The sequence below is a fragment of the Acomys russatus genome, chromosome 32 (genome assembly GCF_903995435.1).
Source record: "Acomys russatus chromosome 32, mAcoRus1.1, whole genome shotgun sequence".
Taxonomy (NCBI): domain Eukaryota; kingdom Metazoa; phylum Chordata; class Mammalia; order Rodentia; family Muridae; genus Acomys; species Acomys russatus.
This window is the reverse complement of record NC_067168.1, coordinates 1,888,238-1,960,326: the sequence shown is the minus strand read 5'-3', so window position 1 is coordinate 1,960,326 and position 72,089 is coordinate 1,888,238. Positions and strand designations below refer to the sequence as shown.

The following is a 72,089-nucleotide window of genomic DNA, read 5'->3' as shown; positions in this document are numbered from 1 at the left end:
CAGATCTCACAATTCCTGTCAACTCTCCCAAAAGATTGAGGGGGAAGGAATACTTCCAAAGCCGTTACACAACTCCCACCTTAGCCTTGTGCTAAATCCAGAAAAGAGTCCTATGAGGTTAGAAATGTACAGGGCAGTATCCCAGAGAAATGTAAATGCAAAAGTCCCCTATGGTACATTACCAAGACAGCTCAGCATCCCAGTTAGGGGTCAGGTGGGATTTCTCTCTGGGATACAGGAAGACACATATGAGTCACTCAGTGTGCTGACAGACTGAAGACTAAAACCACAAGTCACCTCCACACATACAGAAAATGTGGACAAGAGTTACTAGCTTTTCATGATAGAGGGTTAAAACTCTTAGTATAGCAGGTTTAAAGGGAAAGTATCTCAGGGCCAGAGAGATGGCTCAGTGGCTAACAGCTCTTGCTGCTCTTGCAGAGGACCCAGGTTCGGTTCTCACAGCTCACATTGCAGCTCACAGCTGTTCAGTAACTCCACTTCAAAGGGGATCTGATGCCCTCTGCTGACCTCCACAGGCACTGCAGGCACATGGTACACTTACATACACGTAGGCAAACACTCATAAACATAAAGTAAAAATAAACAAATCTTTTTTAAAGGAAAGTATGTCAACATAATAGCCATAAATGACAAGTGCTATTGAACCCCAAAAAGTTCTCTGCTTGGAGCAGACCAAGGATCACCACTTTTCTGTCCTCCCTGCTTTCCCTCCAATATAGCCAGAGAAAGAAAAATATATAGGCTAAAGTAAAACCATCTCTATTTGCTGATGCCATGGTAATACACAAGAAGGAAGTCCTGAAGACATCATCAAAAACCTGTCATTAGTATTAGTAAACAAATTCTACAGAAATCTCAGGTACCAAATCAACACTAGAGTTTCTGTATACTAACCCTGACCCAAGCAAAAATAAAATTAAGAAAAGACATCATCTTTGAGAGCAACAGCCTGTTAAATACTTAGGTATAAGGACACAAAAGAAACAAGGACACAAAAGAAAACTGAAACAATGACAGAGGAAATTAAATGAAACACAAATAAATGGAATATGATCCTGGGCTTGTGGAGTGAATGAATTAGTATTTTGAAATTCTTCATACAACCTAAAACAATCTACAGGCTCAATACAATCTATATAATATCCTTACAGCATTTTTCACAGAATTTTTAAAAAATACCTTCAAACTTCTATGGCACTACAGAAGGCCTTGAAGAGCCCAAAATTAATATAAAATTAAAGGATTTCTGAAGATATCACACACCCTGGTTTTGTAAACAGAAGAAACTGAATCTGATGTAATCACCATACATTATCGATAGAACAGGCTAGAAAAGCCAGAGATGGAATGAAAGCAATGGGTCCACAAAACCAAGGGTCAAGGGTGTAGCTCAGTTTTCACTTTACAAATCCCATTTTCCATTTAAAGCACCCAGAGGGCCTAGGGGAAATAACTGAATATCTAAGGTTGAGAAAATAGAAAATAATCATGCAAAAGCTGGTGTTACCACAAAGTGATAAAGCTCTAAAGTAATAGGTCATTTGCTTGGAAACAAAGGACCAACCTGAAGAGGTTGCTAAAGGCAGAAATGTGAGCAATAAAATAAATCATAACAACATGGGGTTACAGCTCAAAGCACAAAGTAAGTGTTCATGAATCCATACAGATATGAATAAATAACAGAAGAGATAAACAGTGGGAGTAGGAAGTGTTAATGTTTTTCCACACAAGAATTCTAATTAAAAGCAAAAGCAGAAGTAGAAAGTCACCTTCGAGCGAATTCTACAGCAGTACCAGCTGCAGGCAAGAACCATCTGTGGATGCTAAGATTAGTAGGCCAAAGCAGAGGAGAAACGGTGTGCCCACTGGCTTAGGATCTCTCCACAACGTAACTGGTGCCTCCTTGGGCACAGTGAAACAGCCTAAAGGTCACCTCCTCCACCAAAGGACCAGATTTAACAACAATGGCAGTGGCCAGAAAAACACTTCCATGGCATTTTTGTCAAAGATCCCTAACCTTAATAGAATTGTGAGAAAATATTAGAAAATCCTTCAGGGTCCGGGACATTCTTCAAAATAACTGATCAGTCCTTTGGCTCAAGGTCAAAAACCACAAAAAAGACTAAAGAGGATTATCAAAGAGTTTGAAGTAGAAGGAGACCTGACTAACAAAATTAACCAAATGTAATGTGTTTCTAAATTGATTCTCCTGAGCTGATCCAACACACTGGCATGAAGTCTACAATACCATTATTATACCAATATGAATGTACCATATGTCTGTTTAGTTCATTAGTTAACACAAATATAAATGTGATACAATCTTATATTATCTAATATATCATATATTTATTATATACTATAAATCTTTTATATAAGTCTCAATATATTATTCTATTTATACTTACATAATACAACAAGAGGTCCCTCAGAGCTCAGAGCTGAAGAGATGGCTAATAATGAAGACCATCAGCTGCTCTGTTGTAGGGCCCAGGTTTGGTTGCCAGCACCTGCATGGTGGTTCATTACCATCTCTAACTCCAGTTCCAAGGAATACAGCACCCACTTCTGGCATCCATGAGTACTGCACACATGTGGTGCAGACATTCATGCAGGCAAAACACCCATACACATAAAATAGCAATAAAAATTAATAATAGTAATAATAACAGCTTAAGCTTTTTAAAAAAAAAGAACTAAGACTAGTTACAACATAGTTAAAGACTTAAATTAGTTCAAAGTAAAAAAAAAATCTGTTTGTTTGTTTGTTTTAAATAACAGAGGAAAACCCCACCTAACACAAAACTTTTATTTATCAAGTTTTCTGTTAAAACAGCTAAGTGGGCCAAAATTACTGATTTTGTAATACATATTTTGGGCGTTCGTTGTTTGCATTGTCAGATGACAGAAGTAAAGCTGTGACCAAGACAGGAAAGATGAAGTTTTCACCTTGATACATTTAGGGTCTGAAAGGTGTCGAGAGCACAAGCCAGGGCCAGTAAGGATGACCACAGTCCTCCTGTGAAGGGGAGCAGTGCCGACCAAGGAAGAACTGGCATCATGCCTCCAATGGCAGATCACACCTCAGGATGGGCAGGTACCTACATTCTGCTTACTTCATTTCCCCAGGGAAAAACAAAACTCCGACTAGCCACAGTCAACTTCTATTCCTACCTGATCAGTGCTCTGGCCCCTAACTGCACTCATAGTCTTTGTTCCTATACTGATCCTGTCCCCATTGTCCTTGCATATGAAGATTGCACTAACATGCCACTATCAAAAGTTCACAGTCCAAGGACTCTCTGCTGAGAGATTCTAAGTATGATATGATACACTATATACATATATGAAAGTGTCTTGAGAAAGTATATCATTTCTATGATAAACATGTGCTAAAAAAGAATTTTAAAATTCAAAGAATGTCTTGTAACCCCCTTTAAGACTGTAGCCCCCTGCTGTGCCTGTGGTCTCCAAGTATTACATCAAGGCAGTCTCTCTCTCTCTCTCTCTCTCTCTCTCTCTCTCTCTCTCTCTCTCTCTCTCTCTCTCTCTCTCTCTCATACACACAGTATGAAACTCCTGCCTTGTGCCTCTAGAAATGAAAAAGTAAGAAATCTATAAATTGTACTGCTTTATGCTGTAATTCTGTAAATATGTGAATTCTGTGTGTGCTGTATTGGTATACAGTCATTGTGAGAAAAGTTTCTGTGCTTTAGAAATTTAACTTAACCTAGGTGTCCTAGGCTAGGCACTGTCTATCTATGCCTGCGAATAAAGTGATACGAACTACAAACCAAGCTTCCTATCTTTGCTCTCATCTGTAATAGAAAACATCTCCTCTAAGAATCTGCCCTTGTCAGCTTCCTCCGTTGCTCAAAGGGCCTCAGGGCATCTGACGCGAACAGGCTAATGTGAACAGCTGTCACCTCGAGGCAGCTTCCAGGACTTCTCCCCTGCTCTCCCAAGGACGCGTAATGATGGTTAAACAAGAACAGCACCTGCTTCTGCTTCCAAGGATGACCCTGTACCTACAAAGAAGCTAGCTCCTCAGTGTCGAGTGTCAGAACCTCTTGGGCCTCAAAAACCACTATCTGCCTGAAAGGAGCTTCCTTTTGCTCTGTTTCTTAGACCCACACAATCTGTCTAAAACCAGCCAATGTCCATGCTAGAAAACAGACTGAAGGCCTGGGCTGTAGCTTAGATGGCAGAGTGCTTGCCTGGTGTCTTAGAGTTTCTATTGCTGTGAAGATACAGCATGACCACAGCAACTTTTATAAAGGAAGACATTTCACTGAGGCTGGCTTGTCGTTCAGAGGGTTAGTCTATTACTGTCTTGGCAGGAAGCACGCGGGCATGCAGGCAGACATGGTACTGGAGAAGATACTAGAGTTCTACATGTGGATCCAGTCACACTAGGCATGGCTCCTGAGCAGTCTGAGACCTCAAGGCCTCTCCCCAAGTGACACACCTACTTCAACAAAGCCATACCTCCTAATAGTGTCACTGCTTATAGACCTAGGGGGCCATTTTCATTCAAACCACCACATTCCACTTATCCCCACCATCACACGCACTGATCTTGGTGGTACATGCTTGCAATTCCATCTCTTGGGAGATCTATCTAGGCATCTAGGCTGCTGAAGATAGAGCTGAGAAGTAGACTGATCTCAAGGTTCTAAATTGGGTCTCTAGGAGAATAAGGAAGAGAAGGGAGAGGAGAGGCAAGAGGAAGTACTAGAGAGACAAGAAAAAAGAAGTAAAAAGTTGATGGGGTTCACTGTTCGGGTTCCTCTACCCCAATCCACTCCAAGCACTGAGACCATAACATCTTCTTTCTTGCTTTGTCAAAGGAGAAAAAGAACATGCCTTTCATGTTCCTCCAAATGGCACTGGAGACACAGTCCCCCCTGTGGAGTTCATCTGGAACCACCCAAGCCATCAGTAGTGTCTCTAGACAACTCCCTTCTGGAAGGCCAGAATGCACTGGGCTGGCTGTATGCAAATCTGCATAAACAGTGCCAGCCCTGAATGCAGAGGGTAAGATCCATCACTCCATTTTGAATCATTTCAAACTAGCTACTCAGGATATATACATATATAAAGCAGAACCTTTCGCTAATAACTTTTCTTCCAAACTGGTATAAAATTGTTGCTTCTATCAAATCTTTTCAAAGTGAGTCTGTTGATGCAGCTAACAATGTAGAAAAAGCAAACTCATGCACTCAGATAATTGTACTCCATGGCTTATGAATTTTCAAAGAGCTTTTGAGTCCATTATCTGATTTATTCCTCGACACAGTTAAACACTTCGTAACTAGGCAAGATGGAACTGATGAAACCCATAGGAAGGACTAGGCACTGAATGGCCGAAAGCTGCATAGGAGCTTCTCAGAACACACTAGGAAGCCCCAAAGGCCTCACACTCCATTGGCAAGGTCACAGGCCCAGTGTTCACCTCAAGGGAGGGAAATGAGCTCTGTACTAACTCGGTGGTGACTTAAGAGCATTGGTCCTGCTTAGGGGAGGAAATCCTCAGGACACTGAAAGGGGCTAGATTTTCATCCTCTCCACATGGAAGACTGACTGATGGGAATGCCTGAACACCCTTAGCATAAGAAACAGGTCTGACTTCCCTCCAAAAACACAAACCTTCTTACATATAAGAAGGTATGCCAATCAGCCTGTCATGGAAAACATGGCCAGTCAAAACCAGAGGAAACACTCCAGCATTGGCAAAGAGGAGCTGGAAACAATCCAGTAACTGCCCTTCTGCAACCCCCATGCCTACAGCCTCAGAGTTCATTTATCATGGAAAGGTCAACCCCCAGAAAGAGAACCTCCTCCTTTTGAGTTGATGGATTTTTATTAATGTTTTTCTGCAGTGGTATTTTAAGGTCTGGAGATATATTAATAGGTCATTTCTCTTTTAAACAGTTCACAAGAACAGTCTTGATTTCAGGAAATATATTAGTTTAAAAATTGCAGTTAGGCCCCTGTGTGCTCCCTATCCTGGCCCACAGCTTTCTCTGCATTCCAGGAGGCCTGCTGGCACCAGAGACAACCAGATGGCTAAAGGCCAGTGTAATAACACATCTACAACACCCAGGGCATAAGGCACCATGAGAGCCCAGCTACCCTATTACAGCAAGCCCTAGATATCCTAACACACCTAAAGCACAAGAAAAATGACCTTAAATCCAATCTTCTGAAGATGATAGAGGCCTTTTAAGAAGAAGTGAATATATCCCCTAAAGAAACATATGGAAATACAATAAAACAGGTGAAGGAAATGAATAAAAATTTTTAGACCCAAAGTAGAATCAACAAAGAAAATATAAACTGAGGAAATCCTGAAGATGGAAACTAAAGATGCAAGCATCAACAACCGAATACAAGAGTTGGAAGAGAGACTCTCAGGCATAGAAGATACAATAGAAGAAATTGATACTTTAGTCAAAGAAAATGTCAAATTGAAAAAGTTTCTGACACAAAACATTCAGGAAATTTGGGATACTATGAAAAGAATAATAGAAATAGAAGAAGGAGAAGATTCCCAGCTCAAAGGCCCAGACAACATTTTCACAAAATCATAGAAGAAAATTTCCATAACCCAAAGAAAGAAATGCCTATAAACATACAAGAAGCTTATTGAACACAAAATAGATTGGACCAAAAAGAAAACCATCTTACCACATAATAATCAAAACACTAAATAAACAGAACAAAAAAAGAATATTAAAAACTGCAAGATAAAAAGGCCAAGTAAATAAACCTATTATAATTAACCCAACTTCTCAACAGAGACTTTACAAGCCAGAAGGGCATGGGCAGATGTCTTGCAATCTCTAAGAGTCCACAGATCCCAGCCCAGACTACTATACCGCACAAAACTTTCAATCACCATTGTATTGGATATAAACATGTTTTTGTTTTGATGCCAAGTGTGGAATATGTAATGGATGTAAACATGTTTTTGTTTTGATCCCAGGTGTGAGATGGGGAACAGACTTGTGAGAAAACAAGTGATGTTTATCCACTTGGAGGTTGAATCACCTCATGTGGGGACTTGGTTTTTTCCAGCTGAAAAACATCCTAGTACAGACTCTGAGAGGAGATATATATATGAGCCCACAACAGCAGGAGTGGGATTTTTGGGTCTTGGTATTGTTTGGCTGTTCATCACTCCATGTGGAGACACTCCAAGAGAGAACTGCTCCAGTGAAGGCTTCAAGGTTTTGGGCTCCGGCTGAGGCTCCAGGTTCTGGTTGCTCCAGGTTCCAGCAGCAACTTTGGTAGAATTGCTGGTCTGCTGAAATCCTGCTGACCACACCATGGGAATGGCTCCCAGGAACTGAATCCAACAAGGTCTACTTCACCTGTTCCCATTAACCTCTTTTCTCTGCCATCTAGGGTAGGTGGATTGGAAGGAAAGTATAAGCATTTAAAGAACCTCAAATAAAGTAGGCTTGAAAAAGTTGGAGTCTACACACCATAGAGGAAGAAAACAAGGTATTCCATGACAAAAACAAATTTAAACTATCTATCCACAAATCCAACCCTAAAGAAGATACTAGAAGTAAAACTCCAACCCAAGGAGGCTAACCACATCCAAGAAAACACAGGAAATAAATAGCCCCAGAAAAAACAAAAGAAAGGAAGCACACACAGACACACACACATACATACACACACACACAGGTACACACACACAAACAAACACACACACTACCACTACCAACATCAAGATAACAGAAATGAACAATCATTGGTCATTAATATCTCTCAACATCAATGGACTAAGTTCTTCAATAAAAAGATACAGGCTAACAGAATGAATGCAAAAACAAGATCCATCATTCTGTTGCATACAAGAAACACACCTTAGGAACAAATATGGACATTACCTCATAGTAAAAGGCTGGAAAAGGATTTTCCAAGCAAACAGACCCAAAAAGCAAGCTGGAGTATCCATTCTAATATAGAATAAAATAGACATTCAACCAAAATTAATCGAAAGAGATGGGAAAATATACTTAATACTCATCAAAGGAAAAATCCACCAAGATGGCATCTCAATTCTGAACATCTATGCTCCAAATGCAAGGGCACCCACATTCATAAAAGAAACATTACTAAAGCTCAATCACACATCAAACCCCACACATCAATAGTGGGAGACTTCAGCACTCTATTCTCGCCAAAGGACAGGTCACCCAGATAGAAATTAAAGAAAGAAATAATGAAACTAACCAATGTTGTGAATCAAATGTACCTAACAAATATCTACAGAACATTTCACAAAAACACAAAAGAATATACCCTCTTCTCAGCAACTCAAGAACCTTCTCCAACATTGACCATATAGTCTGTCACAAAACAAGCCACAACAGATACAAGAAAATTGAAATAACTCCTTGTATCTTCTCAGACCACCATACATTAAAGCTTGACTTCAACAACAGGAACAACAGAAAGCCTTCAACTCCATGGAAACAGTACAATGACCAGTGGGTGAGGGAAGAAATAAAAAATAAATTAATTAAAGACTTTCTAGAATTCAAGAAAATGAAGGCACAACATACCCAAATTTATGGGACACAATGAAAGCAGTGCTAAGAGGAAAGTTCATACTTTCCTCTGTCACAAAAAAATTGGAGAAATCTCATACTAACAAGTTAAAACCTGAAAGTCTATAACAAAAAGAAAAAGAAGCAAACACACCCAAGAGGAATACATGGCAGGAAATAATCAAACTCAGAACTAAAATCAATAAAGCAGAAACGCAGAGAACAATGAAACAATGAACAAAACCAAGAGTTGTTTCTTTGAGAAAATCAACAAGATAGACAAACACTTAGTCAAACTAAGTAAAAGGCAGAAAGAGAATATTCAAAGTCAGAAATGAAAAGGGGGACAACAAACATGGAAGAAATCCAATGAATCATTAGGTCTTATATCAAAGACCTGTATGCCATAAAATTGGAAAATCTAAATGAAATGGACAATTTTCTTAATAGATAGCACTTATCAAAGTTAAATCAAGGCCAGGTAAACAATTTAAGTAGACCTATAACTCCTAAGAAAATAGAAGCAGTCGTTAAAGATCTCCCAACACTGCCCTCAAAAAAAGAAGCCCAGAACCAAATGTTTTTAGTGAAGAATTCTATCAGATGTTCAAAAAAGAGCAAACACCAATACTTAAACTATTACATAAAATAGAAACAGAAAGAACATTGCCAAGCTCATTCTATGACACCATAGTCACTCTCATACCTGAGCCACACAGTGACTCAACAAAGAAAGAGAATTTAAGACCAACTTCCCTTATAAACATTGATGCAAAAAATGCTCAATAAAGTACTCACCAAGTGAATCCAAGAACACATCAAAAAATCATCCACCATGATCAAGTAGGGAAGCAGAGAGGGTTCAACATACCAAAAACCACCAATGCAATCCACCATGTAAACAAACTGGAAGGAAAAAACCTACATGGTAATCTCATTACATTCTGAAAAAGTCTATGACAAAACTCAACACTCTTTCATGAAAAAGTCTTGGAGAGATCAGGGATACAAGGCACAAAACTAAAAATAACAAAGGCAATATACAGTAAGCCTATAGCCAACATCAAAATAAAGGGAGAAAGATTTAAAGCAATCCCACTAAAATGAGGAGCAAGACATGGCTGCCCACTCTCTATCTATTCAATGTAGTACTTGGAGTTTTAGCTAGAGCAATAAGATCACTAAAGGAAATCAAAGGAATAGAAAGTGGAAAGGAAGAAGTCAAAGTATCACAATTCCTGGATGATATGATAGTATATATAAGTGACACTGAAAATTTTACCAGAGAACTTCTATAGCAAAGTGGCTGGATACAAAATTAACTCAACAAAATCATTATCCCTCATTTATCTAAACAATACCTGAGAAAGATATTAGGGAAACAATACCCTTCACAATAGCCACAAATAATATAAAGTATATTGATGCCACTCTAACCAAGCAAATGAAAGGCCTGTGTTAGAAGAGCTTCAAGTCTTTGAAGAAAGAAATAGAAGCTACCAGAAGATGGAAAGATGGCCCATGCTCATGGATCAGTAGTATTAACAGTAAAAATGACCATCTTACCAAAGGCAGTCTATAGATTTAATGTTATTCCCATCAAAATTCCAGCACGATTCTTTACAGACTTTGAAAGAACAATACCCAACTTCATATGGAAAGACAAAAAAACCCAGGATAGCTAAAACAATCATGCACAATAAAAGAACCTCTGGAGACATCACCATCCCTGATTTCAAACTGTACTACAGAGCAATAGTAATAAAAAACCACATGGCATTGGCATAAAAATAGGTTGATCAATGGAATCAAATCGAAGACCAAGAAGTAAATGCACACACCTATGGACACTTGATTTTTGACAAAGAAGCCAAAACCATATAATAAAAAAGAGAAAACAGCTTCAACAAATAGTGCTGATCTAATTGGATGTCTGCATGTAGAAGAATGCAAATAGATCTATATCTATTACCTTGCACAAAACTCAAGTCCAAAGACCCCAACATAAACACAGAAACACTAAATCTAATAAAAGGAAAAGTGGGAAATAACCTTGAATGTATAGGTACAGGAGACAACTTCCTCTACAGAATACCAACAGCTCAGGCATTAAGATCAACAACTAATAAATGGGACCTCATGAAACTGAAAACCTTTTGTAAGGTGAAGTACCATCAAAAGGACAAAATGGCAGCCTACAGAATGGGAAAAGATCTTCACCAACTCTACATCCAACAGAGGCCTGATATTCTAAATATATAAAGAACTAAAAAAATTAGAAATCAACAAACCAAATAACACAAATAAAAAATGGGATGCAGAATACGGGGATTCCAAGATGGCGCCGACCAATAAGCCACATATCTGATCTACTCCGAGGAGACCAAGGACATAAGTGGAGCCACAGATTGCTGGACTTTGAGAACTGTAGGTGAGTGGGGCCCCAAAGGCCACAGACCAAACAGGGGGCCTAACCCCTGGGACAAGCAACATCCCGGAGGTGCTAAACACACTCCCCAAATCTGGAACGGAATCCACATGCAAACTGTAGCCAGCATATAAAGCACAGACTCGCTGTTCGGGGAGGGGATTTTCCGGAATCCCCAGCCAGAGGAGTCTCAGTGAAGAGGGTGAATCTGCCCTAGGATTCCTCCTTCCACACCACCCTAAACCTAGCCTCCCAGCCGCAAGGCACTGGCCCTGCACTCCCTGAACGAGAGAGCCTAACTGGGGATCCTGGCCCGAGCAAGGCAGGCACTCTCACATTATCGGGAGGCGAGCCGTGGGTGGGTTGTGTTTGCAGTGTCTAATTGCTGACCTAGAGTGTTAGTGGAGCATCACAGCCCGGCGGGAAGATCTGGTTCCACGGGCGACCACCAGAGCTCTGCAACACTATTGTTCTTAGCCTCCCAGCCGCAAGGCACTGGCCCTGCACTCCCTGAACAAGAGTGCCTAGCTGGGGCTTCCAGGCATGCAGGGATGGTTTAACATACAGAAATCCATCAATGTAATCCATCATATAAACAAACTGAAAGAGAAAAACCACATGATCATCTCTTTAGATGCAGAAAAAGCATTTGACAAAATCCAACACCCATTTATGTTTAAAGTTCTGGAGAGATCGGGAATACAAGGCACTTATCTAAACATAATAAAGGCTATATACAACAAACCAACAGCCAACATTAAATTAAATGGAGAGATACTCAAGGAAATCCCTCTAAAATCGGGAACCAGACAAGGCTGCCCTCTGTCCCCATATCTCTTCAATATAGTTCTTGAAGTTCTAGCCAGAGCAATAAGACATCAAAAGGAGATCAAGGGGATCCAAATGGGAAAGGAAGAAGTCAAATTATTCCTATTTGCAGATGATATGATAGTGTATATAAGTGACCCCCAAAATTCCACCAGAGAACTCCTACAGCTGATAAACACCTTCAGCAAATTGGCAGAATACAAAATAAACTCAAAAAAGTCAGTAGCTTTTCTGTATACAAATGACAAACAGGCAGAGGAAGAAATTAAGAAAACTACTCCCTTCACGATAGCCACAAACAATATAAAATATCTAGGAGTAACTCTAACCAAGCAAGCGAAGGACTTATTCGGAAAAAACTTCAAACCTCTGAAGAAAGAGATTGAAGATGACATCAGAAGATGGAGAGATTTACCTTGTTTGTGGATCGGGAGAATCAACATAGTAAAAATGGCCATCTTACCAAAAGCAATTTACAGATTCAGCGCAATCCCTATCAAAATACCTACAAAATATTTTGAAGATATTGAAAGATCAATTCTCAAATTCATATGGAGAAATAAAAAACCCAGAGCAGCAAAAACAATCCTATACAATAAAAGATCCTCTGGAGGAATCTCCATACCTGATCTCAAGCTGTACTACAGAGCAACAGTAATTAAAACAGCATGGTACTGGCAAAGCAATAGACTGGTGGATCAATGGAATCGAATCGAAGACCCAGAGATGAATCCACACACATTTGCTCACTTGATTTTTGACAAAGAAGCCAAATCTATTCAATGGAAAAATGATAGCATCTTCAACAAATGGTGCTGGTCTAACTGGAGGTCTACATATAGAAAAATGCAATTAGACCCTTATTTGTCACCATGCACAAAACTCAAGTCCAAGTGGATTAAAGACCTCAACTTAAAACCAGAGACATTAATTCAGTTAGAGGAAAAAGTGGGGAAGAGCCTGGGACACATAGGCACAGGGAACAACTTCCTGAACAGTACACCAACAGCCCAGACCTTAATGTCAACAATTAATAAATGGGACCTCATGAGGCTGAGAAGCTTCTGTAAGGCAGGAGACACTGTCAAGAGAACAAAGCGACAGCCTACAGACTGGGAGAAGATCTTCACCAACCCTACATCTGACAAAGGTTTAATATCCAAAATATATAAAGAACTCAAGAAATTAAACACCACAAAACCAAACAACCCAATTGCGAAATGGGGCTTGGAAATTAACAGAGAATTCTCAACAGAGGAATATCAAATGGCCGAGAAACACTTAAAGAAATGCTCGTCCTCATTAGCCATCAGAGAAATGCAAATCAAAACGACATTGAGATTCCATCTTACACCCATCAGAATGGCTAAGGTCAAAAACTCAAATGACACCACATGTTGGCAAGGATGTGGAGAGAGAGGAACACTCCTTCATTGCTGATGGGAATGCAAACTAGTACAACCACTTTGGAAAGCTATCTGGCGCTTTCTCAGAAAATGGAAATAGGGCTTCCTCAAGACCCAGCTATCCCACTCCTTGGAATATACCCAGAAAATGCCCTACCACACAACAGGGACATATGCTCAACCATGTTCATAGCTGCTTTATACATAATAGCCAGAACATGGAAACAGCCTAAGTGTCCCTCAGTAGAAGAATGGACTAAGAAACTGTAGTACATTTACACTATGGAATACTACTCAGCTATTAAAAACAAGGAATTCCCGAAATTTGTGAACAAATGGATTGATCTAGAAATTATCATAATGAGTGAGTTCACCCAGAAGCAAAAAGAGACAAACTGTATATACTCACTTATATCAAAACACTAGTCCAAGGGATACGTACCATGAAAATCTTTACTTACCAAGAAAGTGGGTCAGAGGAGAGGACATCCTATTGAGACCTTAGGCGAGAGTAGCATGGAAGAATGGGGAAATAGTAGGATCCACAGGGTCCTGGAAACCCACAAGAAGAACTTTATGACAGGCAGATCTGGGTCTGGGGTTCTCCTCAAACTAAGGCACCAGCCAAGGAGAATATAGGCAGTAAGCTTCGAACCCCTACCAAGACCTAGCCGATGAACAGGATATTCTCCACCGTTGAGTGGAGAGTGAGATCTGACTCTCACACGAACTCTGGTGCCCCTTTTCTGACCACGTCCCCTGGATGGGGAGGCCTGGAGGCACTCAGAGGAAGGATAGCAAGTTACCAAGAAGAGACTCAATATTCTAAGAGCATATATAGGGGGAGGAGGTCTCCCTCAATCACAGACATAGGGGAGAGGAGAAGGCGGGAAGTGAGAGGGAGGGAAGAATGGGAGGAAACAGGGGAAGGGCTAATAATTGAGATGTAATATGAATAAATTAATAAAAAATGTAATAATAAATGGGATGCAGTGCTAAACAGAGAATTCTCAACAGAGGAATCTCTAATAGCCAGAGAAGCACTTAAAGAAAATGTTCAATGGGGAAATGTAAATCAAAATGACTCTGAGATTCCATCTTATACCCATCAGAATGGCTAAGATCAAAAAATCAAATGACAGCACATGCTGGAGAGGATGTGGAGCAAGGGAAACACTCCTCCATTGCTGGTGGGAGTGCGAACTTGTACAACCACTGTGGAAATCAATTTGATGATTTCTCAGAAAATGGTTCTACCTCAAGACCCAGCTATACAACTCCTGGGTTAAGCCCTAAACCTAATAAAATGGAAACTCCCAGTATCTATGAAGGTGACCCTAGCTAAAACCCCTAGAAGTAGGGAATATGGAACCTGAAACAGCTACCTCGGGTAACCAAGCTAGACTTCCAATGAAGTGATTGGGACCCTCCCACAAAACCTTCTATGCACAATGTTTCCTGCCTATAAAATGTGCAGGGATAAAAAGGGAGCAAAAATTTAGAGAATGGCCAAGCAGTGACAGGCCCAACTTGAGGACCATGCCATGAGAGAGAGCCCATCCTTGACATTATTAATGATACTCTATTATGCTTGCAGACAGGAACCTAGCATTATTGTCATCTGAGAGGCTTCACTCAGAAGCTGATGGATATAGAAGCAGAGATCCACAGACAAACATTAGGCAGAGCCCAGGGAATCTTGTGGAAGATATGGAGGAAAGATTGAGGAGCCGGAGAAGTTAAGGATATCACAAAAATAAAACAAAAAAAACCCTAAAGAATCAACTAGCGTGAGCCTATAGGGGTTCATAGAGACTAAACCACCAACCAAAGAGCATGCATGAGATGGACATCGGCCCCCTTTACTTATGTAACAAATGTCCAGCTTGGTCTTCATTTGGAGCCCCTAAGAGCAGGAGCAGGGGCTGTCTCTGGCTCTGTTGCTTGCCTTTGGGTCCCTCTCCCCTAACTGGACAGGCTTGTCTAGCCCCAGTTGAAGACCTAGTCTTTCTGCAATATGATATGCCAAGGTGAATTGATATCCATGGAAATTCTTTCCTACTCTGAGGAAAAAGGGAAGGATATGGAGGGAGGGGAGGTAAGAGGGAGAAACTAGGAGGAGTGGAGCAAGGGAAGGCTCTGATCAGGATGTAAAGTAAATAAATTATTGGGGGAAAAAAACATGTAGCTAGGTGATCGAGAGATGGTTCAGCAGAGGACCTGAGTTTGATTCCCAGCACCCACATGCTGGCTCACAATCCATCTGTAAGTCCAGTTCAGGGGATTTAACTCCCTCTTCTGGTCACCATGGGCTGTAAGACTTTTTGATTAGTGTTGCTGTTGTTGTTGTTGTTGTTGTTGTTGTTGTTGTTGTTTTGTTACTTAGAAACACTAGGGAAGGAAAATCTGAGGCCTTTCATGGGATAGGGCGGTTTGAAAGAAATTTCTAGAAGCCCTATCAGATAATAAATGGCAAGATGGTCTCAAGAACTTTCTAGAAGTCCCAGCAGGATTTTTGCTGGGAGTGAAGGCCTGCATAAGTACAGTTAATGACTCCGCAGCCACTGAGAGCAGCAGGCTTTGAGTTGATTCTCCTCTGCTCTTCTGGATTAGTCTTGGCAGAGAAGCTCAGAACGATGATTCCTCCACGGTATTAACTGTACAGTAAGTTAAGGAGCATGCAACTAATTGCAAGTTCCCAAATCACCCCCATCACCCGACTTTTTTAACTGTGTAATTCACTTCACAAGAGCCCTCATAGCTCATCTCTCTCTCTCTCTCTCTCTCTCTCTCTCTCTCTCTCTCTCTCTCTCTCTCTCTCTCTCTGAGCTCTCTTCACTGCTAGTTTCATGCACTGCTCTTTACACAGCTCAAAATCTTCTCCCCTTACACCACATCCATCACTTTCTACAAGACTACACAGGACTCCTTCATGGTCTCCCTGCCTCAAGTCCACCAGTGCCACAGACTAAATTTTTCTTCACAAAGCTCACCTTCCATACTGCCAGAGCCGTGGTCATGACACTCTGCATAAAATCCTTTGGGAAGACCAAATGTCTCTAGATGCAACCCACCCTCCTTAGTGGGAGTCTGATCTCACACCAAAGGGAGTCCAGGTTCCTTGCTCTGCATCCTCAGTGCCTTAGCAGGATTGGACCTGCAAACATATTAAGGTTAAAAACACAAGAAAAATCAACTAATGAAGTGGGTAGAAAGAATGTGTGACTCTCCTGAATCTCTAATCTGCAATCTAGGATTCATGACCAGCCCTTCAAATGCAGAATTTATTTGTAAGTTGGAGGTTGAAGTGTCAAGGGATGCTAGTCATCCTTCTTAAAATAATGACCACTGCTATTCTTACAGCAGTGCATTCTCTCGGATGTGCTGTTTCCACGGCACCTGCTCTGCCTGTTGCCACACTTGAAGCAGTCTCACTGTCCTTGCACTCTGCTGCTATTGGTCACCTGACTGCCCCACTCTGCTGGAGAGATCGTCCCAAAGAAATTAATCACCTCTGCTGTACATTTATGGTCTCGGGTGTCAACTGCTCCTCTGCGCCACTCAGCACTGATGTGACAGTATTAATTGTCAGTGTGACAGACTCTAGAATTCACCCTAGGCTTGGCTGTGAGAGATCATCAAAACTGCACTGATTAATGTGGAGAGACACTCCTTAATGGGTGGGGGCAGGGGTGATTGCAGGACAGACCATCTCGTGGTCTGGCTTCTGGACAGAGTGTAAAGGAGAGAGGGAACGGAGTGCATGCATTCACCCCTTGCTCTGCTTCTTTACTGACTAGGTGCCTCAGGATCCTATTGCCTTGACTTCCCCAAAAATGATGGAGTGTGGCACTGAACTTAAAAGAAAGCTCTTTCCCTGTGAGTTGCTGTTGTCAGAGTGTTTTACCATAGCAACAGGAGAAAAAAGTAAGACAACGGGTCTTTCGTTGGCTCCTTTCTCTTTCTAAGCATCAGTTCCTAATGCCTTCACAGCCTCCAAACGCCTCCAGACCACCTCCAATGTTCACTTACTCTCAAACTCATCATAGCATCCATCTGAGCAATCAAGCCATCACCCTGAGTCCACTCGAGCCCCAACAGATGTTGCTTTACATCTGTCTCAAGGTAAGATCTCTTGGGCTGGAGATGCAGCTTAGTGGTAGAGTCTGTGTCCATGCCCAACACATATAAATGTCTAAACTTAATCTCTAGCACAACAGAAGAAAAGAAAGAGTTCTTTCTAGTTTATTCCAGTATTAACACCTCAGCTGCTTTGGCAGGCATCTTCTGGCTTCTTCTTATGCCTACGGCCATTGCTAGCTGACCACAAGAGACCTGGTGCTAAATTGAAAGCATAAACCTGGAAATTCTTTGTCAAACTCTAGTCTCCAGTCAAAATGGAGATGGTTTTGGTCAAAATGGGGCGTGGGGACTAGTCGAATCAGCTTATGCAATTGTGAAGGCCTGGTTAACTTAAGCAGAGGTCCCTTGTGGGATAAGATTCGGGACGGGGTGCGCAGGTGTTTCACTCCCACCACACAAGACTCACAGACTTTTTTTTCTCTGCTGCTGTGTGCAGCATGGTCCTAATCCTGGGTCCCTCGTGGCTCTGAGTCAATAGCAAGCCGCGGCCATAGGTCCCTGATTTGTGTATGAAGGGAAGAGACCCAGCTCTCTTGAGGCTCTACGAAGAAGCAGTTTCCCAGAAGCCACAATAAACATCTCATTAAATCACATGTCCACCTCCAAACCAATCACTGACACGAAGGGTGAAAATACCTTTAATTATTCAGTCCTCGTTACAAAGGAGTAGAAATGGTCTCAACAGTGATGGAGTGTGCCACCTCCACTCCACACCCTCTCATCATCTTCCTGCCGCCTCTACCCCCCTTTCTCCCACCTCTACCCCGCCCCCAACTACACACACAAGGCACATTCTGCCCTCAGCTAGTTCCTGGGGCTAACCACCCAGATCTCATCCAATCTTCCCCAGGTTCCTGCCTCTCTCCCTCTGCAGTTCATAGTGCGTAAGACCCTGAAGAATGAGCCAAGTCCATAGCTGCCAATATTCTCCAATAGTATTTTTCCACTCCCCCTGCTTTCTTCAGCCATCTTTACAACTAAGTCTTATACTCCACACACAGCCAAAAGGAAAAAACCCTTTTCTTCAACCGTAAGTGTGTCGGCTTCACTCTCGTAGGAAGTCCTGTGTTCTCTAGGGATGGAACCTGAAAGAGAGCAAACAACGCACTATCTTCCAGCTTACCTCCCAAGGAGCCATCTTTGATTTTCTCCCCTTTTTCATGCTGAGAACCTGTGAAAATGCCTGCTATCCCACCCTCCCTATGAGTTCTTCCAAAGTGTACAAACATACCCCGACCTCAACAGCAGGCCTGACCTATAAAACGTGGAAAAGGCAGTGGCTGTGGTAAGCCAGTGTTAGGGACTGGCTAAGCCTTACACACAATGCTTAGATCTCACATCTGAAGACTGGGTGAAGGGTCAACTTCACACCCAGCTAGGAAATTCTTTTAGTTTTCCCTTCCCACTGTTGAATGTGGTTTATTATAAGGTCCCTAGCACACTGACTGCTCCAAATATCAAACCAGACAGTAAATACAGCATCTAAAGGGATGCCTGGCTCAATAGCTGTTACCCTCGACCCAGGCTTCATTATCCCCCATAGATAACGGTATAGTAGGTGGAAGAAATAAAACATAATGGACTATTCTCAAAAGTGGTCAGCTTAGGTTCCATTCCATATATGCAGGAAACAGTGGGTCCCTGCTAAGCACCTGATACCCCAACTACCCCTGCCCAAACTAGAAATTTGAAGGAAAAGAAACTATTAATACCCAAGCCTGCCTAACAACCTGCAGTTATGGAAAGGTCATGGCCTGAAAATCTTTACGATGCCAAACATGTAGAATGTGGTGATAAAGCCACACACCGTCACAGGGAGATGTACCTCCCTGATGAGACAGTGAAGAAAGAGGTAAAGGCAGCCTTTCCAGACAATGCCACCAGGTAAACCCCAAGTATTTATGCATACAAAACTACAGGGGCTGTTTCACATTCAAATCCACAGCAGCTGAACACTTTTCTCTATATCCATATTCCATAATATGTTGCTAACCTCAGCCTGACTTGGCAAAGTTTATTTTAAAATTCCCTTAGCGATTAAAATCCAAGCTCCAGACCATGGCAGTGTCTCTTCTCTCAGTGCTCTGGACGAGCCAAATTCCAATTTCTCCACATAACCAAATGTGTCTTTCCTTTACAGCCATGACAACCTGCATCCCAACAGTATCAATTTCTGTCTAAGCTATGAAAGTACTTCCCAGTCTATTTAGTGATCAAGACGAATCATTCATCCATCCTTGGCCTCTCTGGCTCCTCTGTGGCAAACAGTTTCTATAGGATCCTGGTGAAGAATTTGGAGAGAAAAAAATAAAGACAAAGTGGGATGTTGTCAAAGTCGCTGATGTGTCCATTCTTTCAGTGTATGTGTATTACATTCAGGCATTCTTCTAAGTTCTGAGGGTGTCTTGGTGAAGACTTGGTCACTGTCCTCATGATGCTGAACACGAGGAAATAAAGTATGTGCCCCCACTGAAACAAAGCTGTGCCAGCTACCACAGAAAGAGGAGCCTCCAATGCACCTGGGAAATGGGGCAGACTGTGGCCAAGGGACAGCCAGGGGATTGAAGAAAGGCACACATTCAGACAAGAAACCCAACACACAGAAAGTGGCTAAAATGAAGCTCTGGGGGTGAAAAGTGTTAGTAGCAGAAATGAGCATCTTGATGGATTAGAATAGCAGAGTTAAAAACTGCAAAAGCCAAAGGAAGGCCATGTGAAGACCAAGCAAGAGAAGCATCCACAGCTGGCAGAGGGAAACAGCCCGCTCTCTTCCCGATCTCAGGGAAACCACCAGTCCACAGACGCAGGAGCTGAGGACCTCAAACACTGAAGACTATCACGGCGAACTGCTGAGGAGCTTGCCAAGCTGAAAGGGTTGAGCTTTGGCCCAGGATCTGCATGGTGAAGAGACAGAACTGACTCTCGCAAGGTGCCCTGGGACATACACATGCACGCACATGAACACACACACACATACACACGAACACACACACACACACGAACACATACACACACACACACACACACACACACACACACACACACACACACACACTTTTTAAATCAACCCCCCTGCCAAAAAAGAAAATCACAAAAAGAGAACAACACACTGTGAAACAGCAGAGGATATGTGCTGTAAGAAGAGAAAACTGGGTATGGGACACACTGGCCAGCCATCCCAAAACTATTCAAGCACAAAAGACAATGAAACATTGTGAAGGCATTAAAGATGGCAGCCAGACACTTACGTCTATAAACAAAAAATATCTGTGAGCACGAAGACAAAGGCATTGCAAGGATAAATGAGAACCGGGATACTCTTTCAAACATATGGGCTATGAGAAGTATTGGAGGAATTCTCCAGAAAACACAAAGTGCTGTATATGGACATTTAAGTGATTCTCCTGCCACTGATGTGCTGACTGCATTATCTCTTTTTCTAAAACTTAGAAGATAATGGCTATGTAAAACAAAAATTACTACAAAGCAAAGTTTATAAGATGCTTAAAAGTTTATTTTTAAAAGGAGGCAGAAATGAAATGATATTCACACAAGGTATTATTTTTAATCTTAATTTTGTTTCAGGCATACTGTGAAAACTGTGCACAGTCTAAACCTATAGCAAGAACTAACAAGTGCCAAAGAGATATCATTACTAGCTCAGTTGGAGATAAAGCAGGAGACAAAAATAAATGTTCAGTTAAGAGCATCGAAAATAATGCTCATTGGTTTAAAAATAACTTGAGAAGGAATTAAAAATAATTTGAAATGAGCTCAAATGAAAAAAATATCAAAATTTGTGATGTGTAGGTAAATTAGTGTTTAAAAGCAAATCTGTAGCTTTAGGTGCATTTTGAGAAAAAATTAAAGATCTAAGTTAAAGCCAATGGACAGAACATTCTCCACAGTTGAGTGGAGAGTGGGGTATGACTTTCACACAAACTCTGGTGCCTCATATTTGATCATGTCCCCTGGAGGGGGAGACCTGGTGGCACACAGAGGAAGGATAGCAGGCTACCAAGAAGAGACTTGATACCCTATGAGCATATACAGGGGGAGGAGGTCCCCCTCAGGAACAGTCATAGAAGAGGGGAATAAGGGGGAAATGGGAGGGAGGGAAGAATGGGAGAATACAAGGGATGAGATAACCATTGAGATGTAACAAGAATAAATTAATAAAAAAAAATTTTTTTAAAGATACAGAAAAAGAAAGCAAATAGAATCCAAAGCAAGTGGGATGGACAAAATAATGACAAAAGTCGACGGAGTAGGGAAAATAACAGAAATTAAGTAAGACAAAAATTTCATTTTTTTAATATATTGGTCAAAATGGCAAATCTTTAAGCCAATTCATAGAAAGAAATGAAAACAAATCACCATTATCAGGAGCTAAAGCAAACATCTGTGACAACTGGCATCAAGAAGCTATTGAGAGAATACATTTGAAATTTATTTTTTCTTGAAAGATACAGATTACTGAAGCCAAGTCAAAGGGCAAGTGATGCTTAGATGGCGCCTCCACTTGGAGTGTCCCTCTGTACCAAGCATCACTTCTTCCCTCTCTGGCGGAGATCTTCCTTTCTGCTATAAAATAAGAATGGGATCATTGCATAGCAGAACTGCCAGGTGACTTACATTAGGTCATCCACAGACAGCACTCAGTGCCACCTCACATATGGAAAGCTCTGGAAGGGCTTAAAAATGAATATTTGGGGACCCTTGGTCTAATGAGATAGGCCAACACTTCATTCCTCATTTTTATCTACTTATTTATTCTTCTATCACATATTATGTTGCAACTGCACTTTCTCCTCCCTCCTCTTCTCTCGGTCCCCCACCCCCACCCTCCCCTCTCCCCCAGATTCACTCTTCCTCCATCCTCCATTTCCCTTCAGAAAAGAGCAGGCTTCTCAAGGATATGAACCAAACATGGCCTAGTGAGTTACAGCAAGACTAGGCACCTCCCTTCACATTAAGGCTGGATGAGGCCACTCAGGAGGAGGAAAGGGGACCCAACAGCAGGCAAAGAGCCAGAGACATCCCCATCCCCACTGTAAGGAGTCCCACAGGAACACCAAGCTACACACCATAACATATACACAGAGAGTCTGTGTCAGGCCCGTGCAGGCTTTCTGTTGGTCACTTCATTCTCTGGGAGTCCCTATGAGCCCTACTTAGTTGATTCTGCAGTCTGTAATCTTGTGGTATCTTTGACCCCTCTGGCTCCTACGATCCTTTCTCTTCCTCTTCCATGGGATTCCCCAAGCTCCACCTAACGTGTGGCTGTGGGTCTCTGCATCTGCTACTAGTTGTTGGATGAAGCCTCTCTGATGATGATTATGCTAAGCTCTGGTCTATGAGTATTGCGGAGTATCATTAGGAATCATTTCATTGACTCTGTGTGTATGTGTGTGTGTGTGTGTGTGTGTGTGTGTGTGTGTGTGTGTGTGTGTGTGCGCACGCCAGTTGTATTTGATTCTACCCTAGGTCTCTGGCCTATCCAGCCTCAGATTCCTAGCCTTCCAGGTAGCATCAGGTATGAGCTTCCTTTCCTGGTATGGGTCTCAAGTTGGACGAGCCATTGGTTGAACACTCCCACAATTCTGTGTCACCTTTATGCTAGCATATTTTGTAGATAGGACAGATGGTGAGTCAAAGGTTTTGTGGCTGGGTTGGTGTCCCAGTCCCTGCACTGGAAGCCTTGCCTGGTCACAGAAGATGGCTGGTTCCAGTTCCATATTCCCCACCACTAGGGGTCTTTGCTAGGGTCGCTCATAGATTACAGGAAGTTTCCATTGCACTAGGGTTCTAACTCACCCCCGAAATGCCCACCAATCCCAGTCATCTTCCAATACTCTTTCCCTCCATCCCTCCCCGCAGCCTGATTCCTCCCATTCCCATCCCCACCAGGCCCCAGTTCACCCACAAAATATATTCTAATTCCCTTTCCCAGAGAGATTCAAGCACCTCCCCTTGTGCTTTCTTTGTTACTTACCCTCACTGGGTCTGTGGATTGTAGCATGATTATCCTTTACCTTATAGGTAATAATCACTTATAAGTGGATACATGCCGTGATTGTCTTTCCATGTCCAGGTGCCCTCATTGCCTCCATTTGCCTGCAAATTTCATGATGTTTTTTAAAAGCTGAATAATACTCCATTGTGTAAATGTACCACATTTTCTTTACCCATTCTTTAGTTGATGTACCCATGGGTTGCTTCCAGTTTCTGGCTATTAAAAATAAAGCTGCTATGAGCACAGCTAAGAGTCCTTGTGGTAAGATGCAACATCCTTTGGGTATATGCCCAGTAGTGGTATAACTAGTTCTTGAGGTAAACAGATTTTTAATTTTCAGAGACACCACCATATTGATTTCCAAAGTGGTTGCAAAACTTTGCATTCTGAACAGCAATGGAGGTGTTTTTGATCTTAACCATTCTGACAGGTGTAAGATAGAATCTCAAAGTTGTTTTAGTTTGCATTTCTCTGATGGCTAAGGACATTTAAGTGTTTCTAGGCCATTTGAGAGTCTTCTGTTGCAAATCCTCTGTTTAAATCTGGATCCTATCTTTTAACTGGATTAGCTTCCCAATGTTTCTGTGCACATTAATTATTTTAACTTATCTGCAGAGGCATCTCCTATCCTAGGGATGTCCATGGCTCACTCTCAGAAGACCAGGCTCTCTTTGGTGATACCTGAATAAAGCAGGTGTTTCCTTACTCATCACTGGGTGTTCAAGGATTCTACAAGTTCCAACCCTCACTACTATCTAGCTGCATGATCCCAGGCACATCCTGCCACCTAAACAGCTTTGATTTCCTCATCTACCAATTGAAAAAGAGTATAAGAAGTTTCACCTGAGGACTTTTCTCTAGATCAAAAACATGGGTGCATTAGTTCTGTTACTATGAAGAGACCCCATAACTAAGGCAACTCTTATCAAAGAAAGCATTTAATTGGATATTTGTTTACAATTTTTTAGAGGATTGGTCTATGATTATCATAGTAGGAAGCAGACAGGCATGACCATGGATCAGTAGCTGGTATCTTAACATCGTGACTCATAGGCAGCAGGTAGAGAGAGACACTGGACCTGGCATGTGCTCAAAACTCACCCCCAGTGACATATCATGTCAATAAGGCTGCATCACCTCCAACAGGATCATGCCTCCTAATCCTTACCAAATATTTTCAATAACTGGGGACCAAACATGAAAATATAAAAGCCAATGGGGGCCTCATTTCCATTCAAACTACCACAGTGAGTATGGATTTAGAAAGATAGCTCAATGGTTAGGACCACATGTTACTTTTGCAGAGGACCCAGGTTCAGTGCCCAGCACCCATATGGTGCCAATCTATAATCTCAGTTCCAGACTATCCCATGCCTTCTTGCCTCCCCAGACACCCCACATGCACATGGTACAAGGCATCCATACAATCAAAACACCCATACATGCCATTGTGGTTTAAATAAGAATGGTCCCCATAAGCTCAAATATTTGAATGAGTATTCTCCAAGGAGTAGTAGTGTCTGAAAGGATTAAATGGATTAGAATAATGGTTCTCAACCTGCGGGTCATGACCCTTTTGGGGACCAAAAGACATTTCACAGAGGTCACCTAAGACCATCAGAAATATCTGATTTTTACATTACACATCATAACAGTAGCAAAATTAGTTATGAAGTGGCAGCAAAATAATTTTATGGTTAGGGGGTTACCACAAATGCATTTGTTTCAGGAAGAAACACACTGTAACGCATCTTTCTTAAAGCAAAGGAACACTGAATACACTAAACAAACACATGTGACACTGAAGCATCACAGCATTAGGAAGGTTGAGAACCACTGGATTAGAAGGCGTGGCCCTACTGGAAGAAGTGTGTCACTAGGGGTGGGCTTTGAGGTTTCAGAAGTCCATACCAATCCCAGCATCTCCCTCTCTGCCTGCAGATCAGGATGTGGCACCATGTTACCACGTCTGCTGCCCTGCTTCCCACAGTGATGATTAGAGACTATCTCAAGCTGTAACCAGGCCTCCAATTAAATGCTTTGTTTTTCTTTTTGACACAAGCTGTGTTTTATTCCCACCAATTATACAAATAATTTTCTATCATATCCCAAAGCAAACCAGTGACATTTGCCAGGCTAGTTAATAGATGGAGTCCTGCTTTAGAGACAGTGGCCATGGCATCTCTCAAAGCACCCTGGCTCACAGCGCAGCCTGCGTCTCAAGTTCATCTTGCCGGCGACTCCTGATCCACATCCAAAGGTCTCGAAGATGACAGAGTGAGATGGGATGGGGGAATGCCCCAGTCTAGGCTTTTAGGAAATTTCAGTCCTCTTTTCCTGCTCAGTAGTCTCTTTGGTGAGCAGGATGTTCTTCTCTTATGTCTCAGATTTTCTCCAGCTTGGTCTTATCGAAGCTGGCGATTTCAGCCATGCCCAGCTTGTCTGCTGTTTTCTTACAACCCGTGGAATCTTCCTCCAAGCTCACGCTCCAAGTTGCTCCCACTCGCCTTGCTACAGCAAGAGACCTAAATGCTTTTTAAAAAATAAAATAAAAATAAAAGCTGCCTCAATCCTGTTGTCTCTTCATAGCAATAGAACAGTGAACAAAGCACACATAAAATTAAATTAAATTTTTAAAAAACAACAATGGTCCGAGGGAAACAGTGATACTTAGGAAGCTGCCTTAGGTACACAAAGCCCTTACACCCTGCAGGGGAGCCAGGTGCAGCATCTTGGCTCACTTCCACATTCTACAAAACGCTTGCGTCCAAGTCCATCAATTCGAGGCAATCGTTGAGTGACCTCTGAACCAGCTTCCATAGGCAGCACAACGGAGGCGTTCCAACAGAGGCCAGTGGGTCAGAGGGAGAGGTGGGCTCGAAGCTCCAGGCCTTCAGTGCAAGACAACACTCAACAGGATAAAGACGCATTTTAAGACCTCTACTTTGGGGTTGGAGAGATGGCTCAGAAGTTAGGAGCACTATTTGCTCTTCCGAAGGTCCTGAGTTCAATTCCCAGCAACCACATGGTGGCTCACAACCACCTGTAATGAGATCTGGTGCCTTCTTCAGGTGGGCAGGCACATGTATGGACAGAATACTGTATAAATAATAAATAAATCTTTTTTAAAAAACGATCTCTATTTTGCACATCTTGGAATTCAGTCCTTGAATAGTGAGCCATGCTTAGGGTTTTTAGCTCAGATGACGGTACAACCGAGCAAACCCACGGCTCCCTCTGCTTTGAAGTCCCCCGGGGCAGGAAATATGAGGGAACTTTAACCCTGATTGATACCTATGCGGATTTCGTGCTTAAAAAAAAAAAAAATGAGGTCTGGAAACTAAACATGAACTCTTTTGAGACTTGATCTAAGGGAGATCAGAGGTTCAGGTGAATTTTGAAGGCAGCCAGGATGCAGCCTGCCGTGATTGGACCCCTCCACCATGCCTCTTCCTCGGTTACCCTTGAAAAAGGAGCAGCATGAGTTGCTTCTTTTCTGAAATAGAACTCGCAGAGACCTGCTCCAGGATCTGTTTTCATGAGCCTCTTGCTTCCTTTCCTCAGGCACTCATAATATGTTCACCAAACTGAAAGCTACGTGGACACACGATTGTGTTGTTAAACTGGAGACACCTAGTTTAAGGAAGCCTAGCTACTGTCTTCCAGTACCGCCTCCCCCCTCCCCCAGTGAACTCCATGGAAGGCAGTCAGGGCAGCCATCTTTGGGAGACAGTAGTGTTTAACATGAGCCCTTGGTGATGGGAGCACTGTGGTGGTAGACATCTTCCCTTCCATGAAGCAAGCTTTAGTCTTCACAATCTTTTCAGGGTCTTACTTGGGAGTGGATCTCAGACTTCGCTCCTGCTCAACAAACACTCTCCCGGTGAGCTGTATCCCTAGCCTACAAACTTGGCTCTCCAACTGAGAGGACATCTGTATTTGTTTTAGGTGCAAGAAAGAACAGGTGTGTAATCCCTCTTCGGCTGAACAAAAGCTGGCCCCTGGCATAGCTCCAGTATGTAAAAAGAACTATGTTTTGCAGCTCTAAACTGAATAAAATACTGCGGAAACATGAAAAAAAAAAATCTCCAAACTAAGATCATTGCCAAGGTTACATAAATGCTGCTGTCTAAATCAAATAGGATAAGCATTGCTGTGGGGTGTGCTGGAGATGCTGGGCGGTTGCTACGGTGACGTCGCGGTTATGTCACATGAATGGATACCAAATAAATCAAGTCTCAAGCTGAGCACTCCAGGAAAGGTCTGCAATCTGCTGTTACTACAGACAAAGCTTCCCAGTCCAGTCCAGATATTCTCACAAACATGAAAAAAAAATAGCTATGTACTGATTCTTTTAAGGGAGCAACCAAACAAGGCCCCAGCCTGTCCTCGGGCTCAGCTGCCCTTCTGGTTTTAATCAAAAGTTTGAAGAGATCTGGGGACAAACACCAGATAGACGGGCCTGAAGTTCTGGCTGAGGGCTGCCCCTCAAGTATCATCTGCAAATGTTAGCCACTGTGTTCGTTTATAATTTAAAGGCATGGACTGCAGACAAGGGCAGCTCTGGAAGTCACGTGAAGACACGCAGAGGGTTTGGGGGTTCCTAACAGAGGCCCATCACAGACATAAGAGCATCCTGAACAAAAGAGAGAGGGCAGTTAAGAGCAAGGCAGTGGGCAGTAATAAAGGTTTTTATTATCTTAACTACACGTATAAATAGGGATATATGCACATGTGTGTGGAGGTAGCAGTGAGTTGAGAAGAAGGTGTCAGTCCCCTGGAGCTGGAGTTCCAGGCAGTTGTAAGCCGCCCGTCCTGACTGCCAGGAACTGAACTCAGGTCCTCTGGAAGGGCAGGACACGCTCTTAACTTCTTAACTTCTTAACTTCTCTAGCCCCCTGTCAATATTTTTTAAAAAACAAAGAAACCTGCTTTATTGAAAATGCAGCCACTTTCCAGAGTGAAGATTTTCTTACTACAACATAAGCCAGATTCATCTGAAGATGTTAATTTTTTAGTTAATGTATTCCTGAGTCTTTCTTGGGGATAAACTTCAAAATGTGCATTTTGGGACACACATGCAGGTCATTCTAATGTAGGCCACTGAAGGCCCATCCTTTGCGGAACTCCTGGTTCTGTGCATCGCCTAGGCACACCACCCTTTGCTGGAGTAATTCTCCCAGCCTCTTCTACACCACATCATTCAAGTTACGACAGTTAGAAAGCTCAGTGTTGATGTCATATTTGGGGCAGAAAATGTCACAAGTCTTTCTATGGAAGTAGAGTAGTACTTGACCGTGGGGACTGGAAACAATTAGGCTAAGGATTCAAGTAGATACAATGTTTACCTTATGATATCCACCCTACAAAATATGTCATGTAGACCAAATGTCAACACTGCTGCAGTAGGCAGAGGCTGGCCGCCGAGTCTCACACACAGCTAAACTGTGCTAATGTGCGCTTGAGACTTCAAGCTCCTTTGCTTGATAATCAGAATGCTGCCTGATGCATTAAATGGTGGTAGCCGCCTAGTGAAACAGCCTTCCAACCCTGACTCTGTTTCTCCTGGCTGTTGCCTCCATCCGTACTCCGTGCCAGCTGCGCAGCAGTCCTCAGCTTTCCCAACATGTACAGAACCGTCATTATAGGAATTAGTTTCCCTGTCAATCACCTGCCCTGCTCTTGGCTGCCCAGTTTCCACATAACCGCCCCCTGCTGCTCAAGGCTGCTGCCCACCAACCAACCAATCATGCCCATGAGCCTACCTCACATTTTCTGATCCTGGTCCATTCTTCTAGCCATGTGACAAACTCCCTGCCCTGGCATTTCTGCCATTACTACCTACGCAGACCCCTATTTTATATGGTCAGCCTGCTAACTGCCTGCAGCCCAGAGCTCATCAGCTCAGCCTTCCATAGAGACAGGAAAAACAAGTGTTGGGGGGGGGGGGGAGAGGATGGTCTAATGTATTTTGATGCTAATTACTGCTTGCCTGTCTCTGTGACCCACCTTTTGATTAATAAAAAGCCACCCCACCTGGGCAGGACAGAGGAAATAGGTGGGGCTTAGAGAGGGAGGAATCCTGGGGAGAAGGAAAAAAGGAGGGCCACCAGGAGGAAGAGGAGAGACCTGAAGGGAAGAGAGGAAGGCCGCCATGGGTTAGATGGAGGAGAAGCACATGCCCGGCGTGGATGGAGAATCCGGCCCAGATGAAGAACATTAGCAAGTATTTGGGATTATGGATGGGAGGTAACTTGATAGAAGTTACTAGAAGCAGATGGCACGGGATTGAGGCAGGGATCTCATTGCCTGCCCCACTATGGGAGGTAGTTTAGAGGATTGATATCTGCCCTGCCCCAGGTTAACTAAGGCTATTTTAAAATATAGCAAGTGTCTGTGTCTTGATTGATTGCTAGCCGGAGGCTACTGGTAATACTGATAATTTAAAAACAATAAACAAGTCTGCTAAATAGCCCTGGGTGTGGAGTGACAGGAGTGGAGGAGGGGTCCCAGGGATACCTGGGACATGGACTGGGAAGTCCCATTCTTCCCAACCTTATCCCAGGAGCAGAAACATCAGGGTACGCCACACTAAGCAGTTTTGAAAGCAAAGATAAATATGTCTGATTCATTCCTAGTTTCTCATTAATGACTTCACTAGCCTCAGAAAAATCAGCACTAGAAAGAATTCTTTGAACCAAAAGAACACTTTTATCTAAAGAAACTCTACTGTGTCATCAGTCCCCGACTGCCTGATGGTCTTGTGGCTCTAATTAAGTCAGCTTAACTGGGAAGAGCATGCCACTGGAGGTCGTCTGGTTTAGCTCTGAGCTTTCTCCAAAACGCCTTTTGGTATCTCCCTCTTGCACCCTCATGTTCTAGCCTGGTTTTCCGGCCAAACGCGCTGACCTTACTGAGGATTAGCTTTAGAATTTTTGAACACTGGAAACAGCTCTCAGATATCATTAACTGTCTTTGGAGACCACAGGGGATTCTTCTTTCTGCTGTTGCTCTAATCTGTCCCCTTTCTTCTATTCAAAATTTTATCTAGAAAAAGATCCTGTCATAATCCTGTGGGTGGAAAGAAAGGATCTGAGAGAGCTGGGACCCTACCACCTGCTTAAGCCAACGTCTAAAGTCAGTCAAAAGCAAAAGAATTCTTTGTGCCCTGAAAGCATGCATACCCCTCACGACACCCACTCCCTACCAGTCTCGACACAAGTATAAGATACAGATTGCATGTGTCTGAACAGTCAGGCCTTCCTAAAGCCACGTTTCCCAAAACCTAACAAAGAATTCACAGAGAGCACCTGGCTTACCCTGAAGTAAGCACCCATTTTGTCTTCTAGGACCATGAGTTTCAGATGTTGTTTGTTATGTTTTCTGTCGAGTATTGTCATGTGTGTACGTGACTGTCAAGGTTGCAGTTGTTCTAGAACACTGTGAGTGGAATGCCCTGATGATTCGCCAGAAGCCTTTTTGCAGAAGGCAAATGGGCATTTAAGCTCACTGAGGCGCAATGGAGACCACAGTGGCGCGTGTACTACAACCTAAGAGCATGGATTGATGTTGGTTCTAAGGTCAGTGGGGTTGCAGACCGACAGAACACTAGGGCGCTCTCACTCTCTCTCTCTCTCTCTTTCTCTCTCTCTCTCTCTCTCTCTCTCTCTCTCTCTCTCCACACACACACACACACACACACACACACACACACACACCCTGTCCTCCTCCTCGGCTCCTGTCTGTATGCTGGGATTCTTCCCTCAGGCAATGGTTGCTGGCTGAGAGGTCACACACTGAGGGCTCCCAGTCAACATAGAAAAGCATGTTTCTCATTGAGCATGAAAAACCCCACAGGTTAGCAAGGGAGGAGGCAAATGCCCAAGAGGAGGGAGGAGGGAGCCACAGGTGCAGTGTAATCTCAAGCGCTGAACATGGACAATGAGAACCAGGTTGGGCGGGGGGTGGGGGGGGCTGAGTGCTGCTGACAGAAGTGTGAAGGTGAAGAGGAGGAAGATGGCCTCAGACACAACCTTGTGTCTGAAAACCCAGCTGAAATTAGCTGGACCGTTAACATGAGTTTTGCTACGATACTCTTCCCACAGCGGCACACATGCAGAATGGACGTCTTCAAGGTGAAGACCTGGAAACACCATCCTTTCCCTTTCTTAATGAATCCATCAATCATTGAACACCAACAGTTATTTTTGTGGCTCTTCCTCCAAGCCTAAGTTCAGTTACTTAATAGTCTCAGTAGATTATGTATAAATTTTTGTATACACACATACACATTCCAATAATAATTAGAGAATAGGCAATGAATTTGGGAGGGAGGGCAGAAGTAGCATAAATGCAGGACTCATGTGTAAAGTTCTCAAAAATAATTTTTTTAAAGATTGTGGCTCTTTTCTTCATATTAGTATCAGGAATCGCTGCCCTAAAGTGGATTTGTTGCCTGTAATTATCTGCTCTCAAGCTTTTTCTGTAAAAGCACTTGTCGGAGATTGATCCATGCTTTTCTCTCAGCTAGGATGGTAGCAAAGGGAAAAATCAATTCCCCCTGCATCTGTCGTACCTGCGAAGGCCCTGCTTTTAAGAAGCCCTTCGGGAAATCAGAGCCCAGCCTCTAAGGCATGCTGCGAGAATGAAAGGACCTGCCCAATTTGTGTGTTAAATAGGAGTAAGTGCCTTAGCCATGGATCCTGGTGCACGCACCTATAATCCCAACAACTGTGGAAGAGTGGGGCTTGAGGTAGGACAAACATGAGTACAAGCCCAGCCTGAGCTACATAGTGAGACTTAGCTGAGAATTCACCTGCGTGAGTTCAAGCCCAGCCTGGGCTACATAGAGAGACCTAGCTGAGCATACACCTGCGTGGCAGAACACAGCCCTAGCCTATCTGAGGCCTTGGGTTCACCAGCACCAAGTAAACAGAGAAAGTAACCTTCCAAACCTTTCTTTAAATGACTGTATTTAACATGTACATACTTAGACAAGGTTTTTTTAAGTGAATGTTTGATTGTGTGTATTGTCTCTTTATCAGTATTTTAAAGGCATAAACTTGATCTGTGAGTGACAGACCAAAGAGGAGGTATTTAACATTCACCGTGAAAACTCTGAAAGAGCATCATGGGAAGTTTCCGAGAGTCTGGCTGAACCTGTGATGTTTGTTTTGTATGGGTGAAAACATCTTTGTTCTTAATTGTAAAATTCCCCAAACCATAACATGTATTTCCCACATCTATAAAAAATGAAAACATTTAATCTAGGTAATTCCTGGGACCCTCAAATCAAATACCCTTAGGTCTATTATTCTAGCCTCTTGTGTTTCAGGTCTTCAAAAACACAAAAAATAAATAAATTCAATTATTGCTAAAGATCAAAGATAAAAAGATTCTTGTCAAAATGAAGTATTTGTTTCTGACTTCATTAGAAAACACATTTGAAGGTATTTTTTTAAGCAGCATTGACCCATTTCGTCTTTTTATAACAAAGTTTTATAGCAGTGGCTCTCAACCTTCCTAATACTGTGGCCCTTTGATTGCTTCCTCATGCTGTAGTGATCCCAGCCATAAAAATTATTTCACTGCTACTTCATAACTGTAATTTTGCTTCTGTTATAAATTGCAATGTAAATATATAATATGCATGATATCTAATCAGAGCCCCTGTGTAAGCGGCATTCGACCCCGAAGAGGTCACAGCCCACAGGTTAAGAACCGCTGATCTATAGTGATGATTTGGTGATACAGGAGACAGGGGATGACCAGAGATGAAAGATGTCTCTAGCTTCTCAGAGAGATAATGAGTTTTACATTCTACAAATTTACCAAATACTTGGCAATTTCTAAGTAGGTTGTTTGGTTAGTTACCAAATCCAATTCTTTCTTTAGTGACATACAAATTTCCTGAACTAACAAATTAATCTTTGTACTTCAGAAAATAGCTTAAAGAAGTTAGCCCTAGATTTTTTTCCTATTTAAAAAGAAGCCCAAGAAATAGTTCTCTGTGTGGAAAGTTCCCATTATAAGATGAACTTCCCAGAAAATCTCCTTTGTGACCATAGTTTATCAAGACAGTAGCCTACCAAAGACAAACAAACAAACAAAAAGCCTAACAACATAAGATTTTATAGACTCTGCCCATCAAGGCCCCCTCGGCTTTCTGCTGACTACCTTCAAGGAACACTGCAAGAGGCTTCATGCTTACCTCAGCATTTACACAGAATAAATATCATATGGGTGCCACCAATTACCAACCACTTGAATGACTAGAAAACCAAGCAGCAGAATTCCACTGGCAAATGCAGAATCAGAGAGGACGTCACAGATGGACAGCCCAAGTCACACACCTAGACCCAAAATGAAGCAGGTACAAGCATCTACACGTGACGCTGTCGTCAGGCCCTCTTCACATCAATGGCTGTGTTCCTGTGTGATGCTGTCGTCAGGCCCTCTTCACGTCAATGGCTGTGTTCCTGCGTGACACTGTCGTCAGGCCCTCTTCACGTCAATGGCTGTGTTCCTGCGTGACGCTGTCGTCAGGCCCTCTTCACGTCAATGGCTGTGTTCCTGCGTGACACTGTCGTCAGGCCCTCTTCACGCCAATGGCTCTGTTCCTGCGTGACGCTGTTGTCAGGCCCTCTTCACGTCAATGGCTGTGTTCCTGCATGACACTGTCGTCAGGTCCTCTTCACGTCAATGGCTCTGTTCCTGCGTGTGGCTTCCTCACCTTCACTGCCTTCCTGAAGGCTTAGCACATCTCAAGGAGCCTGATGGCAATTCCTGGGAGTCAGAGTGAATATAAGAGCAGCTGTCAGTGGGAATGTGCCTGGACTGGAAGATAAGCAAGCATCCAGGGGGAAGCCTGGTGAGATGTGTCATCTCCAGGCCAGGCAGAGTGTCCTCAAACCTCAGCTAATACCCGCTAGGTGCCCTCTCAGCACTGGGACAGGCCATAAGGGAGAATGGATGAGAGTGGGCCTTCCAGACCCATTGCCTCCCAAAGCCCAGAGCACCTCAGTGAGGAAAACAGTCAACTTGAAAGCCCTTTTTACCTCTTGCTTTTAAGGTTTTCCAACACAGCGATGATCCTCAGCCATCCCTTATAAATAATAACAACAACAATAATAGGTAATTAGAGTTTCTACATTTTTAATAACCATGTAATTTGGCCCAGTATCTCAAAAGGACCGGAAACATGTATGAATTTTTGCAAAGTAACCCCACCTCAAAGAATTAATCTTCAGGCCTGAAACAAAAATTTGATCAAAGCCCTGTGTAAAGGAAGATTATCCTGATTATTATTTATGTATGAGACCATCCACTTGGAAGGAATTTCACCAGAGAAATAAATCAATTATACCAGATCAACAAAACTAAAGATTCTTAGGCATAAAAACAAGCAATATTTTTAAGTCACAGGAAAATATTCATAGTTCAACTGAAAAAGTTCAGCAAATAAAACTCAATCCCCTGTTCTTTCTCGGATGTGTAATAGGCACATGCATGAGGTAAACAGTCGAACAGATGGAAAGTACTTCCTGAGGTTGCCTTTTCATGGTGGGATTAGTGGTTTTGTATCTCTGTGCTTTTGTTTAGTCCTTTCCTACATAGTTTAAATGTATATAGTAGTTCCTGCTTGTCACTGTGACAAAACAGCTCAGATAACTAACTTCAGAGAGCAAATGTTGGGGTTGGAGAGATGGCTCAGAGGTTAAGAGCACTGGCTGTTCTTCCAAAGGTCCTGAGTTCAATTCCTTGCAACCACATGGTGGCTCACAACCATCTTTAATGAGATCTGGCGCCCTCTTCTGGCCTGCTGGCTCACATGCAGCCAGAACACTGTGTACTTAATAAATAAATAATTTTTTAAAAGCTTGGGTTCCTGGTTTCACAAGACTCAGCCATGGTCATATAGCTCCAACGCAGTTAGTTTATGGCAGGGCAGAGCTTCGTGGTAGAAACTCTGTGGTAGAAGAGTGTCTTCACTTCATGGTGGCCAGAAGACAGCCTGAGAGAGGAAGCAGCTGAGGACAGAAAATAGCCTTCAAAATCATACCCTCAACAGCCAATTTTCTCCAGGAAGATCTCACCTTCCACAACCTCAAGCACCTCCCAGTAGTCAGTTTATGAATCTTTCAGTGGACTGATATATTAATTAGGTCAGGGCCCTCAAAATCCAATCACCTCTCAATGATTGGCTCCACCAGCTGAAACATTATATATGCTAATATATGTTGAATTAAAATAATTTGAAAAGGAATAGAGGAAAAATGACAGGATGCCAAAACTAAGAGTCCAAAAGTTTATGCTTTCTCTGCTAATTTGAGGTGTTGAAAACATGGAGTCCTCAGAAAGCGTGGATCCAGACTCAACCCTGCACGGCTTTTGTTATCACCACTTTCAACCAGAACTCTGCCAAGGCCTCCAGGAATTAGCTCTGCAACCTCAGCATCTGGAGCCTCCCACAATCTACCACAACTGTGGTGACTGGTGGTGACTGGTATGGCTAGAGTGACAGCCGTTGCTGTGGGTTGTCCCACGAATGTTAACGCACCAAAAACAATACACAAACCTGCCGTCCACAGAGCTCAGAGTGCTTACGGGGAACATGTTCATCTAGCTCAAAATGCCCTTGCTGGGAACCAGAAACGGGCTTGACATTTACAGTGAGAACCAACTACATCTGTGCTCTCGACCAAGCTCCAAACACAGAAAGGGTTGTCAAGAAGCTAAGACAACCTTAAAGGTTCAAGTTCAGGTGAATCAAGGACGTCCAAGCCAGATGGCAAAGACTCATGCCACATCCAAGTTTGTTGAGGCAGGGTCACACGTAGCAGAGTCTGGCTTCGAACTTGCTGAGTCCCAGCATTCTATAACTTTCATGAGCATAAAATAACTCACAGTAGAAATAACACATAGTGGAAAACAAACTGAACAGGTAAGCTGAGCTACAGACTTACTGATACTTTGTTTTCCTGTTTTGATGCCTTTTAAAGTTTTTGCTGGCAGACATTTCAAATATAGAACTTCTAAAGTCCCAACAAAGTGGGGGTAGCACAAATAAGGAGTAAAAAAAAAAAAAATGCATTTAAAAGCAGAGTACCTGGCAGGAGCCGCGGCTCACACCTATAATCCCAGCACTCAGGGAGGCAAAGGCAGGTGGGTCTCTGTGAGTTCCAGGCCAGCCTGGTCTACAAATCAAGTCCAGGACAGCCAAGGCTGCACGGAGAAACCCTGTCCCAGTCTAAAAAACAAAGAGCAGAGTTCCCAAAGTTGTCAAGTTGTACAGTCTGAAGAGCTGAATACTTTCTCTTTAAGACATGTTTTCTTTTCTACTTTTATTTGTGCATCTTGTATATATGAACACGCATGCTGACACTGTGAAACCCAGAAGAACATTGGAGTCCCTGGATCTGGAGTTACGGGTGGCACGGGTGCTGGGAGCCAAAGACAAACCCATTTCAGAGCTGAGCCATCTCCCCACCCCGTAAGCAGATGGGGCACCCATTCTCCATTCCCCCACACACCCCTTCCACCAACAGGAGGGAAGTCACTTCTCTGCCCATTAACTTCAGCTTTCTCTCCAAATGGCTATTTCCTTGTTTCCTCTGAGACAGCAGAGGCAAGTTCAGCCTTTGACATTAACCCTTCAATGTGCTCCAAGCTTATGTATAGGATTAGGTTTCTTAAAAAGTGTTGTCAGCAATGGCAGCTATGAGCCCCAAGGGGACTCTTCATAGAAGCATAAAGTAGGAGTGTCTATATTTTAGGACTGCAGACATCTGCCCACACCACAGTTCTAACCAGGTAATTAATGACATTTTTAATGTCCACTTGAAGAGAAGGGAGACATTTCATAAGTCAACTGCCACTTCCTTTGCAGGCTGTGGAAGTCCCAGAGAGACTGCACACTGAGGTAGTCCCATGCTTGGCTATAGCAGAAATCCCAAATGGACAGTTTCTGGGGTGCTGAGTCCCAGTTAAGAGCTGCTGTTGAGTAATGGTGGTCAGTAGTGACCTATTCCCATCAGAGCAAATCAAAGCACCGAAGCCTGATTAAACTGAATGAGATTTCTGCCTTGGTTATGAGAGAGAGAAGCCTGCTAATTGGGAAACCTTTTTCTCTTAGCATGAAGCTTTTGTGTCAATGTATTTTTAGAGCTTCTATGCAATACATTTTAGGCAACCTTTTTTTTTTCAAAATAATTTTTTTTATTAATTTATTCTTGTTACATCTCAATGGTTATCCCAACCCTTGTATCCTCCCATTCTTCCCTCCCTCCCATTTTCACCTTACTCCCTTCCCCTATGACTGTTCCTGAGGAGGACTTTCTCCCCCTTTATATGCTCATAGGGTATCAAGTCTCTTCTTGGTAGCCTGCTATCCTTCCTCTGAGTGCCACCAGGTCTCCCCCTCTAGGGGACATGGTCAAATATGAGGCACCAGAGTACGTGTGAAAGTTATACCCCACTCTCCAAAATTTGTGGACAAATGGATTGAACTAAAAATGATCATAATGAGTGAGTTTAACCCAGAAGCAGAAAGACTCAAATGGTATATACTCACTTATATCTGCATACTAGCCCAAGGGGCATGTCCCATGAAAGCCTTCACTTACCAGGAAACTGGGACAGAGGGGAGGACATCCTATTGGAAATCTAGATGAGAGAAGCATGGGAGAATAGCAAAGTAGAAGGATCCAGAGGGTCCTAGAAACCTACAAGAAGAACATTATGATAGGCAGATTTGGGCCCAGGGGTCCCGCTCAAACTATGGCACCAGCCAAGGACTATACAGGCCGTAAACTTCAAACCCCTACCCAGATCTAGCCAATGGATAGGCAATCTTTTGATTGTCCCCTCTTGGACCCACTTCATCGTCAGGTTCAGGGTGGTTGAAGGATCACTAATTCCAGGTTAGGGACGTAGCACAATTGGTAAAGTGCCTTCCCAGCATGCACAAAGCCCTGGGTGCCTTTCCCACCGCCATATAAGATGAAGCGGCTGCACACACCTGTAATCCCAGCCCTCGGCTGGTAGAGAAAGAAGGATCAAAGGTTAAAGGTCATCCTCTTCAGCTATATGGCAAGTTTGGGGCTAGCCTGAGCTACATGAGGGCTTGTCTCAAATGAAGAGCAATCCTTAATTTCAAATAGCTTCTTGGTGGTACCTCTGAAATCTCAGAAAGCTGATAGAAAATAGGAGATGGGGTGGGGGCTGGAAATGTCTCTCAAGGACAAACAATAGAGAATGAAGAAAAAAAAAATCTGTGAAGGAAAATTCCAAAAGCTTGCCATCCGTCGTGTCAGATGCTACTCTAAGATGTTTCACCCTGAGTTTTAGGAAATCCATTTTGATACTTCTGCAACCATGGGAAAACAGATGCTCCACATTTTGAGGTGATCAATAGCAATCCGATGTCTACCCGCACTAATATTTGCCTATATCTATAACTATGCATATTTAGAAAAGATGATATTTCTTTTCTTTCTTAACCAAAATAGAATCGTCCCCTGTTGCCCGGTATCTCTCTTCTGACTCTTCATATTGTATCTTGTGTTTTTCAGATCAGACCATAAAACATACTTATCCAATTTATGAATGCATATACCTCTGTGGTAGGAAGGGGGAGAAACTTTCATTTTATGAAATTGGCGGTTAATTTTTTTGTTTTTGATCACATAAATGGTTAGAGTTTTTTGACATCTGTGTATAATGAGGGGGCAGTATACACTCTTTTCAAGAGCAAGACTTTCTGTGTATAAAAAGTTCCACACAGCATCTTCTCTTGTATTGTTATTCAGTCTCTGGACTATGTTTGACACTAAACATAGAGAAATGCCTCCCGCATTGTAACTGTGTTTCATCATTAGCTATGTGTAACATGGCCAATAGTCTGATTTGTATATCTAACTGTTACAATGTCAGACTCTATAAGCTCATGACCTGACCATCTTCGTGAAAATTGCCTGTTGTCAGCCAGAACTCATCAACATTTGTCAAAATTGCACTTATTTAACAATGCTGCTTGCTTTATATCATTAGAATTAATTTTCAATTGGTTTGCTAATCACATTGTTATTTTGACATCATTTTCTTCTATACTCTGGGATTGTGTGTGTGTGTGTGTGTGTGTGTGTGTGTGTGTGTGTGTGTGTGTGTGTGTACATCTTGTTTTCTACAATAAGATGTGAGGTACAGTTTACATAAAAGATTGGCCCTCCTTGAAGTATTAAATGTGATCATTTTGACAAGCTATTAAAATAAAGGCCATTTCCTTCATTTAAAATATTTCCCCATGTACAGTCTCTCCTTTCACCCCAAATCCTTCTGCATGGTTTGTCTTGGTGTTTAACAGTGAGTGGAATAGAAACCCTGCAACCTCCACCTCTCCCCTCCAGATACTTCTACTTCCGGCCAACTCTGCCATAGCCCACCCACATTCCCAGGATGTTCCAAACCTGTAGGGCACGTGGCCTTTTATCATGCAAACTGAACTAAAGTTGGAGGAAGAGGAGCTAAACTTCTAAAAGAAACTTGTCTCCAGCTCCAGGCCTCACCTACCAGTTTACCTCAGGCACAGACACTTAGAAGCCTCAGTGTGGTGGAGTCCAGCTTTTCTGCCCTTTGAGGGAAAAAGAACTCAAACTTTTTCTTTGACTAAGTATTATTCCCAAAATTTGTGTGCCAATGCTTGGCATTTCCAATGACTCCCTGGAGGAAGCTTAAATGTCCAGAAAGTGACTAGAGATGGCACTGTGCCCCAGCATCGCAAGTGGGGCTGGAATTCCATCGAACAATTAGCTCAAACTTGGCAATGTTCCATCGATAGCTCTGGGTGTGCATTACCTCAAGGGCACAGTAAAAGATCCAACAGTATCTAATGTTGAAATAAATGTCAAAGAAGTGTCCAACTCTTTTACTCAAACATAATTTTTTAATATATAAAATTTTAAATATAAAATAAACAAAGAATATTATTCTTATATATTGACATTTAGTTCAAGAAGTAAAACATGGTAACCCCTAAATGTTTCTCCCTGATTCCCCCTGCTCGCCCATAGCCTTAAAAATAGCCACTCTTATAACTGAATGTGTATCCCACAACAACAATGTAAACAAAACACTGTGACATCTATGGAATCCTATGCTACACAAGACAGGACTTTTTATTTGAACCTGATGGAACTTGACTATAATCCTGCTACTCAAGAGGCTGAGCCAGGAGGATCACAAGTTCAAGGCCAGCCTGGACTACAAAGTGAGTTCCAGGTGAGCCTGGGCAACTTGGTGAGAGGATATCAGAAAATGACAAATAAAATGAGGCCTGAGGATGTAGTGGTCTGGGTCTGAGAACTTTGTTAACATCACAAAACCTTTGGTTCAATCTCCAGTCAGAGAGAGAGAGAGAGAGAGAGAGGAGAGACAGACATAGGAGGGAGGGAGAGAGGGAGGGGGAGGGAGGGAGAGACAGAGGAGAGTCATAACTTTCTAAAGTTCTCTAGTCATCATATATTGTCGTATATTGTCTGCAGCTTGATTTCTTTCACCTACTTTTCACATGTCAACTTTGTCCTGTGCTCCCCAGCTCTCTCTTCTCTGCAGTACTATAACTTACCTACAGCCCAGTCAGGTTTCCATTACACACAGAGTTTCTATGAATACCGCGAGCATGTGTCCGAAATGTGTGCCTGGAACTCGGCTGCTCCATCCAAGAACGGCATCAACATTTCTAGAGACATCAGGTTGTCCCCTGGAAAGACTGTGACAGTGCAGATGTGTCCCGGGATCGCAGGAGAGCCCGCACTGTTCTCCACTCCCACTTACATTTGCCATCCTGGTGACCAGGAAATAGTATGCTTGCATGGTTTTATTTTAAATTCATTGTTGGTGGTGACTGGGGACAGGTGTCAAGTGTCAAGTGGCCCAAGCTGAACTCCTAGTCTTACTGCCTCCACCTTCAGAGTATACAAGCACACTCTACCATACTTGGCTATTTTTTTTTATTTGTGTATTTGTACGTGTGTGTGTGTGTGTTTGTGTGTGTGTGTTAGTGTGTGTGTGCACGTGCATGTGTGCGCGCATGTGTACATGTGCCTCATAGGTATGCGTGCCCACAAAGGCCAGACAAGAGTATCATATCCCCTGAAGCTGGAGTTACAGGCAGCTATGAGGCACTAGAACTGGGAACTGAACTCGGGGCCTCTGAAAGAGCAGGAAGCACTCTTATCCACCGAGCAGCCTCTCTAGCACTATTTTAAATTCTTCTGAGTAAAGGCACCAAATTGAAAGGACAAAGTTCAATGAAGGAAAACTTGACTCAAGGCTACTGAAGTAGCAGTGAGCGACCAAACTGAAGTCTAAATTCAGCTGCTATGAAACAAAGGGCAGAAGTGTTCTCAAGCCCTGGGGTGAGCTGGCAGCGAGCACTGGGGAACATCAGGTGTCAGATGCGGAGCCAGCCAAGTGTGTGGCGACCTCAGTGACTGGGTCACTGGGCTTACTCACTGATGCCCATTGAAGTTAGGTACCTACTATGCCATAAAGCTTGGGCTCAGGGCACTGAGGCCCTCGAGGATCACATTTCAAAGGGATGACTACCAGGTCCTTAAGAAAGCATTTCTAGACTGTGAAACCTACGAGAGGCTTTTTTAAAGACTTCTATCTCAAAAGGACAAAGGCAGAATTTATATTTAGATGTCTTCTGAAATAAATGCCCCAAGGAAGAGGATATTGGAGTTGAGAGTGGAAATGAGGCCTGCCTGGGGTCTCGGCAGGGGCTGGGGAGATGGGAGATAGCCCAGGCAGTAAAGCATGGCATACAGACTTGATTTCAGCACCACAGAAGCCAGATTTTAAAAAACCAAGCACTCCTCAAGAAACTGTCTCTCAGTAATGGATGGGAACTACAGAAAATCACAACCAGTCAAAATGCAGAGTGGTGGGGCCCACTCCCAATAAAAACACCTACAAAGCACTCCCACACCTACGGATCAGGGAATGCTTTGAAAGAGGGGACAGAGAAATTATAAGAGCCAGAGGATCAGGGAGTTTGCGGTGATATTGTGTTCTCCTAGTAGTTTCAGAGATACATCCATAAAGTCTGACCAACAGGACGACCCCAATGTGAACTGAACAAGGATGATGCCAATGAACATGTCATATTGGATGGCGAAAAGCCCATGAGGCCTCAGCCCTACACAAAGAACTCTAGGCAACTGAGGAAAGATGGAAATGGGAGAGATAGTCTTCCCCAGGGAAGAACATGCCAACTGGTGGTCCAGTGCCAAATGGCCAGTCCTGAGATGTACATCTGGGTAGCATTATATGGACTGAACAGGTGAGATTTTGAAATATATGTGTATATATACATATGCATATGTGCATGCAATAATAGTAAAACAAAAGGGAGTCATGAAATTGTGTGGGAAGGATTGGAAGCTTTGTCACAGGTGAAAGCAGTCTTGGCGGGCTTTGCCCTTGGACACACCACGGATACTCCCTGAGGTTAACCTTGAGATAGACTGGGTGGAGCCATCCTGGGCCTGGAATTCAGGAAGGGGATGGAGGGACTCCACCTGGACTATTGTGTTTCTAATTGACCCTCAATGGGAGAGGGAGACTGCCCCTTGCACGTGAGAGACAAGTACGCGGAGAGGAGAGAGGAGCAGCAGGTTCAGACCTGGCTTGAGCACACGCGAAAGAGGATCAGCAAACAGGCCAGACCAGCGCGCAGGCCAGAGACATCTAGGAACCCATCCCGCGAAACGGATACCGAAAGGTTCACTCTTGTTTCCTTTCAACCTTTTTTCCCTTTTGGGTAAGCTAGTTGGGTTGTATAATAAAGCTTAATTGTTAAGAAACAGAGCCAACAAAATTGAAAGTAATTGGGGTGCATATGTGAGAAGATTTGGAGGGAGGAAAGGGAAGGGAGAAATATTGTAATTATATAACAATCTCAAATAAATACACACATATATATGGGGAAGCCAAGCACTGTAGTATGTATTTGTAGTCCCAGAGCATGGGGATTCCTGAGGCTTTCTGGCTAGCCACACTGGCCAAATTATTTAGCTCCAGGTTCAGTGCAAAAGCCTGCCTTAAAATATAATGAAGTGTAGAGCGGCGAGGAAGACACTTAAGGGTGATCTTTGGCACGTGCTTGTGCACATACATTTAGTAAGACTAAAGCAAACTTCAAGGACAGCTTGATGAGAGGTAATTGGCCATTCAGCTTCCGGACTGTGTATATATACAGACAGACTGGCAGACAGACAGATAATTTACTCCACTTTTCTACTGACTCTGAATGAGTAATGCCAGCCTTTAATGTAGCCAGCATCATTCTTTTCTCAATTACGTGCATTATGTGTGAGTCTCTTCTCTTTCTATTATCAGTATAAAATAGTCCTATATGAAAGGCAGTTTTCAGTTTTAGTGTACTCATGCTCATCTGGTGTTCCTCCCCTCTGAACTGCACATTTTGTGTTAAGAGGTTTTTTCTGCTCTAAAGTCACAATTACCGTCTCCTATTTCCAAACTGAGAATTTTAGGCTGACCCCTGTGCCTGATGTGTAGGCCTCTGAAATGCCATCGCTGTACGTCAGACTTCATGTGGATGAAAATCTATTCACAGACATATTTACTTCATTCCGCTCACCCATTTGTCAGTACCTATGCCGACAGCACTGTCATATCCACAGCATCAGCATAAGCAAGACTTGACATTTTTAAAAAATGGTTCCTGCCGGGATCTTTCTCATGGCCAACATGACCACCCCCTGCAGCTTTCCTTTTGGCTCTCTCACATGCTTAGAGCTAGCCTCTACCAGAGACCTGAGTACTGGACAGCCTCGGCAGTTGACTGGCAGACCAGGCCTAGGTCCCAGCTATAAAAGATAATACATACCACAGTTGTAAAAACAAACAAAGATGCCCAAGACAGGAATCATATACAGAGGATTTTATTAAGAAGCGAATTGAAGAATTCAACACAGGAAAGAGGCACTTAGCCAACAAGGTGGGAGAAAGCGTCACTGAAGAGGATATTGTTGGAGCTGTTGCTTACCTTTCTCCAAGTGGTTTGTTTGAGAAGCGAGCCAGGCCAATGATGAAGCATCCTGGGCAGATTTCCCTACACAAAAGAGCAATCCGTGGGGAGGAGATGGCTGTCCATCTCATTTTCTCTTCTATACTGGCACAGTCATGCTATTCACTAATGCACGAAGTATATGGAAAGGTCCTCCAGTTAGAAAAGCACAGAGGTGTCCTTTCAGAAAAAAACCGAGTCCTGAGACGTGGCTCGCAGCAGATGGCTGAACTAGAAGAGGAGGAACTGGAGGAAATGTTACTGGAAAACCTGTCAGATCAAGATTATGTGCTGTTCGTTCAACTGCTGGGAAAGTTCTCAGCATCGCCACGTGGTTCTGCCAAAGAAGAATCTGTGCAGAGGTTCCGCGAAAGAGTAATTATTCAGTCAAAAAAACAACTGACTGAGGCTGTGCGGCATGGCAAGGCATGGCAAGGCATGGCCGTCAGCCCCAGCAAAGGCAGGAGGAAGAGCGTCACGGCAGAGAGAGGAGCCACGTGAGCAGAGTCGATTATCGGCTTTGCTTTCCCATCCTACAGGACGGAGAACAGTTGACATTCCCTTTCCACTTCCTGGACCGGCTGGAAAAACATGGTGTAACCTGCACAGTCTCTGGAGGAGGGAGATGGTCGCGGGCAGGAGCCATACACTTGGTGATGGCCAAAGCTTTATGCAGCTTCGTCACTGAGGACGAGGTTGAGCGGATGAGGCAAGGTAGACTACTTACTCATGACCCACATATCAGAGAACAGAAGAAGCCAGGCTGGAGGGCGCCCGAAGAAAGTTCACCTGGAAGAAGCACTCGGGCTTTTCACAGGAGAGCGAGGCGAGCGAGGCGCAGCCATGTCTGTGCGCCTAGCTCATGGCAGAGCACACTCATACACACTGACCAAGGGAGGCAGCACACTCAAACATTATTTCGAGTTTCAGTTATGACATGATTCATTTTTAAGTGCTATTTTGTTTTAATTATGATCAAAAATCATAAAAAGAATGTTAATTTTTTTTAAAAGGTGCGAGCAGGCGCTTATCCAGCATGTGTATCTGCATGTATGACTCATGTGTCCTATACCAGAAGAGGGCATCAGATCCCCTAGAATACGAGTTACAAATGGTATTGAGCTGCCATGTGGGTACTAGGAATCGAACTCAGGTCCTCTGGAAGAGCTGCCAGTGCTCTTAACCATTGAGCCATCTCTCCAAGCCCAAGTCCTGACATGTAATAGGTCAATTATCTTACATCGTTTCCCCCAGAAAAGTCTTGGTATCAACTATTTTTTTTTTTTTAGATAAATGTGCAGTTATCGTTTGACCACTCATGAAGTGAGTCTATCAGAAAATCTTCTCAGAGAGAACAGTATATGATGTATACAGGTGGGAATAAGAATAGTGATTCGTTGGGGCTGGAGAGATGGCTCAGTGGTTAAGAGCACCGCCTGCTCTTCCAAAGGTCCTGAGTTCAATTCCCAGCAACCACATGGTGGCTCACAACCATCTATAATGTAACCTTGTACCCTCTTCTGGCCTGCAGGTGTACATGCAGACAACACTGTACACATAATAATAAAATAAATCTTAAAAAAAAAGAATAGTGGTTCGCAAGGAGGAAACACATACCAAGCACCCTGGGGACCGTCTCCCCTGCATTCCCACTTTGGAAAGCCAGGCCCGGCAGGGAACCATCTCTGCTTCACTCTTAATTATGGGCACTGGAGCCTCAGAGTAGCAGAGCAATGCAGTTTATTACCCTGCAAAGCCCAAAATAGCAAATGTGATGACTCAGAAAGGGAAATAGCTTTTAGCTCTGAGCCCAGGTCCCTTCCTCTTTTCTCTCATCAGCTGAATAATCAGGAGGGTACAATTTTCTACATCACCTGAGTTTCGGTCTTCCCTCTGTCATTAATGTTTATTTTTTTAACAAAGACCACACATGCATTTATCTCTATTTCTTTTTTGAGACAGGGTTTCTCTGTGTAGCCTTGGCTGTCCTGGACTTCCTTTGTAGACCAGGCTGGCCTGGAACTCACAGAGATCCACCTGCCTCTGCTTCCTGGAGTGATGGGATCACAGGCGTGTGCCCCGGGGCCTAGCTTATCTCTGTGTTTTACTGGCTATTTACTAAAGCTTATGAGGACATGGCCTTGTCACAGCTTCAGGTGCCAAGGCAAATATGGCTAGTGATAATCTTCTACTCTACATTTTTAATGTTGGTGAGGTTTATCTAGACTAGCAGATGGCAGCACGGGTCCAGTGTTTGCTGTTCTCCTGTAAGTGGACCTAAGCTGGCTAAAGGCACTTTTGTTTCTAAAAAGCACCTTTCCCCCTTAAGTCTTCATTACTACTTTGGTAAGCCAGGCCCTACAGAACAAAGCTAAGCCTTACTCCCACTCCCACCCCCACTCCATCCCCACCCTTCAAGGCAGCTGGTCTGACTTCTCTGTATTCTAATACACATCTGTGGAAAATGAGAAACTTGGCTCAACATTGGGTAACTACAATTCCATTCCAAGCAGCAGCTACAGAAAGGAGTTTGAACGAGAGGCATTGTTCTGTGTTATGAGTGCTTCCTGGAATGCACTCTCTTGGGAATCCCATATGGACGTGTTTGAACCCTACCACTTCCAAATGGCTATTTTGCTAGATGAAGTATGCTGGGTTTTTCCATTTCCTCATTCTCAGCAACATTCCACCATTCCAGACTTGCTATTAACAAAAACACGTGCGGCAGGAGTAGGCTAAGTGTGCCGAAGTCCAGCGGCAGGAACTGTGATGAACACACGAGCGCAGCTTCCTGCACTCCACTTACAGAAACAGCAGCTTCCATTTCCCCCGCTCAGCAATGAGCTTTCCTTAAGTGAGCACATAGTCCGAGTACAGATGGCCAAGCCCTGTGTTTTGACAGTCCTCTGGCTTTCATGAATTAGTGTCTCTTCTCCTGACTCTGGTTCTCCTTGCACGCACACATTTGGAGTTTTAGAAATGTCTAATTGCCACAGGGTCCTGGAAACCCATAAGAAGAACTTTATGACAGGCAGATCTGGGTCCTAGGGTCCTCCTCAAACTAAGGCACCAGCCAAGGAAACTATAGGCAGTAAGCTTCGAACCCCTACCAAGACCTAGCCAACGAACAGGATATTCTCCACCATTGAGTGGAGAGTGAGATCTGACTCTCACACGAACTCTGGTGCCCCTTTTCTGACCACGTCCCCTGGTTGGGGAGACCTGGCGGCACTCAGAGGAAGGATAGCAAGTTACCAAGAAGAGACCCGATATTCTAAGAGCATATATAGGGGGAGGAGGTCTCCCTCAATCACAGACATAGGGGAGGGGAGAAGGGGGGAAGTGGGAGGGAGGAAGGAATGGGAGGAAACAGGGGAAGGGCTAACAATCGAGATGTAATATGAATAAATTAATTAAAAAAAAGAAAAAATATTAACAGCAAAAGACTAGTCTTTTCATACTTTGGTTTTCCTATCTATGCATACGGCTCTTTTTTCTGCCTAGTAAGTCAGCCGGTGTTTTCTTTTATGTGGGACGCTTCATGAATTTGCGTGTCATCCTTCCACAGGGGCCATGCTAATCTTCTCTGTATCATTCCAGTTTCAGTATATGTGCTGTGGAGGCCAGTACCAGTGTTTTCACTGTGCACTATCAACTATGTGAATTTTAAATATCATGCTGATTTACTTTTCGCATGCCATGCAACTCTCACATTAAAATGTACAATTTGATGACTTTAAAAAAAAATGTCTAATTGTGTCCAAGCACGGTAGCTCACATTTTTAATCTCAACACTCTCAATAGGCGGAGGTAGTTGATCTCTGGCTGTGTGTTCTGCATCAGCCTGGTCTACATAGCAAGTTCCAGGCCAGCCAAGGCAACATAGTGAGACTCTCTGCAAATGAAAGGCTGTGTGGATTAAACTTTTAAGGTGCCACCTGCAAGCACGAGCTTGGGTGATGCTTGCAGCTTGCTGCCATTGCAAGGCCACAGCTAACCTCACTCTTCGTTCTGCATATTTCTTTTCCTCAGTCTCTAGGGAACAAGTGGAACAGCATGAGGCTTGCTATAAGGCAGCAATGATAAAATTGACTTTTGCTGGCAGAGAAAGCAATTTTCCACTCCAGAATTGTAAATGCATAGGATTCCTTGAACTTTCAGAATGAGGTCCTTCAGTGCCTCAAATCCCTCTGAGCCTCCTTTAAACCAGTGTCTGGAGTTTTCATTATAAGATTCCAAACTTCGGGCTTCCTCAACACTCAAGTCCTCCCACTCACCAACCAACAAATAGCGGTAGCTTTTTCCTATTTTCAGTTGACACGCAATAATTGTACAAGTCAAAACAAGATCCCACCTTTGTGACCCAAAGTCCTGTCTCCAGAAATCTCAGAGGTTAAAATCAGGAAGTCTGAAGCCAGACCATTTTGAGTCAAATCCTAATTTGACATTTTCAAGGCTCCTTCTCTTCGTGTATGACATTTGTTCTCCCTGTGCCTCAGTTTCCTCTTCTGTGAAGCAGGCATAATGTAGTAAACAATCTCATAGGTTATTAAAGCTCTAAGTCAACACATGTCTAGTACCTAGGTGGGTGTTGGTGCATATGTTTCTACACAAGCCTCAAACAACAGAGGGTAAGAACACTCATTTTAGCAAGATTTATGATAGGGAGAATATTTTAAATACAATCTAAATGTCCAGGTCTGGGGAGATGGCTCAGTGGTCAAAGTGCTTACTGCTCTTGCAGAGGACCTGGGTTCGGTTCCCGGCACCATGTGGGCTGCTCACAACCACCAGCAACTCCAGTTCCAGCAGATCGGATGGCCTCTTCTGGATACCACAGGCTCCTGCACACATAGCAAACTCTCTCTCACACACACATAGATCAAATAAGTACATATTGTTAAATCTAACTGTCCACTTATACCTAAGTAAAGAACCACTAGAGAACGCGTGTGGCCATGTAGGCAGGAAGTGTGGCGCCCTTGCCCGGGCAGGAAGTGTGGCGCCCTTGCCCAGGCAGGAAGTGTGGCGCCCTTGCCCAGGCAGGAAGTGTGGCGTCCTTGCCCAGGCAGGAAGTGTGATGCTCACCCCCAGACTGAGAGGGTCACTGGTGGAGAGCTACCACACCCCTGGGTGCCAGTACTGCACAGTATCGCTGTCCCTCTCTCCTTGAAGTCAGAATGGAAGAAATCCGGATATCTAGGAATACAAAGTTATTTCCCCTGTACAATTTCTAAGTATTTTGAACTAAAGGAAAATGTGTATGCTGACTAGTTTTTGACAACTTAACACAAGCCTAGTATATCTGGGTAGAGGGAACCTTAGCTGAGAAAAACGCCTGTAACACCTGTGAAATGGGCCTGTAAGATGGGTAAGTCTGTTCACTGGTTAATGATTGATGTGGGAGGGTCCAGCTCTGGGTGGTTCCACCCCTGGGCAAGTGATCCTGGTGTTTAGGAGAAAGCAGACTGAGCAAGCCTAGGGAGAATGCCAGTAAGCAGCCTTCCTCCACGGCCTCTGCCTTGAGCTCCTGCCCTGACTTTTCTCAATGAACTGAGATACGTAAGCCAAATAAAGCCTTTTCTCTCCCATGACTAGTGCAGAGGGCATGAGGACCTTGTATCCAAAGAGAAGCACTAAGAAACCAGGAATGCTGATCATATGGTGGGTGACAGGGGGGTTGGGGATGGGGGTAGGGGCATGGAAGGAGAGGGTTCTCCTCAATGGAGGAGATAGAATCAAATACCTGCATTCCATTCAGAAAGCTGAGAACTAGAGGTAACGAATGGCCTGGTGGCCTTTAGTTGAGCCAGGCCATATCAAGCACCTACAACCAGGATCAGGGGTGGGGTGGGGGTTTGCATAGGTTTGACTCCCATAGAGTCATGTGTTTGAATGTTTGGCCCATGGGAAGCAGCACTATTAGGAGATGTGGCCTTGTTGGAGTAAGTGTGTCACTGTGGGCGTGGGCTTTGAGGTTTTTATGCTCAAGCTCTGCCCAGTGTGGAATTCCAGTACGTTCCTGGCTGCCTGCAGAAGACAGACTCCTTCTGGCTGCCTGCAGAAGACAGACCCCTCCTGGCTGCCTGCAGAAGACAGACTCCTCCTGGATGCCTGCAGAAGACAGACCCCTCCTGGCTGCCTGCAGAAGACAGACTCCTCCTGGATGCCTGCAGAAGACAGACCCCTCCTGGCTGCCTTTGGATCAAGATGTAGAACTCTCAGCTTCTCCTTCTCCAGCACCATGTCTCTGTTGTAAACTGCTTAATCTGCTTAAACTCTATAGCCCTTCCACTGAGGCTTGCTTTAGTTCCTAGGATAACTGGGGCTCCTCTGTGAACGCCTACTGCCACTTTTACCATATCAGAAGCCATTTTGCCTCCAAGTCTCCATTTTTTTCATAAAGTAAAATTAAGTTCATGTTCTTGGGCTCCTCCTGCTGGGAGCTTGAACAGCCTTTTACTTACAATTCAATACTTGTTGAACATTCTGCTTGAATTAATGATTTATGTTCTTCTTAAACAAAACCACAATACTCTGCTATGTTCCTTTCTCTCAGAACAGTGAGGAACTGAAAAGCCCTCTAGCCTACGTCCCAGCCAATCAACTTAAACTGCTTTGTAGAGATGCCTGGACATTGTGCTCAGAACAAAATGGAGTCTTCTTGTGTTTAGCTGTAAAAATGATGTAATGTTGCCCTCCCCCTTCTTTCCCACCTGGCTACCTGGTTGTTACCCAGTTACAGTTTTTCTTTCTTTTCTCTCTCTCTCTCCCTCCTTCCCCCCGCCTCTCTGTTGTTTTTGTTTATTTGTTTGTTTGTTTGTTTGTTTGTTTAGATTTTCGAGACAGGCTTTCTCTGTGTTATCTTGGCTTTCCTGGACTCATACACCAGGCTGGCCTTGAACTCACAGTGATCCACCTGCCTCTGCCTCCTGTGTGCTGGGATTACAGGCATGCACCACAGTGCCTGCCGCTACGGCTTTTCTTTTTTAAAAGCCTGCCTTAGAAGCAGACTGGTGTCACAGCACAGCTCTCAAGTCCACTGTGTCCCCGGCCATGGTCAGTCTCGGTGTGGCATTAAACCATCAATATCTCACTGAGATTGGTGCTTGAGTGGTTTGCGTGGCAGTTCTTGTATTACAACAGTCTGCCTGCAGACTGCCATGCTTTCGGACATGATGATAATGAACTAAACCTTGAAACTGTAAGCCAGCCCCAATTAAACATTTGCCTTTAAATAGGTTGTCCCGGTCATGGGCCCCTTCACAGCAATGAAACCCTAACTAAAACAGGTGGCTAATAGTCCAAGTGACCTCTGTGTTACCTGTGTGACCCAGAGCAGGCCAGATCTTTCCTTAGGCCCTTAAGCTAGTACAGGAAGCCTATTTCTAGAACCCATCTTCCTGGAAGAAATGGCAGGTACCCTGGGTTGAGTTTCAGTGTAATTATGTTTCCTTGTGCACCGGGGGGGGGGGGGGGGGGGCTGTATTACACCTGAATTTTTCCCCAAATTATGCTGAGAATAAATACACTAGGAATAAACTGCCTGGTATTAGACTCCCTCATCAATCATCACTGGATTTTGACTCATCTCTTCAAGGATCAGTGCCTGCAGTGACACCTGCTGGGACCCCCACAAACTAAGACAGTACGAGATCCAATGCTATTTATAACCGAAGGGTAGTGACAGTAAGTCCCACAAGTCACCGGAAAATAGAAGCACCTCCAGTCCAGGCACCTAAGTCTGCATTTCTAGGCCTGCAGTTCAGTTTCCTGTGATTTATGTGGAAATTTGTACATAAACTACATACAAGACTTTATTAAAAAATCTAGACACATTTTTTCTTTATTTATTTATTATGAATACAGTGCTTGGCCCCCATGTGTGCCTGCATGCCAGAATAGGATACCAGATCTCATTATAGATGGTCATGAGTCACCATGTGGTTGCTGGGAATTGGACACAGGACATTTGGAAGAACAGACAGTGCTCTTAAGCTCTGAGCCATCTCTCCAGCCCCAGACCCATTTTTAATACCAGGTTTGTGATTGTAAATGGTTTGTTTTATTACGGGTTTTACTTTTAGTTACAATTAGATTTACCTGTATCAGCTGCCATGGTCAGAACCGAATGTGCTAAAAGTCACTTTAGGAAACTGGTAACAATTTGAAACTCTCCTTCAGATGTTCATTGTTCAGGTGAGTCTGGATCTTTCAAGGTGACACTGCATGTCCCACCAGCGACCCCAAGTCTGGTCAGTCTGAAGCTTGGGTCTACGTCCTTCGAGAGGGTCACTTTCTAAACCTCAATTCAGTCCATAACTCTGACCACACAGAACGATGACCTTCCTTCAGGACGTTTCCACCCAGCATCGTGAGCCAAGTTTTCTGGCTGTGCACTGTGCCCCACATACTGGACAGCAGGTGAGCCTCCTCTCGTCCGCCATGCCTGAGTCCTGCTCCACGCACGGAGGACCTGAGGAACTCTCCTGCCAACATTTTCCACCTAAAACTGAACATGAAGACACAAACCTCGGCAGGGGCTATTTTGATGCCTTTGAAACAGGGATCTAGGGCTGTAGTGCTTCTAATGACATTAGAGACAAGCAATCGTCCACTCATCGTTTAGTACTGAAAACCCAGTCTGTACCTCATAAGCATGGGTCGTTGGCGCATCAGTTAGAATAAAGAGAGATAGGCAGCGTCTTCCCTTTGTCTCCTAAGAGGATTACAATCTGAACAGCTTTATTATTATGCAGAGAGCTGCTCTTTTGGGACCCACAAGGAAAAGTCTCATTCCTCCGAAAGCCACTTTTCAGATTACATCTCCAAAGACTATTTAGTGGAGCCGGTGCCTAACTCTTTATTCATAGTTAGCTTTATAATTGTCTCTGTGAATTATTATTCACCTCCCTTGCTTCTTACACTTCAACAGGCTTCTTAAAGGTGGCCGCGGTGGTATACCTGTCGCCTCAGCACTCGGGAGATTAACGATTCTGTCATAGAGGCGATCAAGGTTCTCCCGCCTGGATCAGATTTTCTTTATGTGTGTACGTGTGCATATGTGTCTTAGTGTACGTGTGCACTTAGTGCATGCCGTGTGTGTATAGGTGCCCATAGAGGCCCGAAGAGGGCATCTGATCACCTGAAGCTGGAGCTGCAGGTGGTGGTGAGCCACTGGCTATGGGTGCTGGAGGCTGACGTCAAGTCTTTCAGAAACACAGCAAACATTCTTAACCTCTGAGCCTTTTCTTTAGCCTAAGCCCTCTTCCTAATTCACTTGTGAAGAGAGAGTTTCTACAGGAGATGCAAACATCCTTGATGGGCGTCTAGCCAAGTTAAAGTGTCCATGTAATAACCCTGGGTTCTACTGGACTCAGAATCTCATGCATGCATGGAATTAGTAACAGAGTTCAAAGCCTTCATTTACAAAACCAGACCTCCGGAGGGCTTACAGGCCTCCTGCTGGCTCTCAGAACATGCAGAGCTGAAGGTCATGCGAACTGCTGCCCCAGCTTGGTGCAGAAGAAGAAAGAGGTCCTTAATCAGGTGCTCCTGAGAAGATCTGCCCAATGCCAGGCAGATGTCCCCAGGCAGCCTGTGTCTTGACAAGAACAATGCTTGATAAGACCTCGATTTGAAGCTGAGTGGTAGTGACAGCGCAGCCTTTAATCCTAGCACAGGAGGCAGAAACAGGCAGATCTCCATGAGTTCGAGGCCAGCCTAGTCTACAGAGCAAGTTCCAGGACAGCCAGAGTTATGCAGAGAAACCCTGTCTTGAAAATACAAAAAAAAAAAAAAAAAAAAAAAAAAATAAAATTTAAATTTTAAAAAGACCTCCATTTGAGCAAGAAACCCAGGTGGGTCCATGGAGGGTCAGTTCTGGGTCCTTGGGGGTCAATTAATCAGCGTAGGGTGTCCACTACAGTGTCTACTAATTTCCAAATTGAAAAAAATTAAAAAAAAAAAAAACAACTCCCAAATCCAAGCCATCCATGATGTATCCCCAGATGCTGTAACCATAAAAGCCCTATTTCAAGAGAAATTTCACAGAAGAATCTCAGCTGTGTTCTAGTCTCAAACTAAGAATGCCCCCTTTCAGAAGTGTAAGCATCTCCTGTGCCACAGCAGGACTTAGATGTGCCATTGCTCTGGTCTGCTGCACAGCCCAGTAATGCAAGCACAGTGCATCAAAACTAGAGACCCTCGTGGTATCCCTGAAATGCATACAGATACTGAAAAGGGGATGCAGCCCTCACCCCACTAAGCGCATCAGTAGTGCTGGAGAAAGGATGGCAGCTCGTGTAGTGTTTGTGCGGCACGTACCACACTCTCCAGGAAGCTCCGGAGCTGGGGTTGGACTGTACATTCCCAACTCCTGAGAGAGTCTAACTTTTGGGCACACTTGAAGGCACTATCTCATGGTGAGCTTCTGTCGGGGGCTCTGCTTTGAGGAAATTAAAACACTAAATGGTTTGACTTTGACTTGGTAATCAAATAGTAGGGAGTAGTACTGTCCCAGCAGGCGCGGCTCTGTAGACCCTCCAGGTGTCAGTCTGATGACAAAACAAGGACACTGTCAATTTCACAGAGGATAAGAAAAGTTCACCACAGGCCAGCCCACCATGGTTGTTGCCTTGGTGTACTGCTCAAGACTCCACAGAAAAATGCTACCATCTCAAGTCTGACGTATGAGTTCAGTCTTTCCATATTTGTGAAACAATCACCCTGGAACTTGGGATTTACAAGTAAAGACAAAGATGCCTTGATTATTGAAAGGAGATTGAATGATAAACCCAGGGTGAAGATCAAAGACCCAGCATTACTGGGTAGAGGCCAAAGAAAGGCCTTGTGAGGGAACATAGTCTAAGAAGGGGCCAAAAGACTTGAAGAACCAGAAGTCAGGAAGGGCTGGGATGAAACAGTGTCTTCTAGGTATGACAGGAATGATGCGTTCATAAACTCATGGCAGCTGTGCTTGGCTGTGCAAGACCTGCATGAGAGCAAACCAGTCAACATCCTAGCAAAGAGCAGGAAGGGGTTCAGGGTCCCCCCTCCCCCAGCTGAGGAACTGTGGACGGCTGAGGGCTGCTGGGGGAGGCAGAGTCAGTTTCCTTTAAGGGTGTGGCCCATGGTAGCTCAACCATGCCCCAGTGGATGACCCTATTCCTGTGGGTAAATGGACAGTACTAACCGAACTTGACATAGGGATGGGGAGGGTATAAGAAATCTACCTATGAGGAATGGAGGTGGATATGATCAAAATACACTATGTATGAAATACTCAATGAATTAATAAAAAGTATTTTTTAAGTCCCTGCAGGAATGTCCTAAGGTTGTACATAAAATGTCAAAGCTTTGGGTTTTTTGTTTTTTTTTTTTAAGCTCCAAAAGCAAAATAGTCCACAAATAACACTTGAAACTCAATGTCCAAACTGAATCCAGATGTTACCGGAATGGTAGTAAAGACTGACTTAGCTTGGAAACTGAGGAAGTGAGCCAGACATGGTGATGGCGCACACTTTTAATCCGAGCACTCGGGAGTCAGAGGCAGGCAGATCTCTATGAGCTCAAAGCCAGCCTGGTCTACATAAGGAGTTCCAGGACAGCCGGGCTATGTAGAGTAACCCTGCCTCAAAAAAAAGGGGGGGTGGGAGGAGGGTTGTCCCAAACAACAGTCCCGGGAAGATTATAAAATCACAAATGAGTTAAGATGGTCATAATCCACCCAGCATAAAATCCTGGATAGTGACCCTGTAAACAAACCTGCAAATCTGAAAAGTCACACGTGACTCGAGGGAAGAGGATCACAGCGTGCTCACTCGGGACCAGCTGAAACACTTAAGTGTTTCTCATCTGCTGGCAAATAAACACTGTGTTCCCGTGTCCAGGAGAGCAGCGATTTGTTCTTACGATCAGCCCTAAGACTAAGCCCTGAATCTCTCTGTCTTCCTGACAGTGCCACTGGGAAAGGACGTGAGATGATGATTCTTCCTTCATCCGCACCAGAAGCCCAGTGACCAGGAGGCTTTCCTTCCACATAAAGCTCCCGGGGACAGCTTTTTTTGGCGGGGGGCGCTTCCAGACAGGGTCTCTCTATGTAGCCCTGGCTGTCCTGGACTCGCTTTGTAGACCAGGCTGGCCTCGAACTCACAGCGATTCACCTGCCTCTGCCTCCCAAGTGCTGGGATTAAAGGCGTGAGCCACCACGCCCGCCCCGCCCCCTGCCTCGCCCCCTCCCCTGCCCGCCGTATCCGAGACCTTTTTTATTGTTATCCTCAATCAAAAGGCCAAACTAAAGGAAATGAATGAAGTTTCTGACTTTTGTAGCTCTTCTCTGTTACATCAATTAGAGAGAAAACACCTGGAGAGAGGCTGGGCACATCCGTGACCTGAGCAAGGTGACGTTCCCGCAGGTCAGGCAGTGACGACAACGACACCAGGCAATACAGGCAGCGAAGCACTCCCAATGGGCACCTTTCTGTTGCTTCCTCAAGCTTTCCAGTGAAGGAAATGAAGCAATGAAGTTCACGTCTATAGCTGGTAGGTAACTTTTGTTAAGTTTCCCTCCGGCCACAACACCATTTAGGAAAAAAAGAAAAGAAAGGAAAGAGCTCGTTTCTTTTTCAGCTTTCCCTAAGACACACAGAGACTTTAAGTCACTATAAGGTTATCCAAAGTGAATTAACTATTTGGAAAAATACAAACATTGATAATGAATGTCACAGAATAAAAAAGTTCAGAGATCAAGTTCATGTGTCATGGGAACCACTAAGGCAGAGAGGCAAGAAAGCTGTAGATGGCCACTGGCTGTTTTTCTATGTACCCCAGGCTAGCTCAGAATGAGGCAGAACTTGCATTAAAAAGTTACAAGGTTTTGGGGTTTCGATGTTGTTGTGGAACTCAGTTACTCCATCCTTGACCATGAACTTTATAGATGGTGGTTGTCGAGTGGCAAAATCAAAAGGCTGGGCACACCAGCTAAGAGGAACTGAGCTCCAGGTATGCAGTCTATCTCATCTCCTGTGACAACATGGCGGGAAGTGAAAATGGCTGGAGTCCCAAAGCCACTTGAAATTCAAAGAAGTCGGAATAAACAAGAAGATGCCAAAAAGAGAAAAAAGATGGAGATGATAAAGACTTTGACGGGATTATGAGCCGTAGTGTATACCTTCCAATGTAGAACTTCACCAAACGGCTTTCAGGAGCCACACATTCTCACCAAGTCAATATGATCCAGCATAAACCTGCCTGATGGGCTTTCAGTCTGTCACCATCTTGTTCATGTCATCATGGCTTGATGTCAGAGGAAAACATGGACAGAACTAAGGTGGGTGGTACATGCCTGTCAGTCCAACACTTTCAAATGCAAAACAGAAAGACTGGGAATTCAGGGCTAGCCTGGGCTATACACTGACACCCTGTCTCAAAACAAAGAAATTAAAATTACACTGATAACCTGTCTCAAAACAAAGAAATTAAGATTGATATAGGTTGGATTAAAATTAGGTATTGCATGAACTCATTATAATAAAAAAAAAACCAAGAGGGGCTGGAGAGTTGATGAAGCAGTTAAGAGTGTTTGCTGCTTTCGCATAGGATCCAAGCTCTGCCCCCCAGTACCCACATACCCACATGGTAGCTCACCACTATGTGTAACTACAGCCCCTGGGGATCTGACACCTCTTCTGACCTATGTGGGCTCCTGCACACATGAGATGCACAAACATATACTCAGCACACATACTTATAAAATCAATATTAGAAAAAAAAAAAACAAAGGGGAAAAACAAGCAAGCAGATTATCAGGTTATCACTGAAAGAAAAATGCCTTGTGCTTGTGAGAGAGAGAGAGAGAGAGAGAGAGAGAGAGAGAGAGAGAGAGAGAGAGAGAGAGAGTATGTATATGAAATGGGAGGAAAGATTCTTAGCTTAGCCCAGGCTGGCCTCAAACTCCCCATGTAGCTGAGGATAGCCTTGATCTCCTGATTCTCCCAACACCACCTCCCAAATGCTAGAATTACAGTATCCACCGCCATGCCCGGGCTATGCAGTCCTGGAATCAAGCCCCTGGCTTCGAGCACACTAGACAAGCATTCTACAAGCCGAGTTCCACCCCCAGCCTCAAATGTAGCACATTCTATGTGAGCCAAGTCATTCTCTGGTCTCCAACAACCTAAACACCAAGTGGGCCCTTGAGAACGAGCCATGGAAATGTCCAAGTGGACATTCTGGGTTTGCTTGCGAGACAAAAATGAAACGGTGCAGGGAAGACGTGGACTCAATCTAGCGATGCTGAAGCTGTTTCCCTTAGCAACCCTAGACAGTGCATGATGTGTTAGAAAGTAGCTAAACGAATGGCCCGGCCAGACAGTGCTGCACACGCACGGCTGAAGGCCTGTCTGACACAGTGAGTGAGAAGTTTCATCAAGACACACACTAATATCACTGAAGTGCTTCAGCATTTTAAAGGGAAGAAAAACATGTGCTTCGGTGGGTGGTGGTCTTGCGGAGTGGTTGGTTGGTTGGTTGGTTGGTTTGCTTTGTTTTGGAGTCAAGGCCTGGTGTAGCCCAGCCAGGAAGCCTTGAACTATATAGTCCAGAATAACCCTGAGCATCACAGGAGTTCACCACCATGCCTGCTTTATAGGTGCTGAGGATCAAATCCAGGGAGGCTTCTTGCATGACAGATATGCAAAACAATTGAAGCTACATCCTCAGCTCCGCGTGGCTTTTGTTAGGATCATTTTCTCATCGGCTTAAATATATATATATATGGGTTTGGGACTGGAGAGATGGCTCATTGGTTAAGAGCACTGGATGCTCTTTCAGAAGACCTAGGCTTGATTCACAGCTGCCACATGGTGGCTCACAACCATCTGTAATTCCAGTTTCAAGGAATCTAACACTCTTTTCTTTCCTCTACAGACACTAGGAGTACATGTGGTACACAGACGTATGTACAGGTAAAACAACCAAACCCATAAAATTTTACATATAAGTATATATTGATTCAATTTGCTTTGAAATAAAGTTATATGAAAGAACCTGATCAATTTCAGCTGCATTTTATATAGGTAGAAAGATAATACTTAGATGATTGGAAAATTAGATAGACAGACAGACAGACAGACAGACAGACAGACAGATGATCCAAGGGTGATAAATATATAGAGGATAAAAGATGATTGACAGATGATGGACAGGTAGATGGTTGACAAGACAGATGAAAGGCAGGATAGGTGGCACATGATATATTGGTTGATTTCAAAACGTACAAGAAGGTAAATAGTATAGATGATAGATAGATAGATAGATAGATAGATAGATAGATAGATAGATAGATTTACATATACAAACATACACACATACATAGATACTAGAGGCAGGTAGATAGGTAGCACAAATAGATGGATGATGAAGCAATCTAAACTACTCAGATGCAAATAAGTTGAGGGGAAGAGCACTGCCCTGATGAGCCGTGTACTAATGGCCTTTCTTCTGGACCTGTGTCCTGCTCAGTCCTGGCTCCTGCCTGTGGCACAAGGGCAAACACCAGCAGGATTTTGTTGCCCTTTGTTCCTCGTGCCTAATGCGCTGACACATGGGAGAGACAGACAAATAAATAGCACATATGCGTCAAGTTAAGTCTGACACTCCATCTGAGAAAATGGGGCGGGGGGACGGGGGAGAATGCCAGCCCTTTCTAGAGTCCTGTAGGCCTGATCATGACAAACAATCTCCTCAGTGTTACTATGCCTGAAGACATTTGGAGGTAAGGTGTAGGTGTGAGCCAAACTCCAACAGGAGCTCCTGTAATTCAAGTTCATTCCGGAGCAAATGGGAGGGCGCCTTCCAGTTTTCCAAGTGGTGTGGGTGAATCAACTTTTAAAACACACTAAATCGGAAAGAGAAATAATATTTCCAGAAACCTGCTAGATCCTAAATGTTTGTGTGTCTTGTCCCCCAGAATAGCAACCTTGTCCTGGCTTGGCAGGATGGTCTCAAATGCAAGAACAATCTAGAAAAATTCAGTATTTGTTTGTTTACTTATTTATTTATTTTTGTAAAGCACAATAGCACAGTGAAGGTTGGACACGGTTTCAACTACATGCTCCCATCCAGCAGTCATAACCCAGCGGACCACCCTTCCTTTTCATGTTTTTTTCCAAAGCTACCTGTTCTTGGGTAAAGCAACTGAGCTCTCAGCTGTGGCAGCCACAGCAAAGCCGAGGCTCTGCAGAAGGCTGCAGCATGGCAGGACCCGAGGCTCTGCAGAAGGCTGCAGCGTGGCAGGACCCGAGGCTCTGCAGAAGGCTGCAGCGTGGCAGGACCCGAGGCTCTGCAGAAGGCTGCAGTGTGGCAGGATCTCCTGAATGCCTCAGAGTTGACGGCACCTGAAGAGGTGATTTCTAATGAAATCTCATCAGGCAGAGTTACCTAATCATTAATATCCTCCCTCTAGAAGGCTCTCTGAAAGCCATCTGTCTCAGCCTCATCTTTTTAACCATTTCCTCTGCTGTTTGGAACACTTCACCGAGCAAGAAAAGCTGCCTCCTTTGGGTCTTAGAAAAATAATAACAGCAACTGAAATATATCTTAGCTATATGAGATCCAAGTCAACCAAAAGGGTATTCCCAAAGCCCCTTTATTCTCTCTTAAAATAAGGAAGAACTATTACTCACAATGCTTCTCGGCCCTTAGCTGGTCCCTCCCTTTTTCAAGTTCTCTTACAGAGCACGCAACTTCAGTTCCCAGCACCCATGTTAGGCTCCATGTGCTCTTCTCGCCTCCACAGGCACTTGCAGTCATGTGCACACACACACACAGAGAGAAAGAGAGACAGACAGACAGACAGACAGAACGGCAGAGATGAAATTAAAAAACGAATAAGAATTTTAAAACCCAACAATAGGTTACATTATGACACAAATATATATAATGATTAAGCCTGCGCCTTTTTATGTACACACAGCCAACCAATATGGGTTGCAGACAACCATTCCTGTGTCAACTGCATCCCCTGATTATTAAGACTGGTCCCTGGGGCTGCAGAAACAGCTCCATCAGTAAAACGTAGGTCACATCAGCACGATGGCCTGAATTGGGTCCCCAGAATCCACTCTCGGCTTGATGATACATGCGTGTAATTCCACTGCTCAGGCACTGGCACCATGGAAAATCCCTGGAGCTCACTGCCAATCCGTCAGCTCCAGGTTCAGTGAGAGACCACAACTCAAAAACTAATGGTGGGGCCCAGCATGGTGGCACACGCCTAGGAGAGTAAGGAGGAGACGGACAAAGAGGTGAAATGGTGGGGTGCTGAGTGATGCTCACACTTGGAAACATTTGGTGAAAGAGAAGCTAGCAAGATCCAGAAATAGCCAGGAAGCTCAGCAGAATTCAAGAAAGAAGATGAATCCACAGGGCCGGGATTTTAATAAAAGGACAGAGTTCAGAGACTCCGAGGCATGTGTTAGTTTGCATCCTGATGCTGTGAAAAGCACCATGACCAAAGCAATCTGGGGAGGGAAGGGTTTGCTTGGCTTACATGTCCTATTGTACTCCATCACTGAGGGAAACCGAGGCAGGAGCTCCAAAGGGAGCAAGGAACCATGGGGGATCACTGTGTACTGGCTGCTCAGTGGAGTTCCTTATCCCCTCCCAGGATCCTGCATGTAAAGCCTGTTACAGGAGAGTGCTCACCCACCAGCCAGCTGCTGACATCTGAGGGGTGATAAAACATGGCAGCAAGGTAATAGCTCCTCAAAGCCCAGTTTGTTTTAAAAGCTTGTCTCCTCCCCTCCTCCACACACCCCCCCCCCGCCCATCCCTCCCCCTGCTTTTCACTAAAATCCTTTAAACTCAATTCAAGATTGATTTGTTGAAGCCGCTCACACACTCACCTGCCACCCTAGCCTGTGGCAACAGGCCGACTGCTCCTTGGGGACTTAGTGAAAAGGAAAAGGCACTGCTCTGCCCCCACTATGTCTATAATTTGACAAGTCAATTTTTCTCCCTCTGCTTTTTCATCTGTCAAATTGGCAGGATAATTATCGCATGTTACTGTAAGACAAACCAGCATGTTCATGTAACCAGCACAGAGATTTGTGTAACGATTCATGCTCCCTCATGTTGACATGTGTTTGTTCCTGAGTGATGTGCGTGTCACATGCTGTGGTTCCATGTCGCAGTAGATGTCATATCCTTCAGCAAAGAAAGCAACCTCCCAAAGCCGTACCCCAGAGGGTGCAGGGGATGAACGGTTTCCTCAGAGGCGGTTCGTGCCTGTGGGTCTTCTAAACATCCTGTTCAGATGCATAGCTCGCCCTGCTGAAGATGACAACGCAAAGCCAGCCAGGGTGCACCTCCACTTCTGGTAAGCAGCCTTTCCTCTGCAGAAGAACTTTATTCTCAGCCCACACCCGTTTGCATTGCTAAGCAACTCCATGGAGCCCTGGCGCTATTTCTGGTTCTGAGCTGATAGGCACAGACACCTACAGGGCTACCTCCCACACGCCAGGGTATCTTTAGGCTTCGCTTGTGAGCAGTCAATTGCGTGACCAAGTCACAAGGACAATGCTTTGTATTCGTACTGAAATTGTCACCAACAAACTCATCACAGAATTTTGTGGCTCCTCCAATGGTGCCATGAGGTGGCCTCTGGTGCTGCTGCTGTGCAAGGATCTGTAAGTACAAGGACACACACCTGAGGAAGGAGAGACTCAAGGCAAAGGCCACTTCCTGGTTTCCCATCCTTATTCAGCTTAGTCACAGCACAGTGTGCCTCAGTTTACCTAGTCATAAAACGTAGACATTTGGCTCGACTCTGTCTATACTCTGAATCTACAATAGTGTATATGCCTGTGAACCTGTGTGTGTGTGCCGGTGCATGTATGTGCACGTATGTAGCGCGAGAGGATGTCGTTCCTCGGTGTCGTCCAATCTTCTTGAGACAGGATCTCTCTCACTAGGATTTGGGGCTCACTGATTCAGCTAGGCTGGCTAGCCAATAAACTCCAGGAATCTGCCTGTCTCCTTCTCCCTCAAATGGGATCGCATGAATACATATACATTCAGCTTTCACACGAGATCTGGTGCTTGAACTTGGGCCCTAACACAGGCAAAGATAAACATTTTACTGACTGAGCTATTTCCCCAGACGTGCATCTATAATTTTTATGATACTGAACACTTTGTACCCCATGAAGAATTTTAATTTTCTTGCCTCCTAGTGACTCACAGCCTCCTTGTAACTAATTTTGAAAATGGAAGCAAAGGGAAATTTGTACTATAAAAACAGATTAACATAAGTAGGAAGTCAGGGAGCTAACAGTATTGAGAGAGGTCCTGGAAAATTCCACAGCAGACAAGAAGAGATACTTGATTCAAAACTTTCATTGTATCTTTCATCCTCATCCTCCTGGTAACTTCCTTACATGACTCCTGAGTATATTTAGAAGCTGCCCCACACTGAGGGTCAATAGGTCCACGTGGCAGAAGCTGGGAGTACTCACAGCATTTGAAAGTATAAAGGCATCAAGTAATGAGGAACAGCGCATTACCTTTGTGACTCTTAAAAAGTGTTCTCTGTGGGGTCAGAGAGATAGCTCGGCTGTGAAGGAACACTTGCTGCTCTTCCAAAGGACCCAGGTTCAATTCCCAGCATGTATATAGTAGCTCACAACTGTCTGGAGCTCCAGTCCCAGGAGAAATGATGACCTATGATGACCTTGACAGACACTGCACGCACGTGATGCACTTTCATACATGTGACCAAAACATTCACAAACATAAAATTTTAAAAATTAAATGTAAAAAAGTTATTTCTGGGTAATCTTTCGGAAAAAAGAAGGGAGCTGTGATTCCAGGTATGCAGAAGGAACGTGGTGTGGAGACCAAAGCAAAAGAAAGTGGCTGCAGGAACTCTGAAGCAGTGTTCTGGTCCCAGCTAGCAAGTAAATCTCAAATACAGCACGAGGCGCCACACCCACATAGCTGCAACCTTCCGTGTTGTATATAGGTTAGTGCACTTATTTGCATCCTGCCTTATTCTAAAAACAACAGCAACAACAAAAGGCATTCAGGGTAGCAAAAATAAGTAAACTTACATGGTAAAAGATCCACAGTTTTTAACATTTATCCTTGCAATCTATGGGCCCCAAGAGAACCTTCCATTTTTATATGTCCTCTTTAGTTTCTTTCATCAAGGTTTTGTAATTTTTCACTTCAGAGGTCACAAAGACAAACAGGATGATGACGATGATGATGGTGATAATAATAATAATAAAAGAATCTCCAGAAACCACAGTATGCGTTACAGCCAACTCACTTTCAACCAACTTGCCAAAAACATATATTAAACAAGGGACAATCTCATCAATATTTGCTGACAAGAAAGCTAAATATTCATATTTGCAAGAAAGAATCTTGACCCTCTCTTCCACCCAATTAAAAACAAAAACAAACAAAAAAAAAAAACTCAAGGATCTGATGAGATAGCTAAGATATTAAGTGCACCAACCACTCTTTCAGAAGACCCAGGTTGGGTTCCCAGCACAAATATGGTGGTTCACAACTTCCTATAAGCCCAGTTTTAGGAGACCCAATACTCTCACTTAGTCTCCATCAGCACTGTACTCATGTGATTCACAAGTATCTCTTGTCTCTCTGTCTCTGTCTGTCTGTCTGTATCTATCTATTTATCTATCTATCTATCTATACACACACACACACACACACACACACACACACAAAGTAAATAAATCTTATTTTTAAAAAACCTTGAAATGTATTAAAGACCTAAATTTCAGATCTAAATCTATTACTCTAGTAGATGAAAACTTAAGGATCCACCTCAAGCTTCAGTATAGGCAATGGACTTTTTACACAAGTACAAAAGGAACAGAATCCTATGGGTATGTGCATTGAGGGAGGAGTACAAGTCTACGGATATGCTCCTTAGGTGGAAAAGCACTACGGCCACTCTTGAGCCAGTGCTCAGCCAGGACACCTCTGGGAGGACATGAGCCCAGCCTTCCCTGGAGCTGCTGTGCCTTCTAGAGAGACTGTCCCTGCACATCTGAAGTCGTCTATTCTAGGTCTCACTCCAAAAGGCACCTTTGACTGCAATCTTGTCATCTTGCCACCACTTCTTGGCAGCCGGAACCTTCCAGCTCAGGGTACATTGAGTGGTTTTGTATCTAATTTCACTCTTAGCACCATGATAGATGATGACAAGTGCCTTGGCAAGTGGTTGTGTCAGGTGTGACCATAAACATCTTATCTCTATTCATCAGCCAAGAACCTCTTCCAGGGTTACTTGCTATGGTCAAGGTCAGGAAGTCTGTTCTTGGTGTATAATGCACCTCTGTGGTGGCACTGAGCTATGGCTCTGCTCTATTCTATAGGCCTTAGAAACAGATGGTTTTAAGCAAGGAGGAGATAGACGAGATGAAATGGTGAGATGCTGAGTGACTCTCACACGTGGAAGCATTTGGTGAAAGAGAAGCTGGCAAGATCCAGGAATAGCCAGGAAGTTCAGCAGAATTCAAGAAAGAAGATGAATCCACAGGGACAGGATTTCAATAAAAGGACAGAGTTTACAGATTCTGAGGCATCTGTCTTAGTTTGTGTCCTGTTGCTGTGAAAAACACCATGACCAAAGCAATCTGGGGGGGGGAGGGTTTGTTTGGCTTACATGCCCCATTGTACTCCATCACTGAGGGAAGCCAAGGCAGGAGCTCCAAAGGGGCGGAGCAGGGAACCATGAGGGATCCCTGCTTGCTGGCTGCTAGTAGGGTTCCTTATTCTCTCCCAGGACCTCCTGTCGAAGTGCCACCCACATCAATCATTAATCAAGAATATACCTTACAGACATGCCCACTGGACAGTCCAATGGAGACAGTTCCTCAGCCAAGAGTCCTTCTCCAAAATACATCCAGGTGTATGTCAGGCTGAAAAAATTCCATCGTCACTGCATCTAAGAACAGGCACGTTTGTTGAGTGAAGGTCATTTCTGTTGTTAGCAAGAGCGGTGAAGTTGTGCTGAGTGGATCCCAGACAACACACACAAGAGAGTGGCTGAAAATAAGAGTGAAAGAGCCCCAAGTCTCCCTTACAACAGCAAAGTTATGAAGCACAGAGGTGCCAGCCAGTTTGTGGGGGAGTGATGTCACTTGAAAGGAAGGCTTTGGCATTAGTGCAATGTCCCCTGAGGAACAGAACTCAAAAACTTTGTTTTTCCCACCTCAGCAACATTCTCTCACGGTCTCACACCTGGCCAGTTGCTGATTCTTGGTGTCCCCATTCCTCACGCTTCAAGTCATCTCCTTCTTCCTACTTTCTACATAAGAAAGCTCCAAGTCTCTTCGTAAATTTTATTTTAAGTTTTACTTATATGTTAGATGCCTGTGTGTGCACGGGTCTGTGTGTCTATGTTATGTGTGTGCGTGTGCGTGTGTGTGCATGTATCTGCATATGCATGCAGGCACTCACAGAGGCCAGAAGGGGTTTTGAGTCCCTCCCTCGGGGGGCAGCTGCATGCAGTTGTGCATTAGCTGACACAGTCAGTGGGAATTAATTTCCTGTCCTCTGGAAGAGCAGTGAGCTCCCTTAACTGCCAAGCTTCTTCTGGCCTCTTCACGTTTCTTAACAGAACTTTTTGTTACAGCATCTACCCAGATAGAGATGAGTTAAATGCCCAGTCCCCAGCCTTTGCATGTGGTAGCTCTAGAGGCCTTGTAACAATTGCATGAGGCTCTAGAAACCATGGCTGCGCCCACCACCATGCATCATGTCGCCTCAGAAACAGAACAGTTTCACCAACCACATTTACTAACCAAATCACTCTATTCTCAACCTGTGGGTCATGACCCCTTTGGAGGTCAAAAGACCCTCTCGCAAGGGTCACCCAAGACCACTTCAGAAAAGACAGATATCTATATTATGATTCATAACATTAGTAAAATTATAGTTATGAAGTCGCAACAAAAATAATTTTATAGTTGGGGGTCACCACAACATGAGGAACTGTATTAAAGGGTCACAGCATTAGGAAAATTGAGAACCACTGGTCTGGGGGCTTCCAAGAGATACAAAACCACTTTCCAAAGGACAGAAGGGAAGCCCTTTGGTGCACCACAGAACGGACCTCTTGGTAGGGGAGTCCTTTATCACAACACAGCATGGGGCCACTTGCTAGGGAAATCATTTGCTGTAACACAGGATGGAACTTTGTTGGGAAGCACTTTGCTGTAACACTGGATGAGATGCTTGCTCCATTTCTCTTAGAGTTCCATTGGCCTGAAAAGAGCTGCAACTGAGAGAATGAATTTGTTTTCCATGCAAAATGACTCTCTGGGACAGTGGTTCTGAAAGTTTAATGGCCATGACAGTTGCTTTTCCTGCTTATTAAAAATGCATTTTCTAAGTACCTAGCCCTCAGACTGTGGTTCACTGGACAGAGTCCAGGATCTGTTGTTAAGCCTTTCACTGCTCCAACAAACTCAGCAGAGGTGAACCAGACCAAACCACACAAATGTCGTTCTGTGGAAAGGCCAGCTGAGGTTAGGACTGTGGAGAGACAGGAGTCACCTGAGATGCCAAAATTCAGATTAAAAAAAAAAAAATTCCTTTAACTGAAGTGAAACACATATACAAATAAAATAGCTTCAAAAGAGAACAAGCTGGAAATGATAAAGCTCAAAGGTCTTATTTCTTTCACAGTGCTTGCTGGAAACAGCAAACACAATAAAGCAGCAAGGACTCACTACAAACACTGCCAGGTTAGGAGCGCTACCTACCATGTGGGCTTGTTACATTGATAGATGGTGGTTGCATTAGAGATATTAGCCCTACATAACATTGAAAGTAACTGTGGCTTAGCAGTAAATATGGTGAGAGAGGTTCCCAATGGAAGACATAAGCCCAAGAGAGCTGATTAAGCCTACACCTGTTTAGGAAACTAAAAGCATCAGTATTTTATTAACATGCTAGAAAAAAGATAAACTCTGTGTTTATCAACTTGATAAGCTATGACAATCATTAGTTTACTGCATGAAACATCAAAGCAATCTCTTATGGATTCTTAATGAAGAAAGAACCTTTGGGGGTGGGGCACGCCTTTAATCCCAGCACTCGGGAGGCAACGGCAAATGGATCTCTGTAAGTTCAAAGCCAGCCTGGTCTACAGAGCAAGTTCCAGGACAGCCAGGGCTACACAGAGAACCCTGTCTCAAAAAACAAAAAGAATAAACAAGAGGCAGGGGAGGGGCAGAAAGCTTTGCTCTTACGACTAATGGAATAAAGCATCCATCCATGTGTGGCAAAGCTGGTCTCTCAGCAGCTCCTGTAAGATCAACTGAAACACCCAAGGAAGTTAGCAACATCCAGGCTGATGTCACAAAGGCCCGTTCTTATGGAGCTCAATGATGGATGCATTTAATAAAGGTGTGACGTGTTTGCACCCTTGAGCAGCTTCTGGCTCCTTCTGAGCTGAATCTGTGCCTTTTGTTAACGCTTTTCTCCCTAGAACGTTGAAGGCTTATCCCGCACCCCACTTTTATCCTCACCGGGAAACTGATACTGCAGCTTAGCATGACAGGGTTGAGTGGAGGAGACTAAGAGACAGTGTGTTCCCACCGCCAAGGTGTGAGAGGAGGGGACTAAGAGACAGTGTGTTCCCACCGCCAAGGTGTGAGAGGAGGGGATTAAGAGACAGTGTGTTCCCACCGCCAAGGTGTGAGAGGAGGAGACTGAGACAGTGTGTTCCCACCGCCAAGGTGTGAGAGGAGGGGACTAAGAGACAGTGTGTTCCCACCGCCAAGGTGTGAGAGGCTGTAAGAGTCAGAGACCATCTGTGCCTCTTACACACAATGAGAGATAGTTATCTTTCCCCGCTCTTCACAACCAAGAAGACAGAAGGGATCTTAGAGCTGAAACAAGAGGGAAGGGCGGGTGACCCAAGCTCTGAAGGGCCCTCTGCCTGGGCTGCTCATTGCCTGCTGGAGTCCTTTATAAGAATGGCCTATAAGCAAGTCTGCCACACACATTTTTCTTGGCTAATGACTGATGTGGAGGGCCCAGACCACTTTGGATGGTGCCACCTCTGGGCAGTTAGTTCTGAGGGTTTTTTTTTTTAAAGCAGGCTGAGCAAGCCATGAGGACCAAGTCACTAAGCAGCACTCCTCCATGGCCTCTGCATCAGCTCCTACTTTCAGGTTCCTGCCCTGACTTCCTTTGTTGATGGACTAAGATGTAGAAGTGTAAACAAATAAATCCTTTCCTCCCCAGGCTGCTTTTGGTCATGGTGCTTTATCACAGAAATAGAAACCGTAAGATAAAGACCAAGGAAACTAGGCAGGAAGCTGGACCACAGCTGGATCCATCCCTACCTCTTCTGTTTTGCCTGTCCCTTCACTCTGGCTGCCACTGCACACTCCTCTCTCTGCAAGTCTCACTTGGTTCCAAATATCAACACCTGACTCTGCTTGCCAGGAGGCTAATAATGGCCCAAGAGCCACCTATGTGATCAGTTCCATAGGCTAAAGTGCCTCCATTAAATCCCCTACCATGAGCCTGTTTCCTCTGGAGAGTCTACTGAGTCGCTGACAAGCCCATCATTATCACCTAAATGAATGAGAGAGGATACTTTTTTTTAATATTGCACTTGGGCTAGCAAGATAGCAGCTCAGCAGATAAGCCAAGTCTGACAACCTAAATAGGATTCCCAGAACCCACATGACTGAAAAAGAAAACATGCTTTCCAAGCCATCCTCTGACCTCCATACTCGCACGGTGACATGGGTGTACCCACATACACATACAGCCAGACACACATGCACATACGATAAATAAATGATGATATTTAATATTATCCTTTTATGAAATCTGTGAAGTAAGTAGAGTGTACCTCAGCTATGGCTGGGGATCCTAGGGCTGTGACCTCAGACAAGACAGCAGCTTGGGGCATCCAGGCCCAAAAAAAATGCACCACCTTCCCTGAGGATCCTGTGGCCCCTGGTAGCACAAAAGAGATGGAAGAATTCCCAAGAACCTGGAAGTTCCCTTGTACTCCTAAGGCTCTCCTGATGTGTTATTCCTTCCTTTTCAGCATTCAAACACTTTAACCGCACATTAATGTCTGACACTGACCACCAGAAAAGCTAGGCGGGGTCACTCAACACAGATGCCGAATCCAAACAAGGCCAAGAAATATGAGCGTCCATCAAAACAAAACTCAAGTTTTGTTACTTCAGAGACATTTCTAGATCAGTGGCAGTAAGAGGCATTGTCATTATCACTCACATTCATTGGTAGACACTGTTTTTAAGTTTCCCAAAAATATGAAATTTAATGTTTCCCAACGAAGAATAAGTCAATACCACAACCTACCATGTAACATTGCTCCCAGTTTCTCCCCATACACACCTCACTGAAGATTTACTATGACTGTTTAAAATTTTTCTTCCAAGTAATTGTTTTCCTTATACCATATTTTTCATACCATAATATTAATTTTGCCCTCTGTGCCCATGTAACTCATCTTTTGCAAATTTGATAGCAACATGAACAATATTAGAATAACAAGACAGAAAGAGATATTTAAGACAATGAAATGTTGGCAGTTTTTATTTCATCTTCTTAGAAAACATCTCTATGCCATACACACACATATATATACATATATACATATATATATATATATACACTGACACATACACATATATACACACACACATACATACATATTTATTCTACTCTGAGAAACTGATCTACACATAGATTTAAACATGCCCCCATCCAAAACTCCCTTCAGTATGGTATTCAGTACAAGATTTTGTGTCTACATACCTACAAATGGAAAAGTAAATTTAAAAATAGCCAACCATTTCATTCTCCCAAAAAATGTTAAAAAGCATAAATTCTAAATGAGAAAGGGGGAGGGGAATGAGCAGTCAACAGTGGATTCCTGAGTGTGTATACCAGAATTACTTAGAATTGTGTCCAATCCATGGCCCTGGGCCACTTGTGGCTGAGGACAGATGTGACCAAAGCCAGAACATATGCACAAACTTAAAACAGTATGAGTTTTTACAAGATTTTTGGTTGGTTGGTTGGCTGGTTGGTTGGTTGGTTGGTTGGTTTGGTTCAGCTTTGGGTTTTGGTTTGTTTCTTTTCTGTAACCCTATACATGGTTGTTGGGTATAAATTTTATAGATGACATCATGTCACAGTGTCAAAAGGTTGGACACACCTACAAGGTTTGTTACATGGCAGATGAGGCCCCAGGATCCAACACTGTCTTCTGGCCGCCGTAGGTGCTACACTCATGCACACATACCCACACACAGATACATACATAATCTGAAGAGAGAAAGGAACACAGTACACATACATGAATTTTCACCTTGATAAGATAAATCAAAACTAAATATTAAAATAAATAGTGCTTTAAATGGAAACATGTAAGGGGCAAATGAAAAGAAGCAAAAATGAGATTTATGCAGGAGAATCAACAAGAGAACAGCCCATACCCTGAGTTATCATCTCCCCTGACTCCCTATCACAGCAATCTTCCTTC

The 72,089-nt window shown here is 43.8% G+C and overlaps 1 non-coding gene and 2 pseudogenes across 1 annotated transcript; 1 reads left to right on the top strand and 2 right to left on the bottom strand.

The window, feature by feature from the left end:
* Positions 1-25,725: 25,725 nt before the first annotated feature.
* Positions 25,726-29,055, bottom strand: LOC127184443 (thymosin beta-10-like; annotated as a pseudogene).
* Positions 29,056-41,100: 12,045 nt separating this feature from the next.
* Positions 41,101-45,365, top strand: LOC127184442 (28S ribosomal protein S9, mitochondrial-like; annotated as a pseudogene).
* A 2,664-nt stretch (positions 45,366-48,029) lies between these two features.
* LOC127184482 (U6 spliceosomal RNA) lies at positions 48,030-48,136 on the bottom strand. Its single transcript, XR_007830127.1, has one exon. It is a non-coding gene; the product is annotated as a U6 spliceosomal RNA (small nuclear RNA).
* Positions 48,137-72,089: the final 23,953 nt, after the last annotated feature.